The sequence below is a fragment of the Rosa rugosa genome, chromosome 5 (assembly GCF_958449725.1).
Source record: "Rosa rugosa chromosome 5, drRosRugo1.1, whole genome shotgun sequence".
Classification (NCBI taxonomy): domain Eukaryota; kingdom Viridiplantae; phylum Streptophyta; class Magnoliopsida; order Rosales; family Rosaceae; genus Rosa; species Rosa rugosa.
In genome coordinates, this window is record NC_084824.1 from 8,160,672 (window position 1) to 8,228,222 (window position 67,551).

Consider the following 67,551-nt stretch of genomic DNA (forward strand, 5'->3'; position numbering starts at 1 on the left):
CGTGGGTTTTCTGGATTGCTCTATGGCGAGGCAGCCACAAACACTGTTTCAAGGCATGGGTGGGCGGCGCGAGGGTGACTGGATTGTCATTCGGATCTTATCCAAGCGGGGTGATGGTGACGTCGAGTTTTGCCATGGCTTCGGATCTTTTTGGGGTCAGGTTTTTCTTGATGTGGCTTCGCGAGTCTTCTTGATGTCCTTGAGTCAGGGCGGCATTGATCAACTTGCGGTGAGTTGTAGGTGGCAGTTTGCCTACAACGAATTGTGGCTGCGACGGTGGCTGGGGTGTGACTGCTTTGCACTAGGAGGAGAAAGGGCTGGGCTGGACCAAGTGTGTTGGGCTTAGGGTTTCAGCCATTCTTTGGGCTTTGGGCTTATATATAGTTGGATTTTTTCTTCTTACTTTAACTCCTTTTGTTTTGGGAGCCCTAGGTTAATAGCTTGTCTATTTCAATAATTTCCTATTTTTTTAGGGAACTATGCTTGTTAGTTCCTTAATGGGCGCTAATGAGTGTAGTTGAGTGGTTTTTCAGCCTGCAGATTATGATGTTTTCTCTTTACATCTTGATAATGAAAGCTTCTGACACACCAGAATTGAGCGCATTGGCAAAGGAAGTTTTCACACAAAATTATCTCTTTGTAGGGTAATGCTGTAGTTTGCTAGGCTCCTTGATTAAGTGAGCCTCGATGTCTTAAGCGAATGGTGTATGATTCTTGTTTTCTGGGAATTTGTAAGTGTCGCTCTGGCCTGCGATTATCAATGAAATCTTCATTTACTCAAAAAAAAAAAAAAAACATTTCTTAGGGGCTTCTTTTTATTTTAGGTTCTTAGTTTCCTTTTAAATTTGGATTCTTTAGGATTTCTTGTTAGATTATGATTTTAGGTCTTAGATGCCTATATAAGCACCATCATGTTTTGTATTATAATCAGTTTATGATATCAAATTTAATAAAATGAGAGTTTTTTCTCAATTTTTCTGGTGGACTCTAGATTTATCTTTTTAGGGTTTATTGCTTATAAACTCAGGTTACTTCTGACTGCGTCAATGATCTTCTGCTATCCAACTTGGGTGCTCTGGGTAAGAAGGATTACCAAAAACAACACAGTCAATTTGAATTTAAGATGTATGTGTTTATTTCTTTTTTTTTTTCATCCTTGATAGCTTTAGTGGGATCAGATGTGGTCTTAGAATTCATTGTTATTTTGTTCAATAAAACTATTGATGTGGTGCAGGGATCCAAGGATCTAAACCAAGTTTTGAATCAAGATTACAGTACATGCTCATATATCACTTTGAAGTTTGACCTGTAGAGTTTGTACATGACCATAGAATGTTGGTATTGATCTCAATCCCATTTAAAGCCTCTGAAACCCTGTGCATGGTAGGCCTCATATTGTTGTCCCGCTTCAAACATTGAAGAGTCAATTCTATCACTGCAGTTATCATCTTTCTGACAATATTATCTAACTCAAAACAAAGACATGGATCTACCAATTGTCACTAACTACACCATTTTGCATCTTGTTTCTTGCTAGGTCAGCCAAATCAATATCCTCTGCCTACCTCCTCATATCGAATGCTTGCATAGATGATACTAGTCAGGCACAGAACTAGAGGGGGGCTGGGTTGAGCTGCAGCTCACCTCATTTTTATGCAAAAAGTATTTTAAGTACAGGTTTTATATAGGGTGCATGTAGCCTCTATAAAGTCAAAAATCTCCTCCCATCCTCTTATTTTAGCCTCTGTCCCCATTTCCCAGTTCTAATTTTTATCTAAGTTAGTCATCAATTAAGAAAATGGCTCTAAATTAATGAACTTTGGTTTAAATTTTAGTAGCAGTTTTCACGTAAAATTAACTTCAATTTGCAGCCCACCGATTTTTCAAAGTGATTTGTATTTGAAGAAGGATTTCTATTGACTTGATGAAGTACTTGGCAGCTTCTCAGTTGACTGACCATATGGTTGTTGAAAATAAAAATTCCACATGGAAAATAGGGATCTTGCCGTGTATAAGGATTTTGATTGGGGCTAGATGTTAGGATCCGAAAAACAGGCCGAACCGAATCAAAACAGGTCAGGACCAAACGGTTCGGTCCGGATTTTGAAAAAAAAAATTTGTGTTTTTTAGTTAAATTTGGACCAAATTTTCTATGAACCGATCAAGTCTCTGTCCTTATGTCCGAAAAGACCGAAATATAGGTCCTTTGACATGTGTCATTCATTTATAAACTCTTTGAACAAGTCTTGTATAGACCTAACCACATGTAATTCCTCACCCAAATGTAAATCAAAGACTTCGATCCCCAATTTAGGGATTCTCTTCGACTGAGTTCAACTCAAACCCTAATCCCCTCAACCTTTCCAACATTCATCTCTTCGACAATTCACCCCTAATTCTGGGACTCATTAGTCATCGCTCATCTCATTTACCAAGTCACTCATTCTTCTCCATTTCCTCTCAACCTCTCACAAAACCTACCTCTCTTAATCTCTCAATTTATTCGAAAAAAAATCAAAAAAATAAAAAAAACCTCAATCTCTCAAATCTCCTCCAGTTCATCACTCATCCCTCCAATTTTATGAGATGACCTCACCGACCCTAATCTCTCGATGTCTCCCTCGGATGACTTGTTCTTCAAAGGCAAGCTAGTGCCGATTGAGCCTTCCTCAATCGTGTTCAAAGTGTCCGACCGGAACTCCAAGCACAATTTATCGGGTCATTGTTATGTCCCCACCAAGTTCCAGGTCTTCATGTCAGGGATGAAGAAATTCAAGTCTAATTCCAACAGCCTAAAAATAAAAGGAGCCCACCAACAAATATGTGCCAAACCCACAAGGAAAACAAGAGAATAAGCACAAGTAAGGGAGCTCGCCACAATGAAGTTGAAGGTGGAGAAGTTCCCATTGTATCTTTGTTCACCATAGACAACAGCTCTCGAATCTCCACCAATGCCCAAATTCAGAAGCAGCTTCTGAGGAGAAGTGCTTTTAGAAAGAGGTAGTCCAAAAATACTTTAAAATGGTGAAGCCTCTCTACGTTCGCATTTCGAAACGCTAAGGCGAGAAAAATGGGCCCGAAAATCTGGCAAAATGGGCAAAAAAAAAAGGTTCGTGCTTAATTCGGTCTCAATATTGTGTGTCGTCATTTGGGCCCACCTACATGGACTCCACGTCATCCATTATAAATTGTACATGTGTCTTTCAATTTTAGGTCAAAATGATTAGTTCAATTTATGGGGCACACTATTTATGTTGACTAATAACAATTGACATCTCAGTATTTTTAAATAGGATTAAATTATATTTCAAAAAAAAAAAAATAGGATTAAATTATGTTTAGTCCATGTACTTTGTCCCTCTCATCGTTTCAGTCCCTGACATTCTAATTTAATCTAAAAATTCCCTGACCTCACAATTTCCCTCCAATAGGTCCCTCCCGCGTCAAATTAAGAGTTGACCTTAGGTGAAATGTCCAATATACTCCTTTGTTATTTCTTTTTCTTTTTTCCTTTTTAATTTCTTTTTTTCCTTTTTTTTCTTTTTCCTTTTTAATTTCTTTTTTCTTTTTCCTTTTTAATTTCTTTTTTCTTTTTACTTTTTAATTTCTTTTTTCCTTTTTTATTTTTCATTTTTCCTTTTTAATTTCTTTTTTATCCTTTTTTCTTTTTCCTTTTTAATGACCATCGTATCCTGCTGCATCGGTAGCTCCACGTCGGCGAACCAATCCAGATCGACCCGAAACCCCAATTCTTGTTCTCCACGCCGTCGGCCCTTTTTTTTTCTTTTTTCTTTTTAATTTCTTTTTTCCTTTTCCTTTTTTTATTTTTCTTTTTTCCTTTTTCTTTTCTTTTTTCTTTTTTCTTTTTTCTTTTTCCTTTTTCCTTTTTCTTTTTTCCTTTTTAATGACCATCGTATCCTGCTGCATCGGTAGCGCCACGTCGGCGAACCAATCCAGATTGACCCGAAACCCCAATTATTGTTCTCCACGCCGGCGGCCATTTTTCTTTTCCATCACTATTCTTCTTCTTCACTTCTAGTTTTGGTCAACTTGGCCATCAAAAACCATAATTTCAACCAGACCCAAAATCCAAATCACCATTTTGAACAAGACCCAAAAAAACCTCAGGGTCTGAAAAAATGGTAGTTTTCAGTGAAAAGTTTCCAAATTGAGGCTTGATGTGGAGAGAGAAAGTGAGATTTGAGTGGGAGAGAGAGAAGTAGGCTGTGAAAACAAGACGGGAGTGGTTTAGCGGCAAATTTCCGAGCTGATTGGGATCTGCTTGTGTTTGGGAGATGGCGTCGGCGATGATAGAGGCGTGGGCGGATCCCAATAGAGGGAGATGACTTCAGAGAAGGTGAAGAAGTGATCGATCAGCTCCTAGCCTCTTGCTTTTGCTCGATGTCCATCTCTGCACCGCCAAGCTAGGTCTTTGCTGGGTTTGGTTTCAATTTGGGGAGAGAAACAGATGGGTTGTGGAGTTTGATCGAAATGGGATTGGTGGGTTGAGGAAGGAGAAAGTAGGCAAAACGAAAAGAAAAAAAAAGGAAAAAAAAATTTAAAAAGGAACAAGAAAAAAGAAGAAAAAGCAAAAAAGAAATTAAAAAGGAAAAAAAGAAAAAAAAAAGGAAAAAAAATTAAAAAGGAACAAGAAAAAAAGAAGAAAAAGCAAAAAAGAAATTAAAAAGAAAAAAGAAAAAAAGAAATTAAAAAGGAAAAAGAAAAAAAAAAGAGAAAAATAAATTAAAAAGGAAAAAGAAATAACAGAGGGGTATATTGGACATTTCACCTAAGGCCAACTCCTAATTTGACGCGGGAGGGAGCAATCAGACGGAAATTTTGACATTAGAGACTTTTCAGATTAATTGAGAATGTCATGGACTGAAACGAAAAAATGGTCATAGTACAGGGACTAAACATAATTTAATCCTTTTAAATATTTTGAAGTTCTAGATATTTTTTGTAAAGCACTAGTTGTTTGGAGAACTTGATTGACAAACGATGATAGTTTGGGACTTGATTCACAAGATCATCTTACCCTATTTTCCCAAGAACAATGTTATTTTGAACACTTTGGGTATTGTATATATGTATGTTAGGACTGTTAAATAATTTTTGCTTACAAATAAATTTAGAAATTAATTAAGAAAATATTCATTTTTCAATAGTCAACTAGCCAGCATTGTCCATTTAAAACCTAATAAGATCAGAATGCGCTTTTAAAAATTAAGGCACTGATAAGGTCGATTAATTAACAAATCTAAGAGTATTTTGAGGTGAGCTGTTATATCATTTAACACGTCTAATTGATCGATTATATGCAAGCACTAGCCTTGAGGTACAAACTGAAAGAGAGTTTCTATTGGGACCTCCAAATCTGCTCACTTTACCTCACTCTATTATGAATTATTAAATGACATATATAACCTACTATAAAATGACTATTAAGGACAATAATTATACCAAAAAAATATTATATTTATTTTATGTAGACTTTCCAATTCAATAATATTAGATTGTATTCCTTATTATTTTCCTTATCTATTTTCATTTTCCAATTTCACTACATACTCATTAAAGCATTCATATATATTTAATAAGAATTAAAAATATGGTTAAGTTCATGTGACATAAAAATGTATGATATATATGTTTTTTTTTTTTGAGAATGTGTATGATATATATGTTGAACGCATATTGGTGAGGAAAAACAAAATAAATCCTCTTATGATTTATGACCTAAATCTAAGTTAATCCATTATATTTGCAAAAAAAAAAAAAAATAACAATAATAATAATTAATCATGTGGTACAAAAAATACAGAAAAAAAAAAAAAACATTAAAAGACGAATGATTTTTTTTTTTTTGAGAATAAAAACAAATGATTTCTTCATTTTTTTTTGCACAGCTAAAATAGAAATTTAAAAAAAAAAAACATAATAGTTCATGGCATTTTCTTATTGATTAGATATTAATTTTTGAAACTCAGTGGTTAGAGCACTCACTACCTATGTACGAAGTCATGGGTTCGAGTCACCATGGGGGCAGGAGTGAAACCCTTTGGTCATCTTTGAAAAAAAAGAAAAAAAAAATATTAATTTTTGAAACTCAAGTTTGATTAAGAAATGTATATTTAGTTAAGATTTATAGAGTGATTAAATCATTGAAATGACTAAATTTTTTATTTTAAAGATAATAATTTGCAAACAAATTATATGAGTGAGGTTATTTGAGGAAGTTTAGTGAGGTTTAGTGAGTAAATTTAGTATTTGAAAATTTGATAAGAGGTGTAAAAAGCATAGAGGTCAAGTAAGTAAATTTGAAAGTTCCAATAGAAAAACTCAAACTGAAATCTTTACCACTACTATTCAAAAATGGCGTTGATCACCTACTTTATTAATTTTTCTACCTATTTGAGTAAGAAATTAATTGAGGAGGAGTTGGAGTGTTGGAGTGCTTAGTATTTACTCATTTTTAAACACAATTCACCAACATCACCTCTAAAATGTATCAATTTGGACAATTGGACAGATGGTATGATTGAGGCCAGCCCAACACCAACTCCCAGCCCAATTTTAGATAACGACGAATTACATGATCCAACGGGAACAAAACTATTCTTCTTCCGACTATTTTAATCTCAAGATTCCACCTACTTCCAGAGTGTTCTTGCTTTCTTCTCAGGGGCAGCTTTGCTCGGGTTCCTGTCCGGTGAGTTTTTCTGAACGATTGTTATTTGGCTCCTGCAATTTTGCGACTTTTTTGAGGTTTCTTTTTCTTCTAGCCCAGATTTTGTGCCATTTGGTAAAAGCGTTTGTGTTTCAATCGATTATGCCAATATGATTTCATGCAATTTGTGTTTCTTCAGTCACTAAACCCCAATATGTATACTGGTATCGTATTTTGAGGGGTTTACGCTTGTAAAAGTGCATGATTAAATGGGTCCAGAAAGATTTCATGATGAAAGCATAGCTGAGCTCATTTTGCTGTACATGTTTTTTTTTTTTGCCCCCTATTTCCTGAAAAATCTTGTCTTTTTCTGTGGAGAATTTAAATGGGTGATGACTTAAATGCACTGAAAGCTTTGAAAGTTACAAACTCATTGAAAAGGTTTGACTTTTAACTTCGATTCTGAATCTGTGAATGTGTGGTGGAATCTCCTATTTGCAAGGATCTAAAACTGAGCGAAAGGTTCCTGCTTTAAGCCTCTAATTGCACTATATCTTTGAATTCATGAGTTCAAGCTACATAAAATCGATTTTTAGAATGGTTGAACAGCAGAATGGTATTAGATTGGGAACTAGTGATTTTGTCTGTTTGAAGAAATATGCAGTATGTTCATTGGAGCAATTTTGTTATAATAGTTCAGGGTTTTGGTGTTGGAACTTCTAGTTGCTTTAACATTCATATAAGCTTTATGAACATATACAGTTCTTTATGGCATCCAATTTTTTGAGCCTGCACCTTTTTAGAGTTTCTTCTAATTGTTGACTTTGAATTGAATCAACTCGTAAAGGGAAATTATTTATTCCATAAAACATAAACTTCCATCCACATCTATTATAGTCAGAGTTTCAAGTTTAGGTTTTAATTGTGGTAAAATCTTTTCTTTTGTACAGGAGTGGAATCATAGAGCTGCATTATGGGGCAAAGAAGGAGAAATAAAAAGCAGAAGAAGCCTATAGATATTGATTGGGCAGGTTTGCCTGACAATATTCTTGAGATAATCTTTGAGCGACTGAATTTGATGGATTGCATGTCTGTTAGTGAGGTTTGCAAATCTTGGAGACATGTTGTTGCACAAGAACTTTCTGGTTGGCAAGGGCATGGGTTTCCATGGCTCTTGATGTCTGGTGAGAAAGACAAAAGGGTAAGGACTTGTCTTAGCATACTACAGGAGCAAGAGTGGGAGATGTTGCTTCCGGAGGCTTATGGTAGATACTGCTGGGGGTCATACCATGACTGGTTGATTCTAGTAAAAGATCTTGGCTCTTTCAGGCTTGATATTAGCTTGTTTAACCCATTCACTCGGAAACAAATTGATCTTCCCGGAGCATGGAACTTGTATCACAAGATGGTTCTCTCAAGGCTTCCCTCTCTTGAAAACTTTATCTGCATGCTGGTTCATAGTCACTCCCAGAAGCTTGCCTTTTGGGTCCCAGGAGCTCAATCATGGCTTGAGCATAAGCTAGATGGTGAACCATTTGTGGATGCTGTCTTCTCCAATGGAAGTTTCTATCTCATTGGCAATGATTATAACATTTGGGAAATTAAGGGTGCTGATATTTTTGCTGCCATTAATAGAGTCAATGCATCTCCCCCTGATGCTTTTGATGTCGAAAGGCATTTCCATGAAGTAACTATGCCAGATGAGCATGAAAATAATGGTGTGCTGAAGTATCTTGTTGAATCTTGTGGGGAGCTTCTACTTGTTTGTAGGTTCTATAGTACTAACCCAGGTGCTGTGCTGGTAACAAATTATTTTAAGGTATATTCACTGGATTTTAGCCAAATGTCCTGGAAGAGGGTAGAGAGTTTGGGAGATCGAATACTATTTCTGGGCAAGTGTTGTTCGAGATCTGTCTCTTCCAGTGGACTTGGTCTTAACATGACTGATTGTATCTATTTCTCTAATGATCATGCTGTTCCGTGGTGGAACGAATGGGATTCTGATCATCTTGATGGCATTTCAACTCGTCTTGGTTTGGACAATAGTGGGAGAAAGGATTGGGGCTTTTTCAGCCTCAGCAACAAGAATCATGAAACGTTGTCTATTCGGTTCCGTGGCAATCGAGACAGATGGGGACCTGTTTGGTTTACTGCGCCACAGTGGTGGTGTTGTAAGAATTTGGTTCTTGCCTAGTACTGAATTTATCTCATCTGAGGGTATCTTGTTGCAGAACTGCAGTTAGCATATCAAGTTAGGAGCTCATTTCAGGTACAAATGACATTGTACAGCCTTGGTGTAGAAGGCACATTTTGCAAGTAGATTAGGATAGTATCAGACATGTCACTATAATCTAGTATTGTTATTAGTGAAAATCTTTTGTGTCAAGCCCTTGGGTTAGCCCGGGGAATTTGGTCAGGATTATGTTATCTCAGACGTTTGATACCTCAATGGTCGGTGCTTGCACTGTTTATTGTAATTTGGTAGTCCATGTGGATCTAACCGACCTTTTTACATGAAGAAAATGGCTTGCTTTTGTTCAGTTCTTAAGCCTTGAAAGCTAGAAAGTAGAAACCCTTTATATATGTTTTACCATATTCCAGTTCTTGCATATCATAATATTAAAGCATTATCTTCGACATTCATCACATGTGGACCTGTGGATGGTTCGGTACATAGCAGTAGGTGATCCAAAATTGAAAATTCCATGGAATTGACTGATTCTTTATTTGCATGAATTTGTTGTTGACACGTTTAGCAGATCTTGTTTTAGGAAAAAAATTGATTAGAAACATCTTTCGGTGATATTAAGCTGACTAATTAGTGGTCAGTAGGATTAGTTAATCATAACCGTGACAATTAGCCTCATGAATTCAGAAAATAGTCAAGCATACCTTGCAGGATAATGAAGTATTCAATATTATGAAACAAAAATAAGAATATATTAATATCAAGTCGCCCTCGGAATTGACCCAAGTATGATATCAAGCTTCCGTGAGACCAATCGTTTTAGACAATTGGACCCAATTATGTACTCTGTCCCCGTATTACCGCAATGATGTATGATGTTAAATGCATTGAGAATCGTTGAATTATTATAATTTAGTAGTTAAGTTCAGCACGATTAGGTCCGAACCTAGTTTCGTGTCCTCATCAAAGCAAACAAAACAGTGTGAAGGGCATTACTGCATTAGTGAATTGGTGGTGGACGTGAGCGGGTTGTTGGGTTGGGAGGTCTGATCTCATCCTCAAATGGACGTGTTTGGTATTATCATTTGATGCAGTTGAAGTGTTTTGGTGAGAACCAAATTTGACGTGGTATCTGAAATTTGGTCACGAGGTAGCTTTGATGACATTTTCAGAAAATAGAAAATGAACAAATTTCAGAGATGAACATGCATGTGAAGGCATTTTCCTTATTATAATCATCGTCTGACCGACACTTATGTCCTTCTCTTCTGCTTCCTTTAGGGCCTAGTTGGTCTTAAAACATTAGTTTAATGTAAACTTAGTTAACATTAATGTTGGAACTTGGAAGTGGAAACAGCAGCAGAAATGGCATTGTTGTGTAAAATGTCACGCCAATAAGGTCAATCAAGTATGATATAGTTTTCCTTTCGGTTTATGGATTTGATATTTGACCATAATTATAGAAACGTTTTTTCTTTTTTGATGCTTAACTATCAAACCTTAGGTTGGTTATGTTTCATCCCAGAGCATGCTGTAGAGTTTGAATCTCATTCTACATTGTTCAATTATAATTATAAGATGTTTAATTAGTTATTATTAGCGAACACCATGAACTAATTCAAAAACGCTTGTATGTTATGAAAGTAGTAAAGCATTAAACAATCAAATTGTGATAATATAGAGTATTGAGTTTTAATTGTTGGACCTTGGCCTAATCAATTTGGCAATTAGTTAATACTTGAGACTCTGCTTAATCTTGAGTAGAGTAGGGATGCCCTAAAGAAAGTAAGGTATTGACTAGTTTTTGGTTACTAAATACAAAAAGGTTTGAAAATCTTTTTTTTTTTTTTTTGGTTACATTGAAATGAGATCAGATCCCCTAGCCCTAACCTCATTTTATACTCTTCCTCCCCACTCGGACTAACCTCTATAACCTATTTTTATGCCTATAAAAAAAAATAATCAACCCATTATCAAGCAAAATTATAACTCATTCAAACAATGAAATATGATGTTATAATTGCAGTCCATAGAATTAACTTTTTAGAGCTGTGACGACGAAATTATCAATATTTTCATTCCAAAAAAATAAATAATTTTAACAAAATAAACTTTTTCTGGTCCTGAAAAAGGAAACAAATCAATACTAATTTTGTAAATTGCACATTTTATTCCAATCCCAGGCGACCGCTGGAGCCGATTTGATCAAAACGCGGGGTGAATCAGATATAACTTCAGCAAAAGCCAAAACGGCGCGTCGCCTCACGCCCCCAAAAAAGGCTCGTGGCTCAAATCAATAAATGAAAAGTCTATACATTTTCTCGAGAAAAATCGAATGGGGATAAGAAGGAAAAGACACCTTACCGCATTCCCCAGAATCTCACCATCCACGTGTGAGACCCCCACACGCGTCGCGCATCCAAATCCATCCCCTCAGTGACTAATCCGAGTGGCCACAAACCCACCAATCCCAGCCCCGATTATTAAAAGTCCCTTTAAGATCTTTTTTTTATTAGATAACGCTCACCACACTGACACACACCACCGATTTTCCTTATCTGCCCTCGTCAAGCACAAAATTTCCACCCTCTCCGAGCCTCACAATCGCATTTTAAGTAAAGACAAAATTGTAATTCCGGGAACGTGGGCGCCCAAAGTAAATGACAATTAATTTTTTATTATTATTTTTTAATTGTGTTTTTTTTTTTTTTTTGAATTTGTTCTTCTCCTCCTACCCCTACGCAGTGGCTGCCCATCCATTTATTCAGAGCCTTGCCTCCTCCATTTCCTTTCTTTCTCTCTTCCTCCGTTGAACTGATTTTACCAATTTGCCCCCGAAAACCTGCCTTTACCGGACGTCCAAACCTATTAGCTTCCCCACCAGATCCATTTCAGTCCCCAGCCTCCATTCTAGGGTTTTGCTATTTCCGTTCTCCCAATCCATTTCCGCGATCTGATTCGCCCATTGTTTTTCCAGCTAGCACCAATTTTCACAACCGCCGGCCGATCGTGTAATTCCTTACTGCCGCCGCTGCCGTTGTTTGGTTCCGATTCCGTTGACTTTCGAGGGTTTAAGAGGCTACGACCGTCGATACGGGACCGGATTCAGGGTTCTCGGAGCAAGTTTCTGATTCCGGCGTAGTTTTTTTTATAGATATGTTGGGAACGGGATTGCAGGTGACGCGTGGCCGCGGAGAAGATCGATTTTACAATCCGCCCAGAGCGCGTAGGGCCCACCAGAGCCAGAAAGCCGCCGAGCAACTTCGCCGAGCTCAGAGCGACGTCACGCCCAGCCAATCGCCTTCGCTCAAGGGCGGCAACCCGAACCGGGAGCCGGAGAACCGGGCCGGGTCGGATGTGCAGCCTCCCAAGCCGGTCGCCGTGCCCGCTGGCGAGCCGGCCGTGAAGCCGTTGAGTAATCTCGAGCGGTTCTTGCAGTCCATCACGCCCTCAGTTCCTGCTCAGCACCTCTCCAAGGTATTTCATTTCTTCTAAATTCAATCTGTGTTTAATTTCGGTTGCTAATTTTGTTGTTGAATTTGATTTGTGAGTAAATGTTGTGCTAATTGATTGATTGGTGCAGACGACGATGAGAGAATTGAGTACATGTGACGAGGAGTCTCAGCCATACTTTGTTCTTGGTGATCTGTGGGAGTCTTTCAAGGAGTGGAGCGCTTACGGTGCCGGAGTGCCTCTGATTTTGAATGATAGTGACTTTGTGGTCCAGTACTATGTCCCTTATTTATCCGGTATTCAAATATACGGCAACTCTATGAAATTGTCCTCTAAGTCAAGGTACTACATTTCACTATGTATCTCTTACTTGATTAGTCAAATAATATGGAGTTATACCTCGAAAGGTGAAAATGAATTCCCTTGAAGTTCTAGTTGATGTTACAATCTGTTTGCATACTGTGATTTCTATTTTCTAATGCTCAATACTATGTTATATCAGCAGAATGAAAATGTATCATGATTGTTGTGTTCAATATGGATTTGTCGTTACTATTATGTCTGGATTGAACATGGTGCTTGTTGGCTGTCTCACCTTACGTGAGGTGTGATCTCTCTACCAAAGACTTAGAAAGAGGAATTGTTGAATACGACATGTTTTCTGTTGTTGTCCCAAGACTAACATCTGTCAATAGTGTCCCACCATGCTTTCCATCTACAAGAGTACCGGTTGAACTGCTGTCTAAAGTGCTATTTTCCTTGGAAAAAAGAGTACAGAATTCCATTGCAAGTCGGAACAATATAGTCTGTATTTTTTTAATCTTATTTTCTTGTTCTAGTCAAGTATGTTATGGCTTTGACGTTTTGTTCATGGAAGCTAGATGATTAATTGGATTAACCATGTTTCTTTGACTCTTTCCATCAGAATCTGTAATTTTAGTAGTATTGATCTTTTTTTTCTTTTTTTTTTTCACTCTCCACCCCTCCTTCCCAATTTATGTATAATATGTTCCATGTGCATATCATTGATTGTTTGACATCATAATAAGATCAATCGTGTTTCATCTGTTTCTGTACTGCAATCTGATGGTCCTTGTGTCTGATAGGCGACCAGATGAGGATAGTGACAGTGATTTTCGGGATTCTAGTAGTGATGGTAGCTGTGATGTTGAACCAGTTAAAATAAAATATTTGAGGGAGCAGCGGAATCATCAAATGTTGAGTGAAATTCCTCAAAGGTTAGAAAGCATATCTCTGAGAGATCAGCATTATCCACTCCAAGAGGACTGCTCCAGTGATGAGGGTGAACCTGTAAATTCCCAAGGTTGCGTATTATTTGAGTATTTTGAACGTGATCTTCCTTATTGCCGTGAGCCTTTAGCTGATAAGGTTATGACCGAACTTGTACCCTAATTCCCATTGTGTTTAGAACAATATAGTAATACATTTTTGCTCTTTATCACGATGCTTCCTGGTTTTTGTTTTTGTTCTGAACCTCTCAATTTTACAGATATTAGATCTTGCGTTTCGTTTTCCTGAGCTGAAGACAATAAGAAGTTGTGATCTACTGGCTTCCAGTTGGATTTCTGTTGCATGGTACTATCAAACTCTGCATTTGGTTCAGTGGTTTGTACACAATTATTTGACTAATTGATTTTGAGTGGTATTATGTTTCAGGTATCCAATTTACAGGATTCCAACAGGACCAACTTTAAAGGATCTTGATGCGTGCTTTCTGTCATACCATTCACTTTTTACCCCCGTGGGAGGTAATAAGTAATTCCATTGTTAGTTTCTTACATCTGTGTATGATTTTCTCTTCATGATGGAAGTATTTCCATGACGTAACATCTTGATACTATGATATATTCTTCTTATAGTATATAGATGTAGGCTGCCATATATAGATAGGCTCCTCTATAATTTTACTCTTGGATTCCTTCATCTAGTGTATCGTTCTGAGTTATAACTTGTGATCACTATCACAATGTGATAGGAATAAAATTATTACTCGAACTACTACTTGATTTGATTTGTTTACTTTTAGGTGTTATTTGGTAATCAAGAGGTAGAATTTTTTTTTTAAAATGACATGCATAATAAATCAAATTTGTAAAGATACGACACCAGTATCGTATCCCCAGTGTGCACATGCATGTTTTCATGTGGAGGATAGATACATTCTGGTTGAGAAATATGTGGAGGATAATATCATTTGGTGTGAAGTTTATTGTAGGAGTTGTGTTGTCTGTGAAACTTCCCCTCTTTACAATTGTTTGCTTATATATACGTTATGTTATCTTTCAGGTGTACAAGATCCCCGGGCTCCTGTAGTAACCTATCCGAGTGACATGGATGGTATCCCTAAGATGTCCTTACCTGTTTTTGGTCTTGCTTCATACAAGTTCAGAGGGTCCTTGTGGACTCCTAGTGGGGGATTGGAACGACAATTAGCGAACTCCCTCTTGCAGGCCACTGATGACTTTCTAAGGCTGCATCAGGTCAATCATCCAGATTTTCTGTTCTTCAGCCGTTGATGATATCAAGACGCAAATGTGATGCTGCCACCACTCTAAAAGTGAAAGCCTGTTTGCTTTTTTAACTGGTTGGAAAGCTGCCTGTTTGCTCTATTCGGTGAAACTCCAGGTGGCAAAGTTGGTTTTCAGTGATTCTCTGTTTTGGCTTTCTCTTACTGAAAAGAGAAAAAGAAAAAAATGAAAAAAAAAATGAATGAAACTTATAGAAAGTGAACCTTTGACATGTGATGCTGGCTGTGTAAAGGCTCAGCAAAAGGTGAATAGAGGAAATATAGTGTTAGATAAGCTATAGATGGGCTAGTTAAATCAAAGTTGTTTGCCTAAGCAAGTTTCATCTTGCTCGTTTTCCATATGTATTAGCAAGGGTATATTATGAAAAAACCAGGCTCTTTTTTAATGTCCTGATAAGCTTAGTGTGGGGATTTTGATAGAGGCATTGTAAGTGTTAGCTTCAGGTTCCCCAAATTTGTACGAGTCATGACCTTTATTGTGTTGTGAGTTTTAGTAACAGTTGACTGATTATTACACATGGTTTCTTTGATCAGCTAACAAGTTATTTATGCGTCCTTTTGCAAATTTCCTGTAATCTGTTTTGGTCAAATTCTGTCCCTGATCATTTTGATTCCTATTTGTTTGTGCTTGAGCTTAGTTTTACTGTCAGCCAGAAAATAGAGATGTGGTGAGCCTATAGCTTTTAAGAGATTCTGTACCGCAGCTAACAAGAACGAAATATAACCCAAGCCTCTGAAATTTATCATTTTGACTTCTTTCACCGAATGGAAATTAAATTTCTGATGACCATCATCAATTTTTTTTGGACGGGGGTAATGGAACTTCATATATTGTTGTTGAATACTAGAATACATTGATACTTTCACCAAAGTAATAAAACAAAGCACATAATGAAACACTGGCTCGGAAGGAAGCTCAGAAGTCCAGAATAGTAATGGCTCGGGGAAATCATAAGAGGTATGCACAGCAATCAGATGGAAAAGTAAGCAATTGATCAACTCGCTGGGTCAGTTATCTTCTTCTCTAAAGAGTCGGAACATATCTGAGTCATGATGCGGTAGAATGACATCAATTCAGATATCTGCTCTATGGACATTTTCCCAATGATGGCCCTTGCAACTCTCTCCCTCTCCTCACCCATCTTCAATTGCTCCATGTACGCCGAAGCATTTCTCACTGTTGCCCCCATTTGCTTTAGCCTTTTCTCTTGCTGCAAACTCAATGCTGTATTTGCCTGAAACAATGCAAGAGCAACATCGGCGTTAAAAGTACTGTAAATTAGTAAGCATATAGTTATCTCTCTTTCAGTGATTTCATTTTACTGACTGACCTCTAGAAACTCAGCTCCAACTTCCAGTTCAGATTCTTTGCTTGATATACTACCACGCCTAGAATACATGTTTTTGGCGACTGAGAAGCTCCTTAGGAGGCTCTTTCTCTTCATCTCTAGCTCATGGTTAAGCTTTGGAGCCTTTGGCACGCACTCCGACTGACTGAGCTTCTTTTCATAAGCTCTTACTGCTTTAACAAATTCCTGCATTGATATCATACTAGTAAGGCCCGATACATGTGCATTCATTTCGTAGCATTATCAATGCCTGATGTCTAAAGCACTACCTGATATGCATATGCGCACCCTGGGTACTCAAAATCGTCCGAATCAAGTTGCCGCATTCTCTCTGGATGAAATTGAAGTCCCATGATGAACTTACCTTCTTCAGGATTATAAGCATCCGGATCATAAAACCCTTCGATCAAACCATCAGGGGCGAAAGCCATTGGCACAAACCTCTGCGCCAATCTCTTAACACCTTGATGGTGATAACTGTTGACTCTCATCTCCATTTTCTCATCATCCAAAGAATCTCTAAACCATTGATGCAAAGGAGTATTCTCCACCACCTTCACCACATGTCTATGTCCATCGTAATCATCATAGTTCATGTGAGTCACTCTCTGATTCTGATCCGGGCACTCTTTCTCGAGTTCCTTCTCAACATCCTGATACAATGTACCCCCACATGCCACATTGAGGACTTGTGACCCTCGGCATATTCCCAAGTAGGGTATGTTCCTCTCTAGGCATAGCTTCGCCAGCCTCAGTTCAATGGAGTCCTTCTCTTTGTCAATGACGGTGTCACTCGCGTGTAGCTTCCCGATTTCTTGGAGCTCCTCGGAGGAGAACCCCGAGAGCTCTGCGTCGTAATGTGATGGATCTATGTCTTCCCCTTCGCATAGGAGAACCCCATGGATTGGTTCAAAGCTTTGGAGTAGCGTATGGACTCCACTGACTCGTGGAACAATAATAGGCACCGCTCCATAGCTCACAATTAGATCTAGATGATATTCTCCTGTCACATATATCAAATGAAACACAGAAGATCAAAAACAACGACGACCACAAATCATGATGAACACGTTAAAAGTTGCACCCAGATGTTAAGAGATTAGAAACTGACCGACGAAATCTACAAACTTGTTCTTGCGGAGCGTGCGGCGGGAGACGATGAGAACCCTAGGAAGAACCATTGAGAGATCTGAATTAGCCATGGATTTGGATTTACAGAGAAGGATGGAGGATTTACATGTATAAGACCCTTTATGGTTTTGAAAAAGCAGAGGAGTAACTTATTAATGAATATGGATTTCCGGAATGAGGTCTTAATCTGCGACGTTAATTCTGGCTGATTATGGGGAGGGAGGCAAAAACTGTGGGAGATTTAGTGCTGTAACAGTTTTTTTTGTTGGATTTGGTCTTGCTGGGAAACAGGTTTGGTAGCTTGGGGAAAAGGAAACAGATATTCAGGTGGTGTTTATCACCAAAAAGAGAGAAAAACCGATGGATTTGGTCGGTGCGTTCGTTTTTCAGGCGCCGCATATTTATGAAGGGAGATTAAGAATTGGCCAAATGTTTGTTAGCGTGGCCAAATGTTTGTTAGCGTGCGTGGCCAAATGTTTGTTAGCGTTATAGTAGGATCAGGATGGATTAGGATGATGATTGTTGATTCATACAAGTCAGAGTCAATGAAATCCTATATTCATAGGACTTGTGTAAGTTTGGAGTTTTGACTTGAGATAGAAGACGATTTTTTGGAAGTGTATCTAAACATAGCAAAGGCATGGTACAATGTGTTATTAGAAAATTGGTAACATCAAACATCATATATTCTTAATTAAGAAATCGCTTTAACAAAATCGCGAGATTATTAAAACTCATACTATATTTCTTAACTAAGATTTTACAATTTGACCAGAGATGTATGATGTTACCAATTTGGACAAAGTAATTAATATCTTGCTAATGTTTATTTAGATTTTCTAAAAAAGTTCAAGAAAAATAAAATATAAAATGGCAACTCTCTCTCTCTCTCTCTCTCTCTCTCTCTCTCTCTCTCTCTCTCTCTCTCTCTCTCTCTCTCTCTCTCTCTCTCTGGGGTTTTGGTTTGCGAGTTTGTGGCTTTTAAGCCTTGTTTGGTTTGCGAATTTGATGGCTTGCGAAATGAAACTGATTCACTTTTGTTTGGTAAGCACAAGGAGAGAAATGAGCTTCCCAAAGAAATGGAAAACAACATGAGGAAAATGAATCTTCTCATACCTTCTGGCCATCCTTAGTTGGCGGAAAGGAATGGACTATTGGACTTTACTTGCTGATGTTTGGTAAGAAAAAAAAAATTACCAGCAAAGTTGTTAAAACTTTTGTAATTAATGCAATAGAATAATAAAAAGTGAGTAATAAATGCAAAGAAAAAAAAGGAGGAAACGAATCCCTTGGGTATGAAATGAACTACCTTCCCCTATATTTTCCTTTCCTTCAGGAAAATGTTTCATTTATATTTGTATCATTTCCTTTGTGTGATGATATTCACTAGTTATGTGCTTCTTTTTTCTGGCAAGTTGTGGGAAAACACCGTACCTCACAACCTGCATATGCTCTATTATGTAGCTCTATGGCTTATCTTGATGAATTTCAGAAGGCTAGATCCTCTCCTGTTTTGCCGAAGTAGCAAATAAAGAAAAGTTGACAACCAGAAGCAAGCAATCGAGTCAAAATCAATGTTGATGGTGCATTTTTACCAACATTGACACAAGCTAGGAGGACTTAGTGGTGTTGTGCGTGGTGCTCAAGATCAGTTTTTAGCTGCAATTGCTCATTATATTCAGCATGTGAGTTGTGCTAAACATGTAGAACTGTTAGCAGTAAGGGAAGGTCTTCACCTGGCACAACAGATGCAATTACAGCAGGTTACTCTCAAAACTGACTGCCTTACAGCAGTTCAGATATTACTCACGCATATTCGGAGTTTTCTAAATTTGGCAGTGTCATTGATGATATTCATGAGGTCTTAAGAGGTATGCAGGGTGTTCAGATTAACTTTACTCTTAGATCATAGCAATCAAGTCGCTCATAGACTTGCCAATTTTGGTTTCTAATCAAGGCAGAAGGCAGCTTGGTACTCTCAAGCTCCAAGTTGTATTAAGAGCATCTTTAGCAATGCTAGCCATTTTTCAGTCAAATTTTAGCTAAAGTAGCTAAAAAGTCATTTTAGCTAAAGTAGCTAAAAAGTCATTTTAGCTAGCTACTTTATAATTACGTCGGCATCAATGCTCTCTATTTTAGCTAGTTTTGAATTTATATTATTTTTTAAATGAATATTAAATAATTTAAATATATTTATAAATTACATAAAATAACTTTAAATGAATGTTTTAAATTTTAGAGAGCCTCATCCCGCTCTCTATATTTAGGAGAAAGATAGCTAAAAGTTATAATAGAGAACCACTTAGGAGTCTAGTGTAGCTGCTAAAATAGATAAAAAGCTAAACATGCTCTCCAAAATAGCTAAGGAGTCACAATAGAGAGTATGTTAAAGATGCTCTAAGGAGTTACTCTAGGATGATTGTAATCAACTGAACTAGTTGCTTGATAAAAGTTCATTTTTTCCTTAAAAAAAAGAAATGATTAAGTTTCATTTTCCAAGACTCTAATTTCACGAATCAAATGAGATCAAATGATTCATTTTCTCTCGCTCTTTTATCAACTCACCTTTTATTGTTTTATTGTATTAATTATGATTTGCACAACAATTTTTCTAATGTTACCATATATGGGAATGTAAAGTTCATGAAAATCTTAATTTCTCCTCTTATAAGGAAGACAAATGAATCAGTTTTTTTTTTTTTTTTGAAAGGTGAATCAGTTTTCTTTGCATGAACCAAATTAGGCTTTAGAATTTTAATATCTCTCTCTTTGCTATGAATCTAATGGGTGCAAACAGTAAAAAGAAATAAACATAACGGAAATTAAAGCATCGTCATTTCATTCCTAGCCCAAACTGAGAACAACATACAGCTTATAAGCAGACTTGTAATAAGATTCCCTTACAAAAGATGAAAAGATAGTACTTACTTTGTGTCTTTTTCCCTTATATGCAGACTTGTCTTCCCCATATGGCATGCAATGAATGGGAAAGGTAGAAAGGAAAATATTTGAAGGGAAGGTTGCTAGCATTCCTCTTAGTAAACCTACCCTATGTCTTGAACAGTTTTCATCAAACTAAACAAAAGCAACAATTAAAGTCAGTACTTTGGTTAATCTTGAAGTTTTTATTCGACTTTCAATACATTACATGAGACATACGGAGAAAATATGATCTTTTAGAGGTGGTTTTCAAGTTCAAGATCGAGCCTCAGGTCAATGCCTTGGGCTTCGTTCCCATGACCTTGCTAGTGGTTTTGGGTTTCTTGTCGAGGATGGTGTTGTTTGTGGTTGCCTATGATATTAAGGTCAAGAAAACATCGGTCCACTGGCATGACCTCCGGAAAAACGGTGCCCCGACAACCCGACCCCGCTCCAGCTCAAACACTAAAAATCTAATAATACACTCCATATAAAAAAAGCCACAAAATTAACCCGCTTAGCCGCAACACTGTGTTCACACCCGTTACACGTAACACAACCATCCAAAAAGCAACAGCAAACACACTCTCTCACACTTCACTCTCACACTTCATATATACAAAGTAAGAAACCCCAAACCAAAAGCAATCGCAGATCTTTTCATCTCCGCTATGGCAGTCTCCGTTCCCATAGTGGCCATAATCACCTCTCTCCACCTCATCGCCTTCATTTTCGCCGTCGGCGCCGAACGACGCCGTAGCACCGTAAGCCTTCATCTCTCTCTCTTCTTTTTCTCTTTACTACTATTATTGAACTTCGAATCCCTAAGTTTTCGCTGTTTCTCAGGCGAAGATAGTGCCCGACGAGTACGACGAGCAAACCTACTGCGTTTACGGCACCGACGCTTCCACCGTGTACGGACTGGCCGCGTTCGGGCTTCTTCTGCTCAGCCACACGGTGCTTAACGGCGTCACCAGGTGTCTCTGCTTCGGCAAAGGCTTAATCACCGGCTCCTCTACTACTTGGACTGTCTTCTTCTTCGTCTTCTCCTGGTGATTATCTACCATTTCCTTAGTTTCGTGGCTCTGTTTGTATCTAGGTTTGGTGATTTGATCCACGGTTATGATAATTTTTACATTAGTTTATTTGATTTAGTCCGATTATGACCGAACTGATTGCTCATTTGGTCACTTATTTGGCACTGCTTGTTTAGATTTATTTAATTAGTGATTTGGTAAAGTTGTTACAGTGTATTGTATTCTTTGCATTTGTCTGGAATATGGTAAAGTACTGAAAAGTGGCTTAAGTCATGATTAATGAGCAATTTGCCTTACTTTTGCTACCTTTACTCTTATGCTTTTTTGCCTTTTTTAGTCGGACGGTCTTTAATTTCAACTTGTTTGACATTTAAAACCTACAAGTTTTCTTCTATCAGACTCGGACTAGTTCACCAGCATATGATCTGTCATAACTATTACGCTGTGAATCAGAATTAGCCAATTAGGTAGAACCGTAGAATTGATCATGTTTGAAATGTCGTATTCAGCTTTTCCTCTATAGTGGATTAGTGATTATTGCCCCTTAATAGTTTGCTTCAGTACATTTTGTTCTTTCTTTTCAACTTTGTTGTGTGCATGGGAATTCCATTTGCTGCATTTTGCTAAATGGAAGTTTCAACTATGAAACCAGGACAACCTTTTTGGGAGCCGAGGCATGCTTATTGGCAGGGTCAGCAAGGAATGCCTATCACACAAAGTACAGGGGGAAATTTAACCTAGACGACTTGTCCTGTGCCACTCTGCGTAAGGGCGTGTTCGCTGCAGCAGCTGCTCTTACACTGTTGTCGCTGATAGGGTCAAACCTTTACTACTGGACACATTCCAAAGCTGATACTGGAGGGTGGGAGAAGCACCGCAATGAAGGCCTTGGCATGGGCAATTCCAATTATGGGCAGCATGAGCAGCAGCAGCAGCAGCAGCAAACCACTGGATTCGAGAAGGTGTAATTCTGCTATGACATTGCTTTCTTTTGAATGGCCAATGGCCATGGTTGTGGAATGAGATCGAGTAGATTAGTATTGAAAGTTTTTGTGGCTTCTGCTAGACATGTATATGCTATGTCATCTGCTCTGTTAGAAATGCGAGTAAAAATATTTTGGTGAACTAGGGAAGTAAAATATTCCATCTTTGTCTTATGCACGTCCACTTTTGTAGCTTTGCTTTTGAAAATTCAAGTTGTACACCCCACTTTGCTCATTTGCTTGTTGGTTGCTTACTAGCTTTTCCTTATTTCCTGGCATATGTTATAAGCACTAGCAGGACTCCTTTTTCAATCTTGTGGAATCATTGTATATATCCATCTTTACTTTCATCTGCTTAGGCCATCTCCAACTGTTGGGGGCTAAAATAGCCCCTAGGCTAAATTTAAGCCCCCGAAAATCACTATTTGTGTAAATAGTAAGGGCTATAATTTTGACCATCTCCAATCCTTAGAACTATAAGTTTAAATGTCATGTTATTTTATTGTTTTTCATTATTTTTTTAAATATATAGTATTTTATAATTATACTATTATTTCTACTCTTATATAATTATTTTTCTGATCAAATCTTATTAATTTTTTGGATATGATATTTTGAATATTTTGTTTTTATTATTTATTGTTTTTTTCAAAAGTGCCGTTACATTTTGAAAATGAAAAAAAAAAAAAAACCCAACAAATACATTTTGAAACAGATAGCTGACATCAGCCAGCTACAAATTTTAATCAATTTCGGCCGTTGATCTCTATATTTTATCTTATCTGATTTATTTAGAGCAGCAATGTGGAGCTCACGAAAATATAGCCCGAGGGCTATACAAAGGGTCATCTTTAGCCCAGCTCTTGGCCTTATAGCCCCCCAAATGACTTTTTTGGTTTGGCTTAGCCCCCCTATTGGAGATGGAATTTTTTATTTTTAAGGCTATATCCACCCCATAGCCCACGGCTGGAGATGGCCTTATCTCTCGTAATCGGGCCAAGAGAATCACTCTTCCTCAGTGCTAAACACTACTCATATTGCTAATAGTTAAGAACTTAAGATCATAAACAACAAAATTGTAAGATAAATCAGACCATGAAACTTGGAGATCAATTAGCATCTGGGAAATGGGGTGCCCCAAGTGTTGGCGACCTTGGCAAATCTGAATTGTAGGAGTGACATTCGAAAAAGTGAATTTGACTCATGGGAAGCTTATGTTGCAAGAAAATTAGGTTTTGGAATGTTTAACTGTTCGGGCACCAGAATATTTTTCCTATTATTAGGCACGAAACCGATTCCAAATTTTTCTTGCCAAGATCTTCTTTCCTAACAAGCTCAGGGGTACGCTTCTTACCAAAAAATGGCAGCACGTACTTGTGCTAAGATGTAATATCACCGGCCCAAATATACTTGCTTAATTCTTTGCTACATTCCTTTTCCTTATAGTAATGAAAACCTCACTTCTTTGTGGAACAAGGAAAATCTATGTGCCTATTTATGAGCAAAAAATCCGAACTTGTCTTATCTGTCTGTCTTTTGGGAGTGAGAGAGTGCTTTAGGTTTATCCGGGGTTCGAATTTGTGATTGTTCTAAGCATTCTTGTGTAGAATTTCCTTGTCTTCTTTGGTGGTGAGTGTTTAAGTTCAAACGCCAAACCATTGTTTTCTGTGAAATTGCATAATTTCTAAGCTTTCCTAAAAACTCATATCGCGGGATTCTTGGCAACAACATTGAGCAGTAGAATCATGTCTATGCATAGGCCTCTGTATGCCATTGTTGGAGGAGGAATAGGTAACCTACATTAGCCTCCCTAGCTTGTTGTTTTTACCATATATGTATGCTCTTCCCTAATTTACTTTTAAATTGACTCTGCGTTTGGTCTTGCAGTGGCTGACATACTGCTATGGAAGGATAAGAAATCAGCTGCTGCAATCTTATTAGGGTTCACCGCATTATGGTTTTTTCTACAAGTACTAGAATACCATTTTGTATCTCTTCTTTGTGACACCCTCATGCTGTTCATGGCTGTTGGAGTCCTCTGGTGCAAATTCGCGGGACGAATATTCAATCGGTAATTGTACATAGATGTTGTATAGTACTATTTTAATATAGGATTAAAGTTTGTTTAGTCCCTGTACTCTGCCTCCAACATCGTTTCAGTCCCTGACATTTTAATTTCATCCAAAAAGTCCCTGAGGTCACAATTTCCGTCTGATTGGTACACTCCGTCCAATTGCTCCGTTTATAGGCTGACGTGGCATTAAAGTCAACGCCAAGTCAACCTTTTCAATTGTGAAATGTCCATACTATCCATGCCTTTTATTATTAATTTTTTTATCTGTTTATCTCTTCTTCTTCCCTATCTCTCTTCTCCTTCTTCTTCCCTATCTCTCTTCTCCTTCTGTTTATCTCCCTCCTTTCTCTTTCTGTTCGTCTCTCTTCTCTTCCCCATTCTTTCTCAAATGTCATCATCCACCTCTCACCACCTCCTCCTCGCTTCACCCTCCTCTCCCCCCCCCTCCTATCTCAAATCACCACAACCACCACCACCGAGCTCAACCACCAATCCCATTGCCATCATATATCAGCAAATTCCAAGAACCAGACCTGCACAATCAATCAAACTCTACAGAAACCAATTTGAACCGAACACCATGGATGAACTAGCAAATACATAAACAAAGCTGCACAACAAACAAGCGAGGCCTTGGACTGCTTCGTGCTGCTCTCCTCCGTCCAACCCAGACCCGTCGTCAAGGCATAGAAGCCATGAAACATATTGGGATACTCGATCAGCTTGGCCTCAATCCCTGATTTCCTCAACCAATTATAGTACCTCATCTGCCAGTCCTGCAGCGGATCCGCTCCTCCCACGAACACCACCGTCGCCGGATACTCCATACCCGAAATGTCCACCGCGTTCGGCCCGCTCAAGTTCGCCACCTCATGGTCCCAGGTCGACCCGACCGGCAAAAACGCCTTCCACAGCCAGTCGGTTAGGGTCACCGAGACCAATGGATCCTTCTCGAGCCGGATCTCTGACTCGGTTCGCTCCTTGCCGCCGAAGAACGGTTGGATAGATACCAACCCGGCCAACTTGACTGTCCGACACTGACAGGCGCGTACGGCCACGTGGTGGGCCAGGTTCCCTCCGGCGCAGTCCCTGGCTAGGAGGATCCGGGATCTGTCTGCGTTTTTGGGGAGGACGGCGTCGTTTTGGCCGAGGAAGGTGATTTGAGAGAGGAGGGGGGAGAGGAGGGTGAAGCGAGGAGGAGGTGGTGAGAGGTGGATGATGACATTTGAGAAAGAATGGGGAAGAGAAGAGAGACGAACAGAAAGAGAGAGGAGGGAGATAAACAGAAGGAGAAGAGAGATAGGGAAGAAGAAGAGATAAACAGATAAAAAAAAAAATAATAAAAGGCATGGATAGTATGGACATTTCACAATTGAAAAGGTTGACTTGACGTTGACTTTAATGCCACGTCAGCCTATAAACGGAGCAATTGGACGGAGTGTACCAATCAGACGGAAATTGTGACCTCAGGGACTTTTTGGATGAAATTAAAATGTCAGGGACTGAAACGATGTTGGAGGCAGAGTACAGGGACTAAACAAACTTTAATCCTTTAATATATATAGTTGTTGTAGATATCTGTTAGTTTTTGGTTTGATCTAAATGGGTCTTGGTATGGTACTTTATAGGATGCCGTTGGAGATCAACATTCAACTGCCACAATCTACTTGCATATACATCTTTGGAACAGTTAACTGGTTCCTACTGAAGTTCTGTGAAATTACATCCGGAAAAAATTTCAAACTCTTCTTTGTGGTATGTAAATTTACTTTTTTCTTTTCCTCATACATTTACCCCGCAGTTAAGTCTGTGAAGATCGACGAAAATTTTGAATGTTTGATGTGTGTTTGCAGGCAATGGCTGGTCTATACATGTTGTCATCTATAGGAACTTATATCAGCTCATTGAACCTATTATATACAAGTAAGATATCCCAGACCAACATATTTACACAAAAAACATACATTATCTTTGTAATTGTATTCATTCCTCGGTTGTTTTGATTGAAGCTAACTTTTTTTTTTTTTTTTTAATTGGTTTATGAAGTCATTCTCTCGGTAGGAACATTGCCAGCTTTGTATGCGCGATATGAAACTCAGGTGGATGCAACCGCGGCCAGATGCATTGGACTTGTGAAGAATTTATGCAAATTGTTTCAGGTCAAAGTTCTTGACAAGATACCGAGGCACAGGAAACTAAACTAGATAAATAATTCATCGAATCAATTGTAAAGTTATTCATGTACGGCATAGTACATTCTTTTAAGCATCCGCTTAAGGAATTCTTTTCTTTTCTTTTTTTCTATATTTTTAATTTCTATATTAAGAAATATTAAATCCGGTAAAAAGATAAAATACAAAATCACGAATTCATGTGAAAGAGTTTTTCTCTTTTATTCAGTCGCTACAAGAAATCTTTATATGCTTGTGAGGAATTCAGGCTGATTTTTCTATCAAAGAAGTTAAGTTATAGTCAAATTATGTTACGGCATTGTAACGTCATCTCCAACCCTGGGCTAAGGGGTGGATATAGCCCAAAAATTACTAATTTCCATCTCCAACCCAGCCTCTAAACCAAAAATGTGATTTGAGGTGCTAAAATGGCCAAGGAGTGGGCTAAATCTAGCTCTTTGTATAGCCATTTGGCTCTTTGTTCGTGGGGACAACACTGGTGGCCCAAATAAACCAAATATGAGGCTTAACAAATCAATGACTGTTTCTGTGTGAGAATACGGAACGAGAACTAAGTATGAGGCAAGGTAGAGAGGGAGAGAGAAATGACACAAGCATGTATAGTGGTTCACCTTGCCCTTGAGGCAAGGTTACGTCCACTTAGAGATTCCACTAGTAGTGAAGTCAAGTAGCCTTTGTAATGATATAAGTGTGAGGATCATGGATCCCATCCCCATCTAAGAAGGGGAGGATTTCCCTTTATAGCTAAAGGAAGTCTCATCCTATTCTATATTTCCGATGTGGTACAATAATACACATATTTGCTTCCCTTAAAGCCTCTTGGAGAGCATGGGAGGGTGGCCTCCCGGCAAGATACCGACCGACCTCCACTATGGAGAGGTAGCTCGGGTGTCGGTCTACCGGATGCATATCGTAGGGGGGACCTACCATGTCATGAGGACCACGTACGAGGTCGTTGCTTATGCTTGGCGGTATGTGGTATAAGTGATATCAACAAGTCCTCGAGTAAGAGGCGCTTCTTGGTTGGGGAGTTTAAATATGATGCCGCCAAGTATGAGTGATGACCTCGTTGAACGCCATATCCATACTAGTCCCCCAACTCCGTAAGCAAGAAGGGACTCTTCGGGTCTTGTAAAGTGGTCCATAGGAGGTTGGTGCCATGGGGGCCCATCATCGAGCTAGTACCTGCAAATAAGATAAGAGTGTACAAAGAGCATTTTGATTGCACTAGGGCAATCTAAGTGACATTTGAGTCAAATGCATCGAGGTGCATGAATGTTTATATGAGATGCATGTTACACATTGTGTGTATGCCCGTATTATGTAATGTTGAAGTATGACGTATGAGTCTGAAATGTATGTGATCGTGATAGCATGTAAAGTGCATATGATGCAAAAGATGTGTGATGAACACGATGACACATACATAATGATATGTATGTTGTATGCATATGATGCACATGTGTTAGGATAGGGAGTGTTGTTACTTGCTGAGTCCCCCAAGTCAATGTAAGGGTTGAGTTCACTCATGTTGAGTGGGTGATAGGTTGTGTGAGTTTTGTCCTATGGTCTTATTAATGGGATGTCAAAGAAATTTAATTGTTGCGATCAATAATAGGTGAAAAATTTCAATATTCCCATTAATAGACCATAGCAGAAAAAGTATGAGCGTGAAACTCAATGATAGTCCCGATCAGGTACTACCTCCACTTGTGATAAGTGGTATGAATAAGTCCCCCAAGTGTAGAAAACGCTCGGGAGGTGAGATGACTCAAAAGCAAATGATTGAACCTTGGCTTACCCCCTGGGGGTACCTTGCTCAGGGCGAGGATTTTAATGCAAGGGACCGGACCTTGGCTTACCCCCTGAGGGTACCTCGCTCGGGGCAAGGATTTGAGCCTCGTACCCGATGTGTTAGGATGAGGGCTTGAACCTCGTACTCGATGGGGTAGAATGAGGGTTTGTGCCTCGTACCCGATGGGGTAGAATGAGGAATTTTGGCCTCGTGTACCCGGTAGGGTAGAATGAGGGTTTGAGCCTTGTACCCGGAAGGGGTAGAATGAGGGATTTTGGCCTCATGTACCCGGTAGGGTAGAATGAGGGTTTGAGCCTTATACCCGGAAGGGTAGAATGAGGACTTGAGCCTCGTACCTGATAGGGTAGAATGACTTGTACCCGATGAGGTAGAGTGAGGGTTTGAGCCTTGTACCCGGAAGGGGTAGAATGAGGGATTTTGGCCTCGTGTACCCGGTGGGGTAGAGTGAGGGCTTGAGCCTCGTGACCCGATGGGGTCGCATGAGGGCTTGAGCCTCTTTAACCCAATAAGGTTGAATGAGGGCATGTAGGCCTCCTTTACCCGGTGGCGTGGCTCCGGGTAGAATGACTCGTACCCGATGGGGTCACATGACGGCTTGAGCCTCCTTGACCCGATGGGATCTAATGAGGGCATGTAGGCCTCCTTTACCCGGTGGCGTGTCCCCGGGTAGCATGAGGACATGGGCCTCCTAACCCCGTTAGGGTACCTCGCTCGTGGCGAGGATTTATGAGATGCATGTTGCATTTATTTAGTGAGTTTCACATGTATATATGTAGCGGTTTTAATTGACGGGCAATTAAATTAAAGCATGACATTGATACATAGGCATAATAGATATGATATTAAAATTATCAAATATCGTAGGCATGCTTAGATTATAGAAATCGTTCTTTGAAGCATGTAAACCATTGCATTAGCTCAAATTTAAAAGTGTAAATGAGAACTTACCTGGAGCCGTCCGGGAATAATGCAAATATTGTAAGTAATATTGTAGTTGTCCAAATATGAGCTGTTTATATCTTGAAGAGTGGCATCGCATTGGAGTGTGTAAGTGATATATCCGGTTCGAGTGATCGAGGCGATGACTTTGAAGAATGCCAAGAGTACGAAAACTTAGCTTTGCTTGCTCGTAGAAGTGCACTGCCGGGAGAAATGCACAATATCGGCAACACTCGAGGTAGAGTACCCGGACAAAGAAAATCCTGAGTTGAGTAGATCGATGGATCCCTGGAGGACTGTGTTGTCCGGTTCGGTGTCGAAACCATATTCTCGGGTGTCCAAAGCAATTGTCTAGGTGTGGCAAACATCAGCTTTTTTTTTTTTTTTTTTGATGTCCCAGAAGAGGAGCCAAGGAGGTCCCGAAAGGATATGCATGTACCCAAAGACCCGTACGGATCGATCCCAAAGTCGCATATAAAGATAAGTGCAGTTGTGTAGCTCCTTGACTGGGTTGTATTTGAAACTGCACGTACGGAGTCTCGGGCGGGTCGAGGGTCGTAGAAGCTTGTTAGAGAACCAGGTGATCAACGGGAATGCTGACTTTTCTTCAGTGCCTGGAGAGATTGAGCTAGTGCCCGGACAAGAGCAGTTGAAAGTTGTGATCGACAAGTTTGACCCGGACATGACCAACGAGTACCGGTGATGGTTGTGATGATACCGGAGACCTCGACCAAGAAGGGTAGGAAAGGGAAAATTCCCGATGACCCAGAAGGGTGCGAGCTGCCCCAGTAATTCGATGAGTGGGAGCGACCAGGATGATGGTCCTGGTGGCAACAGCGAGACTTAAGTGGGATGTTGGACCTACCAATGTCATGAACTGACGGTATTGGAGGTTACAGTCGAGAGAAGAATTTTTTTTTTTTTTTTTTGAATCCCGAAGCGTCTCTAACGCTTGAATGAGTTGGTGAAGGAGGTGAGAGTGCCGGGAGGTTGGGTACCAGCTTCGGTGATAGTACTGTGATATGTTGGTACCGGTGATGGTGAGGAAGCAACCGAGAGTTCCCGGGGGAGGGAAGGACCCGCCTGTTTCCAGTATGCCAGGTCACCACCGGTATGCTGAAAGGAACAGAAACCCATAGCCCTTCTCTTCTTCTCCTTCTAACCCCGGATGAGTCTCTAATCCTTAAGGGAGTAAGAGTGGTGAAGGAGGAGTGCGTACCCGCTGACTCGTGAGAGTCCCGGAGAAGAGTGGAACTTGGGAGTGGGATGTGCACGTACCCGCTGTGGCTCAGAGTACCTGCTGGCTCCTCGGAGGCTTGGATGAGGTTGAGGGTGAGGGGTGTCCTGCATGTACCCATGTACCTGGTGACTCGTGGTACCCATACATGACTCTTTCTCAAGGTCGGAGGTTCATACCCAAACATAAGGACCCTCCTTCTAGCGCCAATGTTTCTGTGTGAGAATACGAAACGAGAACTAAGTATTAGGCAAGGTAGAGAAGGAGAGAGAAATGACACAAGCATGTATAGTGGTTCACATTGCCCTTGAGGCAAGGCTACGTCCACTTAGAGATTCCACTAGTAGTGAGGTCAAGTAGCCTTTGTAATGATACAAGTGTGGGGATTATGGATCCCATCCCCATCTAAGAAGGGGAGGATTTCCATTCTTAGCTAAAGGAAGTCTCATCCTATTCTATATTTTCGATGTGAGACAATAATACACATATTTGCTTCCCTTGAAGCCTCTTGGAGAGCATGGGAGGGTGGCCTCCTGGCAAGATACCGGCCGACCTCCACCATAGCGAGGTAGATCGGGTGTCGGTCTACCGGATGCATATCGTAGGCGGGACCTACCATGTCATGAGAACCACGTACGAGGTCGTTGCTTATGCTTGGCGGTATGTGGTATAAGTGATATCAACAATGACTCAGATTAAAACACATATGCACATAGGGTTAAGAGGACATAAAATCTAATTAAGAATCCGAACAATTGTTTACAAAGTAACACGTGACACTATAAAATCATATTCAAAAAATTAATAAGATTTTATCAGAAAAATAATTATATAAGAGTAGAAAAATAGCATAGTTATAAAATACTATATATTTGAAATGTATAATGAAAAACATTGAAACTTATAGCCCTAAGAGTTGGAGATGGTAGAAATTATAGCCCTTACTATTTAAATAAATAGTGATTATTGAGGGCTAAAATTTAGCCCCACACAGCTGGAGATGGCCTGAGAAACAAAAATTTGTGCTGAAAGCACAATACAAACTACAAAGAACATATGTTTTTTTTTAAGGACAAAGAACATATGTTTATAAAGAATAAGTGAGAAAAAAAAAAGTCACTTTAGTAATGATAATAGTATTACTTACTTACCTTATTAAACATGTTCTGCATCTTATTTTGTAGTTTTAAAATTCCAAATCATCAGTAATGGCACTGAGTATCTCGCAAGGGAGGCCTTGAGTAGATTACAAACGAGAGGTCTTGAAAATGAGAATAGGTTCATTAAAGGAGACAGACCAGTCTTACCTCCTTAATTTTACTCAATAAAGAAAAGCCGGATCATTCCATTAGTCATTGGCTTTCCGTTTCCTTACTCCTAAAGTCCCAAGTCCTAAGTCATCGTTGTGAACGAATGATGATATATACAACACTGTGTTGACCATTTACTATATACCAACACCACTCCAACACGTTGTTGGTCACATTTATAAATACAAGAGGTCTATAAATATGATTCTTTGCCTTAATAGAAAAGAAAGTAGAAACACGTCTTGTCGATATAACATTAGAGGGGATCTAGTCAAAGAGGTTCAAAGCCTCGAACCATTTCTATATATAGAGATTAGAGACACAGAAACAGAAGACAGAGCGGGAGGGAGAAGAGAGATAGAGAGAGGAGAGAAGCCACATCCCCTATGGCGAGGATTTTGAAAGACTTGGCTAGTGGGAGTGGCGAGAGTTTAAGCAGCGCGGTGTATCTCTTCTGGGCAGCTTTGGTCACCTTAGTTCTTGTTTCGACTATCATCTTCTCATGTTCAGATGGTATGCCCAAAGACGACAAAACCTCCAACACACATACTGATACTTATGGTACGGCTTGCGCGGCCGGAGGTTGCGGTGGAGCCTGCGGGGCTTGAATTCTCTCTCCTGCATCAGAACTAGTAGCACTAGATTTTCACCTCTTTCTGTTTTGATGTATAGGACAGGTTTTTACATTCATCCATTATGAACAGATACAAGACAATGTATGATCTTCATTCCTTTTATGATTTAGTGGTTTATTTCCCAGATAAAGTTGCATCCTGTTTGATCAGATAAGTGCCCTTATCATGATGACAGATATTTTTCCAAAGAGAGACTTCTTATCTGAGTTTATGATTTCAGTGGCCAACATGTTGCCATGAGTATACTGTACACATCAACTATTAAAAGCTCAACCGATCAAAGGCATTAGATGCCTTTCTCCCTAGGACTGCCGACGAATGAGAATAGAGACTACTTTCAAATCAAAGTTCAAGGGACCACAACCAATAGGCAAAATATACATTCCTGTAAAAGATAGTTTAAGATGCCAGTCAGACTGGCATTTTACTTGCAATGTATATCTCATCTTAAGCACAACTAGAAAAAACCTTTTGGGTATAAGATAAGCATATGGACACTCTTTAATCGCATTTTTATTCACGCATGCTACACATAAGTCAGCAACACATAAGTCACAATCAAATATTGTAGGCAGAAGCCAAATTTCCACAGCGTATTTATTTTCCAAGTTTTTTCCTGATTTCCGTGGAGGATATATCCATCCGGAACTTCTCTGGTGGAATTGAAATGAACATATCTCTTAGCTCTTCCGGAATTTCAAAATCTTCCAGCACCTGATAAGTAATATGAAACAGAGATAAGCACTTCCATAAAGTGTACCAGGGATGATCACAAATGAGCAGGTAGTTTATGAAACTTCTAACATGCGAACATACCTTGAAAACACCATCTACATTACGACCGCCCACAAGAAAAGTGGACCCTGTTTTCTTGCATCCAAGAAGTATATCTAGCATCTTTCTATAGTCCCCGTCATAGTATTTGGGCTGGAAAAAGAAAAATTTGAAACTAGAAAAAGTGAAATATCAAATGCGATAAATTATGAAGTCAAGAAAAGTTACATTATAATATTATATTAAAACCACCAAAATGGCGTGTTGTTTGTTAGGTGAGAATATGGTTTTTTGTATTATAAGTCATCAGACTTCTCACAGTGCAAGATAAACTATGTGCTTGAATAACATACATTAACCAGCCTTGCTGCTGTGTCAGCACCAATCACAAATGCACTGCCTGGGAAGAGTTCAGCTTTCTTATAAAAATATGGCTGATTGGATATAATTACCGTTTTTCCTATCAATCAAAAAGAAAAATTATGACCTACAGATCAGAGAACATGGGAAAACTTATCAATACCTTGAAAAAGAAAAACCTCTAGAAAAAGGACAAAAAAATGACAGATATCAGCCTCACCAACTTTTTGAAATTGCTTGACACGATCTTTGATTTGTGATATCGAAAGTGGAGGTTTGTCAGCATTGATTGCAGATAGTTCAAAGCATGGGTAGCCGTCACCACAGATGCTACATTCATTCTCTTTATTAGATTAAATGTTTCCAAACAAAAATCAGGTATATGCTGATTATGAATGGTAGTATATTATTACTACTACCACCTTAACTCTGACTCCTTAACCATTACTTTGATCCATGATCAGTTTGATCCACCTTCATCTATTATTCATCTAAGGTATTACATGTTCCATTACTCATCACAATGATGACATAAATATGATAACTGTGATAAATGTTCACGATGATGCATGCAGTGTCATTGAAATCTACTCAGTAACAGAAAGTATCTCCATTGTCCACTATCAGAATAAATTGAGAAATAAAGAGAGGAGAAGAAGATAAGAGTGAAATCAACAATGCATCATCTGCCCCAGCTGCAACTCAACTAGTTGAACTTTGCCAGAGAAACCCAGGAAAATAGAACACTGATGAAAAACTCAGTAGAGGGACAGAACAAGGAGTTGCAGTAGAAATAAGTTGTTGTACCTGGAAGCAACCTCCAATAGCTTGAAGTGACCTTCGTGTAATGGATTAAAAGAACCAGACAGTATTATCCTTCTTTCTGCAATTGGCACAGATGGCTCTGGAACACAATTTATGAATAACAAAGCATTATACACATTTGGTGAGGAATACACTGACACACACGTACGAAAGCTGATTAAACCTAAAGGTTAGAACATACCACTTGAAAAGGGATAAACCTTGAAGCATATTTGCCCATTTATAAGTTGCTCTAATTCTTCATCTTCGCTGAACTGTTTTTCACATTCATCAGGCACTTCAGATTCAGTGAGATCTGAAACAAATGTTCCGGGAACTTTGCACGCATTTGCAATTGCCTGTAACCACATTGATAGAAAGGCTGCATAAGAAACAAAAATTAACATATGAGTTTACACAAGTTACATTTTGCAAGAAAATAAAAGGTGAGAGGATCGCTGCTGCTAAATATTTTCTTTTTATTAATAAGGTATAAAGAGTAATTTCAACATTGATAAAATTTTAATTTACTTTGTCAGAGAGTCGCAAGGTCCTAGAGGGAGTAAAAGAGAAGTTTTCTGCGGTCAGAATTCAATTTCTGGGCTTCAGAACTTTAAGAACAACAGAAAATATGAGAATCAATCCTCAGATAATACAGCTAAAGTTTCCAATTGAGGGGAGCGAAAAGTTCAATAGGTCCCAAAAAGACCATGAAACAGTGTTCATCAAGAAGCTTTTATTAACTTCAATTTGTTTTTCAGCTTTTGTCCTCAACTAGAACACGTACTATATTTCGTGCGCCAAATTGGGACATTGAAATGTCAAACACAAAATCACAGGGGTCAGAGATCAGGAGGAAATTTGAGGAAAAAAATGTCTGAAAATAATCTTAAAACAATATATGCTAAAAACAAAAGAGACAAACATAGGATGTATGCAAACAAGCATATATAGCACATGTTTTGATCACAATCCTGTATCTTGTTTGTCACACACCTTGAGTACAAGATGACTTGCAACCATATCTTCTTCCTCTCGGTTTCGTAAACCCTATAACAATGAGAATCAGAACATAAGAGAGTGCAAAAATTCAAAATGGAAACAAAATAGACAATCACCTTGGAAAGGGTCACTGTCGATACCGAGAGTCTGTCAGATGTCCTTGTTGACAAATAAAACCTATAGATCACAAATAAAATCACATTGACCACAGACAAACTAAGGCAACAAATAAGAGACAGCAAGGACGATAACATTTATGATACAGTATACATACAGTAGAAATAAAATTCACATACTAATGCAGAAAATCATACTCATTGTTTAAAGCTCAGTTTAATTATAATACCATAGTCACGAGTATCCTAATTAACAAGTCACCAACAGCGATATTACAAACTTCTATGAAAGGCACTTTGTGTTGAAAAGATAATGAAAACCAGTAAACAATGACATTGACCAAATGGATTTGATCACACTTAACATACATTGAAATGCAGTTTCCTAGCCTTCCATTATGTCGCGAACGGTAGACACGCTCCCGTGTTTGGCTTTTACTGTTATTAGTTATTACTTGATGCTTTCGATTAATAATTACTCTGCTTTATCAAATAGGTTATAGACCAAGTTCTAAATACACTGCCATAGTAAGAACGCCAAAAGCACAGAAAGTAAACACTGACAAGAGTTCTCCTCACTGATTCTATAATAACCCATGCTCAGAAACTCCCATAAAGCAACAAGCCCTCACTCTGACCACCATATACATGTGTAAACAAAAAAAGAAGAGCTACTACACACAAGAACTACGTATCTATGTACCTGTGGTCCCCGAGCTTTGGATGTGAGCTAGCCAAAGAACCAGTGAAACCCACACCAAGAACTGGGGAACCTATTTCAAAGACGAATAGAAGCCACATCAAATCCCAAATTGCATTCAAATGTAACTACTATTTCCGGTTACAGATAGCACCTAGTAAGCCCCAATTCAGCAATAGAGTGCATAAAAAGTCGAAATTCTCCACAAAACGTAAACGCCGCCACACAACTAAGCAACATAAATCTAATTACAGTGTAGTTTTACTTAAAACTCGTTTTCAGTGATTGTGCAAACTGCAAAGTGATTGCGCCTCAATTACGAAGCTTCAGCATTCTTATCTTGCTCCGTAGCAAATTTAGTATGCAAGTATAGCCGTATACACAGACAAAGTGAATGTGAATTAGTAACAACCTGGTGAGGAGAGCTTGAGAGCGCGATTGTAAGCCAACAGAGCCATTTCTTCAGCAGTGTGCTGGCTACAAAACTTGTCCGGAATCTATAGCAACAAAGCAAATCAATATTTACACAGATTTAAAATCGATCAAAAATTCAGAGCTGGAAAAATTGAAGACGAACCTTGCCGAGTAATTGGATCATAGACATTCGGGAATAAGGCACTACAGTTTCCAGGACTGTACTTGAGGCCCCGGGAACGGAGAGCAGCCACGCCACCGCCTGAAATCACCCGTCTTAGTCAATTTCGACGGAATCTTAATCGGAATTGTTAATCGGAGAGAAAAAGAGAGAGACCTGAGAGGCTCCGCCGGAGAGATAGAGAACGGACTGAGTGGGAGTAGAGTGAATGGCTTCCACTAGTGCTCTGATTCCGCTATTCATCACATTCGTACAACAACCACCCTCTGTCATTTTCTTCTTCTCTTCCGCTCTGCGGTGGATGGGAGCTCCTGCGACGTCGTTTTTTGTTTGCTGGATTCTGTTTTATTAAACTTCACGCGATTTCGTTCTCGAGAGATTCGAGCCCAAGGCCCAAATGGTCATATACCATGGCATCCATGCCGAGGATTGTACTTTTCAGTTAGGTTTTTCATAATATGAAGTGAATTTCCTTCCTTGATTCTATCTTTTCAAAATCTGATGGAAACACTTTTTTACATGAGAAAATATTATGAGATGCAAATACAGTTCAAGCGTATTAATATTTGATAAATTCTCAAATATTTCTTGAAAATTTTCATCTTCTGCTGAGAAATTTCAACAGTTAAAACGTAGGTAACTTTGAGGGTTCACAGCTACGTCATTCTAAGAGTTGACAACTACAGCAACTTTAGAAAGTAGAGTAAAATCAAATAGAAGAAAATATGAAAAACCTGGATGAATGAAGACCAACATCTGTAGTAGTACATGCATAGGATTGTTTTCGCATCTCTAATCATTAGGTGACCAAAAAATTTATGATCACCGATCATTTATGAATTATTTTGGTGTTAAAAAAGAATATAAGTGATGATAAATACCTTGAGTCATTATGTGAGCTAACAATATTTCTGGTTCCATGGATAATACAGATTAATTATGTAGGTCATAATAACATATGTCCAAAAAGAAATTCTTTTTATGTACAGATGTCAGTCCAGTTGGGTTGAGTTGAGTTACTTCCATTCAGACCTGGCCAAAAGGACCGCTTTAAGACACGAAAAGCTGTAAACAGCTTTCACGTCCTGTAACTCTCTCCCTCTCGACGTTTCTCATTTCACAATTTTTAACAGTCTTTGAGTTTAACTTATTATGTAGTAAACAGTAAATTGATCTAAAACTCCCGACTCTATAACTTCAATACTGTATAGCATTATAAAGCTTTGATTCGTACTTGCCCCGACGTCACTGCTGTTCAACACACGATAGAAATTAGAAACATAGATTTCTTCACTATTGACCCAGATTTTTTTACCAGACAAAAATCACTAATTACCCAGAGATGGAAATAAAAGTTGGGACAGCCTGGTCTTGTACACTGAACCCTTCCGGAGAAAGGAGGCCACGCTAAAGTGAGGGATGTATTGTCCTTTAAACTTTAAAGCACCTTTAATTGTAATAATTTGCATTTAAGGCCCTCAGAAAAATAAATTTTTTCACTTATATTCTCTAGTCTCCATAAAGTTTAACGAAGGCCCCTCTGTCCTACCTACACACCAGTCCAGTGACCAGTCTATGCACAAAAGTCTAGTGAAGTGGAGTCCCACCACTGACAAACGGCTACTCCAGTCTCTCCACCTACGCTCTATTCACATGTCAATTTATCGTCAAATTATCACTGTCTCGTCATATTCTCATTTCTCGTCCCAAGTGTTGAGCTAAGCTAGCTTTGCATGGAGATTAGGAATAGGGAGCAATTAGTTTAGTCTAATTTTAGAAATCTGTATAGAGGGTTGGTGTTTCCAATGAATTTAATATGGTCACTTGTTAGGGCGCTTAGTGACCATAATCATCTTATGTTTCCTCTAACGGTTTGTAACTAGTGTGGGACAATCATCACTGCCTCTCTTTCTCTTGCATTTCACTTTAATCTGTACCAGACGTTCAATAGTACTTTTGGGATATTAAAATTCTATCTAAAATTGAACATTATTTAGTGTACTATTACAATCCTAAATTAATTTAGCGATTCTCAATCTCGGAGTTTTTCAATAATGTTATAGAACAAAACAATCGGTACTCTACTGTTGTGTGTTTTTCTCGTGCTTTATGGTTTATACAAACAAACCCAGAAAAATTTCTTTCTTGTATAATGATAACCAGATGCTTTTCATGGCTAGTTAAATAGAAAAATGGTAGGAGGGTTCACAAAAGTTTTAATAAATGGAAATGGAAATAGTATGTATTTCCCACAAAATATCGCGATAAATTGCATGGTATGGGAGTGGTGGGATTTGACAATGGTGACAATACTCTATGGATTCCCACTACAATACAACCTTCTCTTTTGCCATTTTCTTATGAGTTCTCCTCACTACTTTCCCAATGTCTTTCTTGCTTGTTGAGCCTTAGCGTTCTGCAAACGCTCCTCTTCTCCATTCTCCAATCTCTCCATCACACTTCCTTTCCTACTCTTTTGAGTGTTCTCTCACTTCCATTGTCTCTCTCTCTCAGCTTTCTCCACAACCTTCTCTGTGTTCTGGTTCACTAAAGGTAAACCCTTTCAACTCCAGCTTTTTGTTACTTACACCATGTTGTATTTTGTTTTGGTGCTTGTGCTTGTCTGCAACACAGATAGTCTAGTGGGTGCTTTGAATGAAGAAGGCCAAGCCCTCTTGTCATTCAAGCAGTCAATTACTCAAGACCCAGAAGGGTCTTTGAGTAATTGGAACTCTTCTGATGCAAATCCTTGTACATGGAATGGGATTACATGCAAGGAGCAAAGAGTTGTGTCCCTTAGCATTCCAAAGAAGAAGCTTTTTGGGCTTCTTCCTTCTGCCATGTGGTCTCTCCCGGACCTCAGACATGTCAATTTAAGGAACAATAAGCTCTATGGGAGCTTGCCCATTGAGCTTTTTGGAGCTTTAGGGTTACAAAGTTTGGTTCTTTATGGGAATTCCTTTTCTGGGTCTGTGCCTAATGTTATTGGGAATCTTAAGTACTTACAAAACTTAGATTTGTCACAAAATTTATTCAATGGGTCAATGCCTTCTTCAATGGTGCAATGCAAGAGACTCAGAAGTGTGGATCTTAGTCAGAATAATTTCACTGGTTCTCTGCCGGATGGGTTTGGGACTGGCTTGGCTTCTCTGGAAAAGCTTGATCTTTCTTTCAATAAGTTCAATGGCTCAATTCCTAGTGATTTGGGAAATTTGTCTAGCTTGCAAGGCACTGTTGATTTGTCCCATAATCAATTTTCTGGTATAATCCCGGCTAGCCTTGGAAACCTTCCTGAGAAGGTCTACATTGATCTCACTTACAACAATTTAAGCGGTCCTATACCCCAAAATGGTGCTCTAATGAACAGAGGACCAACTGCCTTTATTGGGAATCCTGGTCTCTGTGGCCCTCCATTGAAGAACCCTTGTTCTTCAGAAACTCCTGGTGCAAGTGCACCATCCTTTCCATATCTGCCGGATAATTTGCCTCCTCATGATTCTGATGATAATGCTGGTGAGAGATCGAAAGGTTTAAGTAAGGGAGCTGTGATTGCAATTGTAGTGAGTGACGTGATTGGTATTTGCCTTGTTGGGCTGCTTTTCTCATATTGCTATTCGAGGATTTGTTCTTGTAGTAAGGTTAAGGATGAAAACGGTTATGGGTTTGCAAAGGGTGGCAAGGGGAGGAAAGAGTGCTTGTGCTTCAGGAAAGATGAATCAGAGACTTTATCTGAAAATATGGAGCAGTATGATCTGGTGGCATTGGACACACAAGTGGCATTTGATCTGGATGAGCTTCTTAAGGCTTCTGCTTTTGTTCTTGGGAAGAGTGGAATTGGGATTGTTTACAAAGTTGTGCTTGAAGAAGGACTTACCTTAGCAGTTAGGAGATTGGGTGAAGGGGGCTCTCAGAGATTCAAGGAATTTCAGACAGAAGTTGAAGCAATTGGAAAGCTAAGGCATCCTAATATCGTTACACTAAGGGCTTATTATTGGTCTGTTGATGAGAAGCTGCTGATATATGACTATGTGCCTAATGGCAACCTCGCCGCCGCCATTCATGGTAAGTTAACTATATCTCAGTGTTATTTATCGTATAGTTGTGGATGGAATTATTAGTGTTTATGTTGATCTGATTATTTCGGTGCATGTTCAGGAAAGCCAGGAATACTATCATTTACGCCACTATCATGGTCTGTTCGGTTGCAAATCATGAAAGGAATTGCGAAAGGCTTGGTCTACCTGCATGAGTTTAGCCCCAAAAAGTATGTCCATGGAGACTTGAATCCGAGTAACGTACTTCTTGGACATAACATGGAGCCACACATTTCTGATTTTGGACTCGGACGCCTTGCTAATATAGCTGGAGGTACCCCAACTCTGGAATCCAACCGAATGGCCACCATAGACAAACCACAAGAAAGGCACCAAAAGAGCGCATCCATTGAATCTGCTATAGTTTGTTCATCTAGTAATTTGGGATCTTGTTATCAAGCTCCAGAAGCTCTGAAGGTGGTGAAACCATCACAGAAGTGGGATGTCTATTCCTACGGGGTAATCTTACTCGAAATGATTACCGGAAGATTGCCCATAGTCCAAGTGGGTTCCTCAGAAATGGACCTTGTTCATTGGATTCAGCTCTGCATTGACGACAAGAAGCCTCTTTTAGACGTATTAGACCCACATCTAATGCAAGATGTAGAAATGGAAGAAGAGATTATCGCAGTGTTGAAGATTGCAATGGCTTGCGTTCATAGCAGCCCGGAAAGAAGACCAATCATGAGGCATATTTCTGAAGCTTTAGACAGGTTGGCCACACCTGCTGTGTGAGATAGCTAGACAGAGTTGAATTCAATTCAATTGACTTGTGAAGCTTGGTGTTTGGGTTAGTTCAATCTTGAGTGAATATATGACCCTGATTCTCTACTTTTTCCCACTGTCATTTGTTAGAGCTAGGTTGAGTTTGGTCTTCTTTAAGAGCATTGAACTAGAGTTTCCAGGAGTTTGGCCTTGAATAGTTGGTGTATATGTGAAGACTCTTCATGCTCTTTTGTAGACCTTTGGTATCTTGTTCTTGTAGGTTAATGAAGTTAATCATTTGTTTCTTTGCTTTTACCCCTCTATGAAAATTTGTACTGTGTTTTTACCTTTGCACATCCTCAAAATCACTTCATTATCTTATCCTTGGATCTCATCTTTATTGTCAGTCTTATTTCTATACGACTTAAAAGGTGTTTCCCCACTGTGAGGCGCGAATATAGGGGTAGAGTCCACCAATCTATGTATTAGTCAATCTGTGAAGAGATTCTAGCTGTCTTTTGGCTTAATTGGTGCTATAATCTCACTATTACAGTACTTTGACTTGAACAGAACTTCTTTTGTCCATTATATACAACTCTGCACACTAATCCTAAGCAATAAACAAACAAAAGTAGTTGAGCTTCATCACAAGAATGTTTGACTACTCGCAAGTAAAATTTTAGACTGATGACTGATGAGAACAATAATGTTATACATTGTTGCATCCAGCTATGGAATCCTTAGATATGCAATTTTACTCTAGTTTCCTCCAAGTCAGGTACATTATAAGAACATACATCAGAGAGAGAGAAGAAAAATTAGTTCAATTTCGCATAACTGGGAAGAATAGCTCAGTTCTTTCTCGCAATCCTTAGCCGCTTCACACATTCTACGAATTCCCTGTTTGTAGTGCAATACACAAAGCTTCAATTATAACATGGTTCAACAAGATTATAATGGCAGATCTAAGATAATAAATGAACAAATAAAATGGAAAATGACAGTATGGAGAATTTAAGTCGTAGATAAGGAGCATGTACCTCCATGGAACGTCACCAACAGTTCTCCAATTGTCATCTCTGTCCTTGTAAAAAAGTGAAAACTCAGATCCAACCTGGAACAACCTCAACCCAGATACAGATTGTCTACCTGAAAACAAAGAACCACTTATAATTAATTTTCTGAATGCAAACTCCTCACTCTCTTCTGAGATTAATTGTACCTACCAAACATGTCTTCTAGTTGAAATGCAAGGCTCGAGTAGCCACTATGATCAAGTACACAAACTTTTCTGCCAATAACAATCCCATCCATGTTAACTTTCACATAAGCCCACCTCTCCTTGCTCTGGACTCCCTCTGCTTCCTCATCACAATCTTCCGGTATATTTCTCGGACTTGTGACATTTGAATTCTTCAAATTCAAGTTGTTAGCCTGGGGCCAATCTATCAGACCATCATAGCCCTCCAAGCTCACCACTGCACATAAAATGCAAAACCATAATTAGAACATGTAGTGAGCAATCTAATTTAAAGAAAGAAAACAGAGGAAAATTAAGGAATGTACAATGTGCTGATGGATGATGATAAGTTTCAGGTTGAAGAGCTCTGAGGCTAAGACCAAGATCAATAATACCCTCACTCTCTTTAGCTTCATAATAAAATGATTGAAAGCTTGAAGGGTTCAGGAGAGAGCTTGATGCATTAGGATCCATCAAGATATTAGATACTTATCCCACTCACATATACAACTGAATATATATAGAGTAGAACATAGATAGATAAGAGAGGTTATAGCAGTGGTGAGAATATGCCAACCAAGATTTAATAAGTGGGGGCAAAGGCGTTAAACATGGAAGACAGAGAAAGAGAGGTTATAGCTTCCATTATCAACGGTTTAGTGTTGCTTATCTTCTTCTGCTGCTACAAACATGCAAGTACGACAAGTATGGAACAAAACACCAGCAAGACAAGAGATGGTCTATTTGATTCTGACAGAAGTCGGTTGGATTATGCAACCCAGTGTTGCTACAAATTAAGGGTTCCATGCTTTAGGTCATCGGAATCCGATGGTGATTAGGATCGATCAGCTGATTCACTAGCAGTAAACCTCACTTCATTGTCAATTCTCAAGTTTAGTTTCTGTTTATTGGGGTAACTCTTCTCTTGACTCAGTGTCAATTGCCAGTCTTCAAGGGAACAGCGATCTGGTAACGACCCTACGTTCCACTCCAGGATGCCTTGTATACAAGACAAGAGACAAACTGAAGTAGATAACAAGATAATCTAGTTTTACAGTCGTCATTACAAATCAAATAACCCCGGAGGTCTTATCAAGGTTAGTTATGAGGCATCCAACATGATATATTAAGCCAAAAGAAAATAAAGTGGAAGCTCGAACCATCAAATTCCTATGTCGGATTTCAATGTCAAATTCAAAAAGCGGAGGCGAAAATTTCAGAAATTCTTTCCAATAGTGCACATTCTGACTAAAAAAATGAAGGCTGCTAGGAGCAATCACCTTCTTTTAATTTTATACGTGTTTGTCATAAAACAGTTCATTGGAACACAAGAGGCAGGGAAAGTAGGATAACTGAAAACAACCAACTACAGAAAACAACAAATGACCTTTTATGAACAAATTATCATGAATATACATCTACAAATTATCCACGAGTGGCGGTGAACAGAACTGTGTTTATAAAATAACTGTGCATTCCGCTCTCGGAAGAAAAACATCTCCTGTGCACTCTTCTTGTTAATTTAGTGTCTCTTTCTGCTAGTAATGCTTCTCTGCACCAGAAATCCTAACAACATGATGAGCATGTGTGACAGTATCAATGATGGCAGCTTTCAAAGCCTGTTCTAAGATCAGGCTTGGTCCAGTAATGATTTGACAGCGATTTAAGTTTCATGGTTTCAGGTAATCAATCTTCAGTCATGCTGACTAAGAAATTCAATTATACAGGGATAGACTTGCTCTGCTGCCTACAAGTCGAAAGAAAATAAAAACAGAGCTATAAGCAAGTGCCAATGCAAATAAATAACAAGTCGAGAACATCACTGTCTTTGCCACATTAGTTAAAAGAAAGAGAGGGAAAGAAAATTACTTACCATTCGGCCTCCTACCAAATCATAATGAGCATAGTGTGCACCTCCAGATTCTCCAAAAACTTTATATGTAACCAGGTGCTCTGGTATTACCTTAACAGTTTCTGGTCCATCAAAATATTTTTATCAGTAAGCACTGAAACTAATAAAAGGATATAGATCACCTCTGATAAGATTTTACCTTCAACAGCTTCAGGAGGGCATATTAGATCCTTATCTCCAGCAAGAGCCAAAATAGGGACATTGCTTTTATGTATATGATCCTTATACAAGTAGGTGCCACTCCTGTCACGTAATCCACCCTCCTTAAAAGCTGTTGTTAGCTGCAACAGAAGTTTTGCTGGTATTGTGCCTGCCAGTTATAATTGGACCGTATTTTTATTAAGTTATTCATCAAAAAGAAAATAACTCTCATAATCATACTCTTAAAAAGCATAGGTAGAGTGGTTGACTAATTAGCAGGCGGCATCCATTAGGCAAATCTAGCAGATATCTTTTAAATAACCAGGCAATATCTTAATACATTGCATATCTCAGATGAAATTGGCAAAGTAGAACTCCATATGATGTCATAAATACTCACAAAAGTTATTCAAAACCAGCTTTTTCAATAATTCTGGATGCATCATGCCCTCTGCTGAAATCAGATCATTGAGCCAAGATAAGACATAAGGAGAGCGGGATGAGAGAGGATAAGCCGCTGCCAATAATGTCCCCAAAGGAACAACAGGGACATTGAGAGCCTGGGCGGGGTCTGCCTGTATGACAAATTTCTTAACATTAGATTCTTGGCCCTCTTCAAGCTATGATTGCAATAAGGCAGTCAACGACATTAATTACAAGATGAACTGCTTAAAATCAGGCAGTCATTATAGTTAATTTTAAGATGAAACTACCACAGCTATCTTTGCATCTACTTACAAGTGGTATAAGCAATTTGAGAGTTGATTTCGAAGATGTGTAATCAAGTGATGAGGCCAGCGTTACAACAGCTGCTAGGTTGCACGTTCTTCCTTCAGAACCTTACAAGACAAAAGTAAAATAAAAATAAATACAATAAAAAAAAAAATTGGAGATATGAAACTCATATGCTAGAAGCCTTCTGAAACAATAATACTACACCTGAAAGGAATATACAACATTATGAACAGCCAACCATTACTTCTTGAAAGAAAAATAATTAAATAAAAAAGTGGTACAGGAAAAAAAAACAAAACAGCTACACCATCATTTATATTTCTCATTCAAAGGTCACAAACTTAGAAACAGGTGGGGAAACCACCATAAATTTAGATTGAAGGTTTCTAAAAGTTTGCCTTCAACTTTAGCCATGGTTTGACATTTTTCTTCAAATAAACTGGGAAGCTTACATAATGATGCATTCATAGTGTCATATTTTACTGGAATTACACTAACCACATACCTCATATATCCTTTCAAACAGTACAGCACTACTTCTCAGTTCTTATATAGCTTATAACTTAATCAGACTATTCACAAAGAAAATACAATGAAATACATGCAGTGGAAGAAACGGATTCTCACCACATCGTGAAAGCATTGCATAAAGCAAGATCCCACCCATTGAGTGCCCAATAGCTAACAACTTCCCATCTTTCGGCTTACTTTCTGCCAATATATACTCCATCTGTGTTGTAAATTCATCATTTAAAAGGTAAGCGACAGTATTTGATTCTATATAAAAGAAAAGGTTCTATCTACAATTCAACTTTGTTCTTCATATCAAAACTATAATCAAAATGGGCAGTCATATCATAGCCTTCCAGCAAGATAAATTGTCACCTCACCACAGCAGGTATATCCTCTTCAAGGTAGTGATCAAAGTCCCAGTCATACTTCACCATCAAGTCAAGTTGCTTCTGAAAATCTTCTAGTGTGGAAGAAAGACGCTCTTGCAAGTCAAACAGTGATGGAGAAACAGACCGCTGACCTTCTTCAATTATATTCACAAGCCTTTGACTGAGGTCTCTGATTTGGCTAGCAATAGCAGAGTTTTGTCTTGTCTCTAAGAGGCTTGAAAGCTTATTGCTTATATCATTGAAACGCTCAGATAAGGTAGAATCAGCAAAAAGTTTTGAAATTTGATCAAGTAAATTAGCAGAGATGATACTGGATTGACCTTCACCAAGAAAGCCAGACAATCGTTCTGACATCTGCGTAAAAGTTTCAGTCAAACTTGTCACGGATTTTGATTCGCCCCCTACAGTTGGTATACTTGTAAGGTCTCCTTTGGCAGCTGAAATCTGATCATTTATTTTGTGAACAGGAGTTTCAAATGCTGAGGCACCAGGAAAACTATTTGACTGCTTTTCTGTAGAAATAGCTCCATCAGTTGCACTCTGAGAAACAGCTTCCATCTGTTCAGATTTTGCACGAGCACCAGGAAAACTATTTGACTGCTTTTCTGTAGAAATAGCTCCATCAGTTGCCCTCTGAGAAACAGCTTCCATCTGTTCAGATTTTGCACGGGCACCAGAGAAGCTATTTGACTGTTTTTCTGCAGAAAAAGCTCCATTTGTTGCACCCTTAGACACAGATTCCATTTGTTCAGATTTTGCATGGGCAGACTCCTGGATTTGTTTCCTATTTGCTTCATGAACACTCAATCCAGCACCACGAACTTCGAGAACCCATGTCTCAAATCCTTGCCCAGACATGTAACGTGCAAATGACGACTGCAAGCATGCCACATTCATTGCTAAGAAGTTAGTGTATAGTTGTATACTATAGAACTAACAAACAATGAGGCAACAAAACTAAGCCATGTAATAGAAAGATCCCAAAATGTCTTTGTTTAGGGAGAAAGCTATTTGTTTTTCAAGTCATTACTTGTCCACACCAACTTCTTGTTGATTCCAAATTCGTAACAAAGTTCTTAACCACTTGTAGGATATAATCTAGCAGCATTCTGGATCTCTTGGTCTAAGTAAGCTGCAGTGCCAAACTAAGTTGCTAATTTAAAAGTTGTACACGCACATCACATGGACTATCATACATACTCGAAGTAACTTCAATGTTAAAAACATTAACATTGAAAAAAAAATAACCAACTGACCAGTATTGCGCAGTGAAAAAATGACAGTTACATAAGAATAGTAAATTGAGGCATATATTTCATGGAAATCTTACCTCAGGAGAGAGATCATATCCAATTGCATTGGTCCCCACCCCAGACAATAGCAGCAATGGGTGATTCCTCTGAGGGGCCTGTTCAATTTTTCGACATTCAAATCCAATTTTATTAATATATACATATTTAGCTATTCTCATACAAAATGAATCAAAAATCTAATTACCTTGGGGCAAGGGCGGTAGCGCCAGAGGGCGAGCCTCCAATCGGAGTCGGGCACGGAGACGTAGTGGAGCTCGTCGGCGGTGCATATCGACGGCTTCTCCGGAAGCTCCACGGCCTCTTTCGACTCGTCATTGGAGAAAGCTCTGACGCGGAACGACGTCGTCCGCGGCGATGAGGAGAACGACGACAGCACCCGACGCACCGCGGAGGCGCGCGAGGTGATGCGGTGGGGACCGAGAGTCCTAATCGTGGATAGCGACGACGACGACGGCGATGATGAAGATGACGTGGCCAAGTGAAGAAGAAGGGCGCAGCGAATATCGTAGTGAATTGAAGAAGAAGCCATATGGGGGATTATTACGTGTGAGTGAGGATTTTATGATTGGTTAATTTAGCGGTTGAGGCGGTGAAAGTGTTGATTTTGATTTTGGAACACAAATCGTCTCTCGGTTCTTGTTTGTTTTGTGAAATGATGATTTGGTTGTGCGAATTATTTGACTTAATAAGACATCCTAATCCTATAGTGGTTAAGAGGGTGGTCAGAGTTTTAGATTCAACGTGGAGGAGGCATTGGTCAAACTGATCGGTGATGAGGCAGCAGTGACTGGTCCAGTAGAAAATTATTATCAACACTTTGTTAAATTATTTTTAGCAAAGCCTTATCTAGTTATATTTATTGACGAATAAAAAGAAAGAAATGCTAGAGATTGTTCATTGTTGTCCAACAAGAAGCTGTACAAGTCCCAAAGCCCGTTATTGTCGAAAAATGCTATAAATAATTGTCATGTTTTTTTTTTTTTTTGAATCGCTCACGAGCGAGAAAATATATTCATAAGCCAGAATAGGCTGTTTCATACCATTCCGCTGCCATCAGACAGGCAAGAAGATAGTGGTAGTACCCACAGTGGTACATAGAAATAGACATACTCATTGTACAATTAAATACCTAAAACATAATGGGAGCCCCCTTTGGTACTACGCCGGAGGCGCTAGAAGGATCCGGCCCTCCCAACCAAACTATTACTCAGTAATCTAGTCGCCTAGAGACCTCAATTGGTGTACAACTAGAGACACTGAGAATTAAGTCGACAAGACCAAAACCAATAGTTAAAGCTAGATGCACACAAGTGCCTAGATAGTCCCTGAAAATAGGGAATTATTGAAACAAAACTAACTTAAACAAAATAAATAGGGTCTAGGTCAAACAACCCAGCCCAAAATCACAGCCCAAGAAGGAAACCCCAGCTCAGGCCCAACAATGAAAGCTTGACCCAAGCCCACCGTCCATCTGCAGCCTCCAATGGTTGACCGCTGCCACCCGAAACTAGATCCCACCGCCGCAATCGGCACCAGCCCTCGCCACTGCCACTGACTCCAGCCTCGCCGCCGCACCGCAAGACCCGACCTCGCTGCCTCAACCCACGTCGAAGCCCGACCGAACCACATCGAAACCAGTCGAAAGCAGCCCGATTCAACATGTCGCCGCCACCGTCCAACCCCTCCACCACGCTGCCCGTCATGGAGATCCAGGAGGTGCCTCAGCGACACTCGATCCGCGTTGCACCGACGCCCACTGAGTCCAAGATTTCTTCCGGTGCTCGTCGCCAAAACCATCCAGCGTCGGACTCGAGCCGTAACCCCTCTCCCAGAAACTGCCAGGCCACTAGGTTTCAAATTCCCATCTGGCAGTCGCGTCGAGCAGGCCGTAAAAGTCCACATAATTGTCATGTTGTGCAAAAGGGAGGCCGTAAAAGTCCACATATGACGGGTTTAATTGGTTTTCTAAACACAAATCAAAGTAAGATGGTCTTAGTTGTAGAGGAATTAGAAAGATATCTACCATTTCTCGAGTTTTATTGAGAATGTTTTCTGCACGATGATTTTGCTGATCTATCTCAAGTGGATCCAACATATCTCCTACATACTCAAACTCACTAAAATAATACTGTTAAATCATAAAGTTTTACTAGTAGTGTAGTTTTAAATGAGGTCATATATCCATCTGTAATGAAGGAAACAATACAGTACGAAATAAACTGTGGTGCTTAATTAATGTAAAGACAAACCTGAAGCAATATATTCAAGTTGACAGTTTGTTATCTCCTGAGCTGATAGTCTGTTGACTTCTGCATACTAAACGAGCACAGCATGAGCCTCTAAGAAGTCCTTTGATAGTAGAAGAAGCTCGTTTGGATTGTTCGCATTATTGAATGAAGGTGTTCCTTTAGAATCATCAATATATTTCCGTTTCAAAGTCAAGTAATCAGCTAGTTAACTTTGAAACATAGATATATTGATGATCCTGAAGGAACTCCTTCCTTCAGCGATGCGAACAATCCAAACTTGCTTCTTCTTCTATCAAAGGACTTCTTAGAGGCTCATGCTGCCCTTGATCAGTTTGCAGAAGTCAATAGACTTTCATCTCAGGAGACAAAAAACTGTCAATTTGAATATATATTGCTTCAGATTTGTCTATACATTAATTAAGCACCACAATTTATTTCATACTAGATTGTTTGCTTCAGTACTTATGGATATGACCTCGTTCAAAACTACACTACTAGTAAAAGTTTATGATTTACCAATATTAGTCGAAGACAACAGTGAGTTTGAGTATGTAGGAGATATGTTGGATCCACCCGAGACAGATGAGCAAGATCATCTTGCAGAAAACATTCCCAATGAAACCAGAGAAATAGTAGATATCTTTCTATTCTCTCTACATGCAACCAAGGCAATCTTACCTTAATTTGTGTTTGAAAAACCAATCAAAATCGTCATTTGTGGATTCCTACGACTTCTTTTTGTAGAACATGACAAGTTTTCTAGCATTTCTTGTTCAAAAGGTGTGGCAATAAGTCTCCTAACTTGACTGGGTTCGAAACTTCATTATTAAAAAAAAAAATCATCCCATAAATTGAAATGTCACTAATCTCCTAATTCCTAATATTTTAATTTTTTTTTTTATCAAGAAGAACTTCATTAATAATGAATTGCTTACAACGAGGAGTTTTAAGCAACATCTCTTACACAAAAACGGCCACTAGACTTCACACTGGAACTCTATAATGACTAACACTATATGGCAAAGACAACAAGCGCCAGAGCATTAATATCTCACCTCTCATCTAGCCAAGAAGAACACTGAAACTAGACAACTCACTTGTATCGACACTGAAATGTCACTTGCGCCTAATATTTTAATCTAATTCACATCAAAACGTTAAACCGTGTGATGAAAAAAACCTAATTCCTGACACGTGGAAAGGCTTGATTCTAAAATCATGAAATCCTAACCTTATAATTTTAGTCAAGAAAGAAGATATTAACATTTATTTTTATGCAATATGAATATAATAATAAATTGAGATAGAGAAGCCTATGCATCTAATATTAAGAAATAAAAACTCTAAATCCTTACACTAAATTGTAAAACTGAAAATTCCAATTGATTATAAATCAAGAACATTAATTAAAAACTTTTACCCAATTATTTTGATGGCTGGACTCAACCTGGATTGCTAGATCATGAAGCCTCATAATATAAGCTTGTTATCTACAATAGAGGAGGACATATCTATAAACAAAGAAAAAAACTAGACAAATTTGAGAGGTGGAAGCGAAGAAAGATATGATTTGAAAGATGACGGCCAGTTTGAGAACAGAATAGCGAGACGAAACATTAAATAGTGAAATAGGAAGGAGGGCATTTAGGGTTAGAAGGGTATAATTGTAATTATATATAGAAACGTGTTTGAAAAAATACTGGGAGCATCGCTTCGGTGTATTGTAACGCTCCACTCGAATTCTTGAACATTTAATATTTGGTAATCATATTCATATATAGCTAATTTCATCTCATTATCGTAAATGTCACAATTTAAGACGAAGCGGTGTTAGCTCAGTGGTTAGAGCATCCACTACCTAAGATCCAGGTCATGAGTTCGAGTCACCATGGGATAGGAGTGAAATCATTTGATCCTCTTTAAAAAATAAAATAAAATAATGTCACAATTTAAAATCTCACTAGTACCACTAGTACCTGACCCATAATAGGGTTTAGGTTCTACATCTTGGGTTCATTTTTGAAAATCCTTGGGCCTTTAGCGACTGACGGCCCAATTACTCTTTCTTCCTTTCTTCTCCGAACCATCAAATCCAGTTGAAGCCGCCCTGCCCTCTGCTAAACACAGTGCCTCTGCCACAGCTCTCTCTCCTTCTCTCCGAATCTTCCACCATGTCCACCGTCGGCGGTGGCCGGAGTGAGGTTGAAGTAAAGCGAGTGTTCATAGGAGCAGGGTGCAACAGAGTAGTGAACAACGTCTCATGGGGTGCTTGTGATTTAGTCGCGTTCGGCGCCCAAAACGCCGTCGCTATTTTCGACCCAAAGGTGCCATCTTTGTCTTTCTTCTATATCTCCTTCTCTGTAAATTTGAAACCCAGTTCTGTGTTGAAGCTAATCCCTCTGCTAAATGGTGCAGACTGCTCAAATTTCGACTACGCTTCCGGGTCACAAGGCTTCTGTTAATTGCACCCAATGGCTTCCAAGTAATAAGTTTGCATTCAAAGGTAAGACTACTTATGAGTTTGCATTCAAACTTTACTGTTCAGAATCATTGTTCAAGCTAAGAGCTTTACCTTTATCAACAGCTAAAGGCTTGGACCGACATTATTTGCTCTCTGGAGATGCTGGGGGTGCCATTATTTTGTGGGAGTATTCTGCTCTTGAAGGAAAGGTAAAATCTTGTTGCTGTAATGTTTGGTGTTCATTGTGTGTGTTATCTTAAGTTGTTCTTCATAAATGATAACTAAAGTGACATTACATACATAGAATTTTTGTAATGAGTTGGTGGTTAGCTGAAACTATCTCAAAGGATTTGTACTTTTTGGAGTAATAGCATTACCTCTGGGGCTATCTCCTTAGTATTTATCTCTAATTTCAATATTGGTTTCCTGTTTAAATTGGTGAAATTCATTTACTATCTGTTTGTTTGTTTACAGTGGAGATATGTATTGCAAATACCTGAATTACACAAGAAGGGTGTCACATGCATTAGTGGAATTATGGTTTCTGAAACTGAGGCAGTCTTTGCGTCTACTTCATCGGATGGTACAGTTTATTTATGGGAGGTTGTTTTCCCATCTACTGGTGAAGGTGAGCCCAAAAGTTCACTGAGTACGTATAAACTGTTTTGTTTTATATATTTGATAGATTTTTTTGTAAACACTTTTATATATTTGATTGATTTACCATTGGTGATCATTAGTTGTACACACTCATTTCTTGAAAACCCTTCCTTAAGTGTTCATAGTTTGATGCATAGGTTCATGTTGTGTATTGAAATGATCATTACTTGAAAGTATTAAACTGATCTCAATCAAGACATTGTCATTGTTGTAAGAATGTAGAACAGTGTTTCTGGAATTGAACTGTTAAATTAGAAGCACTTCAGACTTGTATGTAAAGAATGGGCCTCTAGATTGGATTAGTGCGAATCTAGATTTTTCATAATATTAGCATGTAATGTTGATCAAGGCTTATAATATGATCATTCTAAGATTCCCCCTCCCAAGCAAAAATTTGGGTTGCACAATACAGGAAATCAACTATGGTTCTGCATCTTATCAATATTGTGTATATTCCAACTGCTTGTTTGCTTTGGTCTTGCATTGAAGCGGTTGATTGGTGTTTCAGGTGACTGTAAAATATTGCATTTGGATTCTCTATTTGTTGGTTCAAAACCAATGGTAGCACTTTCACTAGCAGAGTTGCCTGGGAATGCTGGGCATTTAGTCCTGGCCATGGGGGGATTGGATAACAAGATCCACCTATACTCTGGGGAGAGGAGAGGAAAGGTATTTGGCATCACATATATCAACCCTACCCTGTGATTTACATCAGATATGGTGGCTTAAAACATTCTGAATTTTTTCATATGTACACCCAGTTTGTTCGAGCCTGCGAGTTGAAAGGGCATACAGATTGGATCAGAAGTCTGGATTTCTCATTACCTATATGCACTGATGGTGAGGCACATAGTATTCTACTTGTTAGTTCATCACAAGACAAAGGCATACGCATATGGAAGATGGCTTTACGGGGTTCTTTGGACAGCAGCCAGAGTTCCAGGCAAGGAAAAATAAGCTTAGCATCTTACATAGAAGGCCCTGTACTTGTAGCTGGAACAACCTCGTATCAGATTTCACTGGAATCTCTTCTAATTGGTCATGAGGATTGGGTGTATTCAGTGGAGTGGCAACCTCCGTCACCTGTATCTTCAGAAGGGATTACCTATTGTCAACACCAGAGCATCTTATCTGCATCTATGGATAAGACAATGATGATCTGGAAACCAGAAAAAACTTCTGGTATCTGGATGAATGTTGTTACTGTTGGGGAATTAAGTCATTGTGCTCTAGGATTTTATGGTGGCCACTGGAGTCCCAGTGGAGATTCAATCTTAGCACATGGGTATGGTGGATCTTTTCATCTGTGGAGAAATGTCGGTACTAGCTTAGATAATTGGCAACCACAAAAAGTTCCATCTGGGCATTTTGCAGCTATTACTGATATTGCTTGGGGGAGATCTGGTGAATACTTGCTGTCAGTCAGTGATGACCAGGTGAATATGTTGCTTATATTACAGTAGACTCTAATGAAAGTTTCATTCTTTCCTAGTAAAGTGAATTTTGAATTGTGGCATGGATTTACAAGAGGAGGTTTTTAAAGGCATGATCTTTTTTCAGGACAGTAGTAGTTTTTTTATAAAGGCATTTGGACAGAATGATATTTAACCTAGTCATCATTTATATAATGTGAACAATCAACTTGACTTGTCATCACTTGAAGTCAAATTATAACTCACAATCCTTTCAAAATATGCAGACGACACGAATTTTTTCTCCGTGGCAAAATGAAACATCTGTAGGAGATGAGGGTTCTTGGCATGAAATTGCTCGTCCTCAAGTTCATGGTCATGATATGAACTGTGTCACCATCATCCAAGGAAAAGGAAACCATCGTTTTGTCAGTGGAGCCGATGAGAAAGTTGCCAGAGTGTTTGAAGCTCCTTTGTCTTTCTTGAAGACATTGGGTCATGCCATTTCACAAAACTCTACCTTTTCCGAAGATATGCAATTGGGTGTACAGATTTTGGGTGCAAATATGTCAGCTCTTGGGCTATCACAGAAACCTATTTATGTTCATGGTGACCCTCTCTCTCTCTCTCTCTCTCATAAGCTTAATTCTTAAAATAAAAAATCTTGCAATTGATACTATGTCTTTTATGTATCTTATATCTGGTTCTTCCAGCAAGTATCATTGTTTTAAATCCTATAAAATACAAAAATTAGTAATATTTTTCTGATGGAATTTTCATTTTTGGCAGCTGAGCAGCACACCATAGAGAAGAATCCAAATGATAGCCTTGACACCCTTGAAGCCATTCCTGATGCAGTTCCTGTTGTGTTGACTGAACCTCCGATCGAAGATCAATTGGGATGGCATACACTATGGCCAGAATCACACAAGCTTTATGGTCATGGGAATGAGCTGTTTGCTCTTTGCAGTGATCATGAAGGGAAGCTTGTTGCTTCGTCATGTAAGGTATATGGTGTCACTGTACAACTGTTATATTATTAGTTATGAAGCACTTGCTGCAAGTAGATAGATTCAAGGAAATAATTTCGTGAAAGTAACTGTCTATTGTTATAGTAACTTTTTAAATATGTCGAATGCAGCATTTGCTCTATATATAAAATTACAATCACCAAGTAATAACATTACTCTACTAAACTTTGCAGGCCCAATCAGCAGCAGTCGCAGAAATATGGCTGTGGCAAGTTGGTTCCTGGAAAGCAGTTGGTCACTTGCAGTCTCATAGCTTGACTGTTACACAAATGGAATTCTCTCTTGATGACAAATTCCTGTTGGCTGTATCTAGGGATCGCCAGTTCTCTGTATTTTCAATTGACAAAACAGGTACTATTTGGTTGATGTCCTGGTAATATTTAGTTAAAACTTACCTTATGCTCTGTTCCAGTAATGATGGTGTCTAATCAACCAATTTTGCGTATGCTGAATATTTAGGATTTGTTCTTTTTGAAGTTCTAAGTAACAGCTTACATGAAGTACTGAACAGTGCCTTTTCATCTTTAACTTTTCGACAAAAAAGTAAGAAATATTAAGTAGTTGATACCATCCATTGTCTAGCCAAGTTTTGTATACATCTTGATGAGGTTGAGGGTTAAAAACTGGTTGTCTAGACTCCAGGGCACTTGTTTTACATATTTAATTCCTTAGTTATCTCTTACCTTTCTACGTTCACCCCATTCCAGTGCCGTAACACCCAAGGGACATGGTCATAAGTTGGGTATGAAATTATGGCAGTGTTGTTTTCACTGTTACCGTTTGATCACACTTGTTGAGAGCAGACATTGCTTTCTACAATTTGAGCCAATTGTTACAAACAGTTTGTGATGCATATTTTCTTTTATGTCTGTTTAGGCACTGATGAAACTAGTTACAAGCTGGTAGCAAAGCACGAGGCACACAAAAGAATCATATGGTCATGTTCCTGGAATCCCCGCAGCTATGAATTTGCAACAGGCTCGAGGGACAAGACAGTGAAGATCTGGACTTTTGGAAAAGATTCATCAGTTAAGTTGCTCGCGACTCTCCCACAGTTCAGCAGTAGCGTCACAGCACTATCGTGGGCTAGTCTTGATTCCAAGAAAAATAATGGATTGCTTGCAGTTGGAATGGAAAACGGACTCATTGAATTGTGGAGTCTCTCTGTTAACAGAACCAACGATGGTCTAGCAGCAGGTGTACTTGCAGCTCTCGTTGTACGGTTTGATCCATTGATGTGCCATGTTTCTTCTGTGAGCCGTTTGGCGTGGAGAAAGCGCAGGTATGAAGATTGCAGTAGCATACAGCTTGCTTCTTGTGGAGCTGATCATTGTGTGAGAGTGTTCGAGGTAAAATGTTAACTGATCAAATATTAATTACTTTACTGTCTGTAAGCTCTAATTTAGTGGACCCAATTTTACAAAGTTGAAATTTTGACACACGGGCGCCATGGAAGTTTGAAAAGTCGTCTTCTCCTGCTGGCTGGGACATGTCATTGATTCTTGTGCATCGTATCAAATCCAAATCAAATTTTACAAAGGAATAAACATGATTCTTCTTCATCTTCTTTTATTGAATGTGACATGAGCCGAGTCTTGATGGCGCCGATATCTTCTGGCAGAGCTTTCTCTTTCAGATGATTCTTTACCGTTTGGCATGCCCATTAATCCCAATTTAGGGTTCAAACTCTGGCACTGTCATTCAGCCTATTCAACACCAAATGTTGAATGCCCCAACTTAGATGGTCCATGGTTCATTCCTATTTGGCCATGTTTACCATATTTGAAGCAATTTAATGAAGCGGGTGAGACCGAGAGATTGATAAATGTGTGTACCAATTCGGAGTTTTGTCGTTAAAGATTCAATCACTCTCACTCTGGTGGCGGTGTCGGTCGGTGGCGTAGCTCTCATTGTAAGCAGTGGTCAGCAGATTCCGGTTTAAAATGTGCAAAAACCACGTGAGCTTAATTATCATAATCCTAACAGTACACAGCAAACTGCGTAATCTCTCGCATCCCCAAAAAAAAAAAAAAAATGAGAATCAAACCTCGTACCTCTGCTCATAGTTTAATGAGTAATTAAGGAGTAATTAAGACGTAAATTTCTTGGATAATGAAACGAAGAATCTAAGCGCATTGTGTGTCATATCACTGCTTACTCACACGCGAATCAACGAGCCGAATGATAAGGCACTTTCTTATGTGGAGGTTTTTGGAGTTATACCAGCTATGAGTCAATTTCGATATGATGATGAGATAGACAATGGTAGACTGAGCCAATCTTTTCAACAAATACAACATCAATCGAAAATTGTCATTATCGTTCATCTTAAGGAATTCAATTCCATTGGAGATTTGGGTCCCCATCTATCAGATTCCATCATCGAGTTTTCCAATCTCGGATTTGATTTCTCTTTTTTAAAGCTAAAGCAAGGTTTCAAATTTCAGTTTCAGTTTCGATTTCGGTACTTCAAATTTAAGGAAATTTCGAAGAAAGTTTCGATTTCGGTGGAAATTTCGGTTAAAAATAAAGAAATCACATTAATTGCATTTATAAAATGATATTTTTGAATGAAACTTTTATATAGACTAAACTAACCTATAATAAACCTATTTACAATATAACCTCTCTAAAATTATACATAAATAATAGAATTGTGATATTTAATATAAACAAGTAATTAACTAAAACTGTAATAAGTTGCTAAACTAGAAACTAGTGTTTTTATCTATATGTAATTATACATGTTCTGTATATTGACAATGTGAATGTGATTTATTTTTTTTATGGCTGGAACTCAATAGGAGGCTTGGCCATCACGCATTTTTCACTAATAATTAGAAAAATACAACGGGGGGAACGTAATACCAAAACCCTGTGAATGAAAATGAACAAGTACAACAAAAGCAATATAAAGTATTAGTAATAAGAGCTACTACAATGTGGTTCGATCAATGTGGTTGAACTGCTCCCATTTAGTATCATACAATACTGGCATACTGCTCCCAAGTACATGAATTTTGGAAATGATTTTGGTACTTCATCACATGGGTAATGTATGTGTGTTGATCTCTTCCCACATGCAATCCATATATCGGATATTGTGGAATTACCCAATATAGTGTTTCATTGTATGAAGCATACGGCATTTGGGACGAAGAATGATCAAAAAGGCCATATGTGCTTCCACCTTGTGAGCTTGATCCAATTCCGTAAGTACTTTCTGAGGTAGAACTCATTTCATGATGACGATAATGAGAATGGAATGGGTTTAGGGTTATCACTATATTGAGTTCCTATGTCCATTGAGTCAAGACTCATTTAGAGATAAATGGCTATCGCGTCTTCCTTGTGCATCCCTAGCTCTAGAATTGTATTCACGATTTGCACCAGGATAAGTAGTATGATCATCACTACTATATTGGTTGTAGTGCCATGATTTGCCACTCCCCCTGTCATTTTCATAATTTGCCTTATGATTGCAAATAGAATCATGATGTGGTTGGAGACTTGGAGCATGAGTACTTTGGTAGCAGATAAAGCAAAGAGGGTTTTGTTGTATCCAATTTCAACTTGATTGGAAAAAAAAAAATCAAAATTTCATATTTTGTCAGTGACAAACGAATTTCACAGAAATTTTAGAGAAATTTCTGACAAAATTTCGGTGTGAATTTTTTTATATATTTTTTGTGTGTGGATATTTCAGAAATTAAAAATTTCGTGGAAATATACGGAAAATTTCTGGAAACTCCTGACAGAAATGATATAGCATATGAATTTCGTTTCGGTACTTCAAATTTACGGAAATTTCAGCAGTTTCGGAGAAACTTAAAACCTTGACCTAAAGTTACACAATAGCGTCATATTTGATGCACAAAATTGAGTTGATATATAACTTGTTGAGTTTAAAGATAAAGTATAAGCTAGTTTCCAATTTTCGCATAAATTAAATGAAGAATAACAGCGAGGAGACTTGTGATTTCTAATTCCTACAAAATGGGCTAAAAATAAGTTTTTAGAGCAACTTCAACAGCTTCTCTATAATTCTGCAAAGCTTTAGCTTCTTTTTCTTCTCCAACTCCAACAGATTTCCTATTTTATAACAATCCCTAAAATCTCCATAATTCTTCCTTAAAACTTTAGATATTGTTGCAAATTTAGAGAATTTGGTTTTCTCTTTCCTCACTTTCTCTAAAATGGGGATAGTTATAGTAAATCTGTTGGAGCAAAATAGATTTTTTTTTTTTTCTAAAATAGAGAAAAATCAAAATATAGGGAAACTGTTGGAGTTGCTCTTATGGCCAATCCATCCACTTTCTTTCAACTCAGACATAATTAGAAGTTAGTTTTCATTTTTTCTTTTCATACACCAGTTTGCATATCCAATCCTACACACAAAATGAGGGTTTAGCTAATTAGGTTGGGATACATCCAATTTTGTCTAGGAAACCTTAATTGGATAAGCCATATTGTTTAGAATTTATCTAAATTGTTTGTGAAGGAAGTGTTTGAATATCTTTCATTTATTTAATACTAGATGGTGGTTATTTGCACGTCTGAGCGAAACACAGCAAAATTGAAGAAAGTGACAAGTACCTGCAAAAACTAATAGCAAAGGTAGTTTTTAAGTTACGATTCCAGTAGTGGCTACTTCATCATCAACTTAATCTTCGAAAAGGAGCACTTCGAGTGAAAACTATTGACTATTGTAATTCCAGCTATTACAACCTAGTTACAGTGAACATAGTGCACAAGAATTCAAATTAAAGCAACAACAAGATCATAACGAGCAAAGGGCAACAGCTACAGTGCTCATCCATCTGCATAATTCAAAACTCTTGCTACTTATAAAACATTTATTCAGAAACCGATCTGCACAAGCACACAATATGTTTGATTTGAGTTTCCAGCTTTTACAGTATAATCTCAGACCACCTTTTCATTTCCTATGAGTCTCTCTATGACAATGAGAAACAATATGACATACAAGAACGAGTTTGAAAACGTACCACCAAGTTCCTTATTATCTATCACAAATACATACCACAATCCAATTACCAAAGAAACGGATAATTTAAAGATAAACCAGGCACCCCACTTCTCCAAAATTGTTTCTTCCTTCTGAAAGCTGACTTACAAAGGCTGTAAAGTCCCCATCCTCATCGCTGCTGCTGCTGCTTGATGTTGTCATTAGGAAGCTGAGTTGAAACTTCCGGCAGCCCCATGGCAGCTGCGGCTGTCATGGTTTGGTACTGAGAAGTCATTGCGGGTGCTAGAGGCTGAGTATAGTATACCTGGGCATGCTGAGCATGAGAAGCATCGGCATATTCATAGGCATAATTAGCAGCACCTGTCGAAGTAGGAACAGTTGATTGAGACGGGTGATGAACCTGTGCGTAACCAACATATTGTTGCTGAGGCTGATGCTGAGTAGGAGGAACTTGAACCAGAGATGGAGGAGCAGCTGTAGTTGTTGTCCTGTACACACCAGCAGCAATTTCGGGTTTGGCAATGGGGGCATTCCTTATCTGGCTGTAAGCTGCGGTAGGAGAGAGCATTGGATTGGGAGGAGGTTGAGACCGGCTAGAAGCAATAGTAGCAGCAGCAGCTTCACTAATGTTGGACTGCAGCGGTTGCTGCAGGGGCAAGTTGCTGTAAGGTTGGGCCTGTCTTGCGGGCATGTAATAAACCTGGTATTGCTGCTGCTGATCGAGCTGAGGATGATGGTGGTGTTGCTGTTGCTGCTGGTGTTGTTGCTGCTGGTGCTGCTGCTGCTGGTGCTGCTGCTGAGAAGGATATACAGGGTAGTATGCCTGAATTGGCACAGACCCAGCAGGGTGATGATGCATGTACTGTGCACCAGGGTGTATAAATTGTTGCTGTTGTTGTAGTTGTTGTTGTAGTTGCTGCTGTTGTAGTTGTTGATCATATTGGGCTTGCAATACATACCCGGAATCCTGAACCTGTTGTTGCAACTGAACCCGAGTGTTTGGATCGGAGACATTAACTTTCGGATCAACAAGGTTTCCAGGAAACCTTGTGGGGGTTACCGCGGGTATTTGAGCAACTGGTTCTTGATAAATTACAGGTTTTGGGCGAGATATGGCAGCATTTGATAAACTATGATCACTGCAAATTCAAATCAAACAAAGCACAAAAATGCCACTATCAACTACTCGATCATAATCAATCATCCAATCAACAATAACAGTTTGATCTAAACATGCAAATTTGTCTACGAAAACAAAATTTCTAATTTGGAGCACGAGTGAAAGAACATTCTATTCTGTTTATGATATGAATTAGGCCTAAGAAATTCATGCACAGTTTGAACTTTGAAGAAGCAAATTAGTTTGTAGGTGACAAGCAAAGGATACCTTGACACTGAATCTGGCGACGGCAAATCAAAAATTCCGGTTGATTTGGGCTGAGACTGAGGCGGTACACCCTGTTGCTGAGGCTGAGGAGGAAGCGGTTTCCGATATCCACCGTGATCGGATCGTTCGTCATCGGAGACGACCCGATTCAGGTAATCAGGGGCCAAAGAAGAACTCACCGGCGCAGAGGAAGGCACAATAGTAGTCGGCAACGGCGGCGGTGAAGACAGCACCACAAAGCCGCCGCCATCGTCTTGCTTCTGCTGCTGCCCAACCAAACCCACCGTCATCTGAGCAAACTGCTCTTCAATCCCAACCTTCTGATCCTGCGCTCTATTCCCACCGTGACTGCTCCCACCGCTGTCTTCCACGTGGACCCGAATCGGAGGCAAATTCGCCAGCGACGGAGACGACGATGTTGACCCAAACGACGACGAGTTCTCGAGCATCGGCGAATCGGGGACAGAGTGAACGTCCGGTTTCCCGTTCTTGCAATTCGCCGCCGCAGAAGCCTCGGCGTCTCCTCCTCTCGAATCCGAATTGTTCGCCGCGCCGCCGCCGCCGTCGTCGTCTAGGCCGAGCAAGCAGTTGACGGAGGCGGAGTCGGAGAAGCCGCGGTTGAGCATCGCCGACGAGCCGTTGAGCGCGCTGAGGAACCAGTCGTCCGACTTGGTCGGCATATCGAGGGGCCCCATCGACTGCGCTGAATCCGGCTTCAGCGGAAACAGAAACAGCCGAATCCGCGCCGGCTTCGCCGACGAATTGTGGCTCGCCGTCCGGTCAAACTCGTCGATCATATTATCCAAATCCTCGTCGGTCGTCACGGAGATCAACGAGTCCAGGTCCTCACTCGGCAACTGGTATTTCAGCGTGAACGGCCGGTTATTCAAAAGCGTCTTCGCCAGACGATTCGAGAGGTCCGCAAGCGAAGTGTTCCTGTCCACGACGACGATTCGAGTGTCGCCGCCGACGTAGCACAACGACTTGTCGTGGGGCCGCGGCACGATGTGGCCACCGTAGCTGCACATCAGCCGGAGCCTGGACGCCGGCGGGAGCGGGTCGTCCCAGGAGTCGGTGTTTCGGGACCTCGGCGACGAGTCCAGCGAGTCGGCGTAGTGAGTCTGGAGTGGCGCCGCCGCCGCCGGTGGCTCCATAGAGGGAGTGGACTGAGTAAAACCAACGACTGTGGGTTTTTGGGGGTTGCGGTGGCGCTCAGACTCTTTTACTCTCTGCAGAAAAACGAAGTGAGAGAAAAAACAGAGAGGAGGGTAGTGGATGCTCCTATACCTGGTCTCCAGCTATTTTCCTTTATATATATATTTTTTAATATTTGTTTTAACCTTTTTGGGGTTAAATTACGGAATGGGGACCTTTTTTACGGGGAAGAGTGAAGCAACAGAAGAGGGCCAAGTTGGAATTTTGGAAATGAAACTGTGTACGAGTCCAGATGGTTTGACAGCTAGTTTACTGATTGGCTCCATATGGGGGTGGGTGTGGTGTTCTGCTGCGGCGGGGTGTAGGGTAGTAGCGTGACATCATCGACTGAGATTCAGCGCCCGGGATCCGTTCTGCCTCGCTACGAGTCTGTTAGTGCTGATTACGAAGATAATCTCTCTTTGTTCGATAAATAGAAAAATAAAATTTAGAAAATCTAATACTCTTTTATTAACTCAATTTCAAATTAATTTATCAATTTTCTTTTCAAATAAGGTTTTTTTTGTGAGGAAGAGGTAGGAGAGATAAACTATTGAATTAGTTATGATTTAGCTGAATGTTTAGAAATGGGATTCGAAGATTTCTAGGAACGAAAAATTAATAATTTTTTAGATTCGATTGAAATGATATTTTTCAATTGCGTATTCTCGCACCCACTTTTGTTTTTAGTGTTGTTCATGCTTTTTTGTTTGAGTACTGTTCACTTTACCTTTATTTGTGTTTGTTATTCTGATTATTAAGTTTTAAAAATGTATAACTCTAAATAATGATTTTAAAGCGTTAGGTAAGAAACAACAATTCATTCATGATACTCACAAGTAAGTGTCACTAATTGATATATCTTGATTTCAATGCTCATATGCATCGGCAATATACATTTAAGATGCGCGATTGAGTGATTTTCATATATATTTAGTAAAACTTACATATAAGAACAGTAATTAATGCACACATTAATGACTTTTCAATAGTTTATAAATCTTATATGATTTAAACTTAGATGAATCAACAAAATTTATTATGCTCGATCCCAATACCTAATTAATACCTAATTGCTTCGATAACACATCAATATTTGGCAAGGAAAAACAATTCCATATATATATATATATATATATATATATATTACTATATAGAGCATAAAAACAATCATTTTCATTGTTCCAAGCTTTATGAAAACGCGTTTTTAGAATCATTGATTAAATTATCCCTAATCCTTCATTGGGTTCCTATAAAATGATAAATTGGTTCCCCGCCAGTTTTTCTCAAAAGCCAAACCAAGTCCAAGCCGCAATCGTGGCAAACTGGCAACCCACCCACGGGTGACGTCATCATTCTACCCTACTTTTCAACTAAAAAAGATCGCGATAGACAATACTCAGCCGAAATCAAAGAACCACGTTCCTACTGTGTTCCACGCGCGTTACAATTGGTTTCAGCTATCGAACTCCTTGAATGATTGCCACGTGTAATTGAAACGCGTCGGGGCTCATCCTACCCGCGGCGGCCATGAGACGTTGTGCTGTAAAGTGACGTCGTTTGCCGCTGCTTATTACCCTATAATTTAATTAGGGGCTGTGACCAGTTACCCATTTTTAGCCCAAAAAATGCCCACTTACTCCACCAAGAGTTTTTTAACCCCATTTACCCAATCTTACATCTATTGACATTTTAGCCCCTGTTAATTAAATTAAAACTCATCCATCTCTTATCAGTCTCTCTCTCCTTCCCAAACTCTCTCTCTCTCCCCCCGATCTCCACCTCCACTCTCTCTCTCTCTCTCTCTCTCTCTCTCTCTCTCTCTCTCCTCCCCATGATCTCCACCTCCGGTCTGTCTCTCTCTCTCTGATCGCCGCGCCGGAGATGCAGTCCAAATCTGAACACGACGATGAAGCTCCAGTCGGCGATCCAACGTTCTCGTCGCCGTTCGATTGATCGGCGATCCAGCCACTCCAACGTCCTCGTCGCAGTTCATCGGCAATGTGTCTACTGCCCCTAACGCTGCCCCTAAACCCTAAACTTAACACGAAGACATTATTTGGGGGCAGTAATGTGTCTACTGCCCCCCACTAAACCATTATTACTGCCCCCCACTAAACCATTAAAACTTGCCCCAGTTTTGTGAAGGGTTCTGACTTCGTATGAAGACATTATTTGGGGGCAGTAATGTGTCTACTGCCCCCCACTAAACCATTAAAACTTGCACCAGTTAAGTGAAGGGTTCTGACTTCGTATGAAGACATTATTTGGGGGCAGTAATGTGTCTACTGCCCCCCACTAAACCATTAAAACTTGCACCAGTTTCAAGGATTCACAGTGTATTGCACTTTATCACAAACAAATCAACAAGAGATGATTACTGTCTCCTAAGAAAGACATTATTGGGTGGCACTAATGTGTCTACTGCCCCCCAATAGACCATCAAACATTACACCGCTTCCTATGTTTCGCAGATTATACAAGTTATTCACACTCAAAACAACAGATAATGTCTAAAAACCCACATTATGAGGGTCAATATTCTGTCTACTGCCCCCCACTAGACTGACACAAACAACACAATTTTTTTCATTTATCAACTACTGCAATTTAACACTACATTTACTTTGGAATAGCAGTTTTCAGTCCGTCAATAAATAAAGCAGTCATCATTGGCCCCCAATACAAAGTCTACTGGGGGGCACTAATGTTACAACTTTTATGGTTATGACTGCACAATAGCAGATAGCCATTTTCAGTCCGTCGTCGATTCCTTCAGAAGGTCAACCCCGGCCTCGCCGAGCTTCTCAGCGACGAGGACCGTCGGCTTGGCGTCGAGCTTGGCAGCGGAGAGCACGACGACGAGTTTCGGCGCGGCGATGGCTAGAGCAGGCGTCGTGGGCGACCTGCCGGAGGGATGGAGGGAGGGAGAGAGAGATCCGACGTCTTCTGGAGAGAGAGAGAGAGAGAGAGAGAGAGAGAGAGAGAGAGAGAGAGAGAGAGAGAGAGAGAGAGAGAGAGAGAGAGAGAGAGAGAGATAGAGAAATCGGTGAGGGGGGAGGAGAGAGAAATCGGTGAGGGGGAGAGAGAGAGAGAGAGAGAAACTGAGAGTAGAGAGATTGAAGGAGAGGGCAAAAAAGTCCCAAAAATTAATAAAAAGAATTAATTGGGTAAAGGGGAAATAATCCCTTAGAGTGTTTTGGGTAAATGGGGTTTAAAAACTCTTAGTCGGGCAAGTAGGCACATTTTAAGCTAAAATTGGGTAAATGAGCATTTTCCCATTTAATTATTTACAGCTGTTAACACAAAAGTGTTTAAGAATTAAGATGCTTTGTTAAATGGAATCTGGTGTGCTACTGCTCTACGAAGCTTTTTTTTTTTTTTTTTGTCAGACTAAAAAAAGCATAATGTTCTTTTGTTTTTCTTAATCTGGGCTTGTCATTTTGCTAACCATATAGGCAAATGGTTGATTCTTAATTACAGCAATGTTTTATAGGTACCTGTTTTAGATTCTACTATATTCTAGGAAGCTTACTGCGTTTGATTGAATTATTGGAAGGCCAACTGTACAAGGAATAATATCACGAAAACCAATTAGGTCAAGGGTCAAATAAGCTTTTCGCTTACATTTCGACACTCAATATTAGCTTGAAAACGATGTCGCGATCATATTGAAATTCAAGTGATGTAACACGATTCAAGTTGAAGTTGCTAGAGATTTGTTGGATAACTACACCACCACGCTTTAGTAATACGAACAGTGAAACTCTTAAGTAGGGCAAACGTGACACGTGATTGGTACGCCCAATCAATCATGCTTCTCTATCTCTTAATTGTATTCGAAAGTATATTAAAACAAAATACCCCCGACTACCCTATCTCTTAATTGTATTCGAAAGTATATGAACACTGATTGGTTGGGCGTATCAACCACGTGACACGTCTGCTTTACGTAAGATTCTTTCATATAAAGATAGTCGGTCCAATATATTGTTATAAGAAGGCAATCAAACACATCTTAATACATCACTCAGATCATCCCAATTTAAAAACATGTAAAAAGTGACACCTATACAGAATATAACTTGTAAATGACTTGAATTTAAAACCTCATTCACAACTGTGAGAAAAATAACAATAAACAGGTTTATTGTACTAAAAACGTACAAGCAACAATTTATGCAAGATGTGGTGACTTCATTATGAGTGGGTAAATAGTTACCAATGACAGTAGTCAAATCAGATTCAAAGAAGAAAAAAAAATAGTGAAACATGATCTTCATAACCTTTTTT

General features: G+C 39.2%; 12 protein-coding genes across 13 annotated transcripts; 6 read left to right on the forward strand and 6 right to left on the reverse strand.

Annotated features, from left to right (window-relative positions):
* Positions 1-6,555: 6,555 nt before the first annotated feature.
* Positions 6,556-9,213, forward strand: LOC133709316 (putative F-box protein At2g33200). The gene is made up of 2 exons (XM_062135016.1): positions 6,556-6,712; positions 7,621-9,213. Exon 2 carries the CDS (start codon positions 7,644-7,646, stop codon positions 8,862-8,864), a length of 1,221 nt encoding a protein of 406 aa, XP_061991000.1. The 5' UTR covers positions 6,556-6,712; positions 7,621-7,643; the 3' UTR covers positions 8,865-9,213.
* A 2,380-nt stretch (positions 9,214-11,593) lies between these two features.
* Positions 11,594-15,375, forward strand: LOC133708826 (uncharacterized). Its single transcript, XM_062134359.1, has 6 exons — positions 11,594-12,335; positions 12,442-12,653; positions 13,418-13,700; positions 13,822-13,907; positions 13,989-14,080; positions 14,619-15,375. The coding sequence occupies exons 1-6, from the start codon at positions 12,015-12,017 to the stop codon at positions 14,846-14,848; spliced, it is 1,224 nt and encodes a 407-aa protein (XP_061990343.1). The 5' UTR covers positions 11,594-12,014; the 3' UTR covers positions 14,849-15,375.
* Positions 15,376-15,673: 298 nt separating this feature from the next.
* LOC133708825 (putative glutamine amidotransferase GAT1_2.1) lies at positions 15,674-17,730 on the reverse strand. The gene is made up of 4 exons (XM_062134358.1): positions 17,320-17,730; positions 16,478-17,211; positions 16,191-16,394; positions 15,674-16,094 (listed from the first exon to the last, which is right to left on the reverse strand). Exons 1-4 carry the CDS (start codon positions 17,408-17,410, stop codon positions 15,855-15,857), a joined length of 1,269 nt encoding a protein of 422 aa, XP_061990342.1. The 5' UTR covers positions 17,411-17,730; the 3' UTR covers positions 15,674-15,854.
* Positions 17,731-20,862: 3,132 nt separating this feature from the next.
* On the forward strand, positions 20,863-22,513 carry LOC133709744 (uncharacterized). The gene is made up of 3 exons (XM_062135588.1): positions 20,863-21,022; positions 21,105-21,310; positions 21,948-22,513. Exons 1-3 carry the CDS (start codon positions 20,930-20,932, stop codon positions 22,261-22,263), a joined length of 615 nt encoding a protein of 204 aa, XP_061991572.1. The 5' UTR covers positions 20,863-20,929; the 3' UTR covers positions 22,264-22,513.
* Positions 22,514-23,261: 748 nt separating this feature from the next.
* On the forward strand, positions 23,262-26,581 carry LOC133708504 (reticulon-like protein B14). The gene is made up of 4 exons (XM_062133967.1): positions 23,262-24,349; positions 25,981-26,107; positions 26,206-26,275; positions 26,399-26,581. Exons 1-4 carry the CDS (start codon positions 24,291-24,293, stop codon positions 26,554-26,556), a joined length of 414 nt encoding a protein of 137 aa, XP_061989951.1. The 5' UTR covers positions 23,262-24,290; the 3' UTR covers positions 26,557-26,581.
* LOC133708952 (probable carboxylesterase 18) lies at positions 24,819-25,557 on the reverse strand (the record flags this gene model as incomplete). The annotated part of the gene is made up of 1 exon (XM_062134544.1): positions 24,819-25,557. A coding segment is annotated over one exon (660 nt), but the record flags the coding sequence as incomplete, so codon positions are not given.
* A 6,260-nt stretch (positions 26,582-32,841) lies between the features above and the next one.
* On the reverse strand, positions 32,842-37,284 carry LOC133710254 (uncharacterized). Of its 2 annotated transcripts, none has more exons than XM_062136278.1 (12): positions 36,989-37,284; positions 36,815-36,913; positions 36,650-36,734; positions 36,241-36,310; positions 35,562-35,598; positions 35,416-35,469; positions 34,622-34,778; positions 34,423-34,519; positions 33,836-33,945; positions 33,609-33,715; positions 33,298-33,408; positions 32,842-33,195 (listed from the first exon to the last, which is right to left on the reverse strand). In XM_062136278.1, the coding sequence occupies exons 1-12, from the start codon at positions 37,103-37,105 to the stop codon at positions 33,079-33,081; spliced, it is 1,161 nt and encodes a 386-aa protein (XP_061992262.1). In that variant the 5' UTR covers positions 37,106-37,284; the 3' UTR covers positions 32,842-33,078. The 2 variants fall into 2 exon arrangements, with proteins under 2 accessions (XP_061992262.1, XP_061992261.1); XM_062136277.1 differs by having other exon boundaries at positions 35,538-35,598; positions 36,989-37,280.
* Positions 37,285-39,189: 1,905 nt separating this feature from the next.
* Positions 39,190-41,979, forward strand: LOC133710694 (receptor protein kinase-like protein ZAR1). Its single transcript, XM_062136828.1, has 2 exons — positions 39,190-40,894; positions 40,988-41,979. Exons 1-2 carry the CDS (start codon positions 39,424-39,426, stop codon positions 41,659-41,661), a joined length of 2,145 nt encoding a protein of 714 aa, XP_061992812.1. The 5' UTR covers positions 39,190-39,423; the 3' UTR covers positions 41,662-41,979.
* A 350-nt stretch (positions 41,980-42,329) lies between these two features.
* Positions 42,330-43,703, reverse strand: LOC133713070 (auxin-responsive protein IAA32-like). The gene is made up of 4 exons (XM_062139195.1): positions 43,198-43,703; positions 42,854-43,109; positions 42,672-42,776; positions 42,330-42,531 (listed from the first exon to the last, which is right to left on the reverse strand). Exons 1-4 carry the CDS (start codon positions 43,343-43,345, stop codon positions 42,483-42,485), a joined length of 558 nt encoding a protein of 185 aa, XP_061995179.1. The 5' UTR covers positions 43,346-43,703; the 3' UTR covers positions 42,330-42,482.
* A 535-nt stretch (positions 43,704-44,238) lies between these two features.
* LOC133710671 (uncharacterized) lies at positions 44,239-48,555 on the reverse strand. The gene is made up of 9 exons (XM_062136808.1): positions 48,059-48,555; positions 47,892-47,969; positions 46,550-47,437; positions 46,287-46,389; positions 45,663-45,763; positions 45,325-45,499; positions 44,923-45,093; positions 44,745-44,845; positions 44,239-44,618 (listed from the first exon to the last, which is right to left on the reverse strand). The coding sequence occupies exons 1-9, from the start codon at positions 48,401-48,403 to the stop codon at positions 44,565-44,567; spliced, it is 2,016 nt and encodes a 671-aa protein (XP_061992792.1). The 5' UTR covers positions 48,404-48,555; the 3' UTR covers positions 44,239-44,564.
* Positions 48,556-52,181: 3,626 nt separating this feature from the next.
* On the forward strand, positions 52,182-57,249 carry LOC133710606 (elongator complex protein 2). The gene is made up of 10 exons (XM_062136711.1): positions 52,182-52,447; positions 52,539-52,626; positions 52,708-52,793; positions 53,059-53,212; positions 53,753-53,913; positions 54,006-54,680; positions 54,944-55,265; positions 55,446-55,663; positions 55,861-56,038; positions 56,564-57,249. Exons 1-10 carry the CDS (start codon positions 52,295-52,297, stop codon positions 57,046-57,048), a joined length of 2,520 nt encoding a protein of 839 aa, XP_061992695.1. The 5' UTR covers positions 52,182-52,294; the 3' UTR covers positions 57,049-57,249.
* A 3,263-nt stretch (positions 57,250-60,512) lies between these two features.
* Positions 60,513-63,349, reverse strand: LOC133708292 (chromatin modification-related protein eaf-1). The gene is made up of 2 exons (XM_062133761.1): positions 62,065-63,349; positions 60,513-61,816 (listed from the first exon to the last, which is right to left on the reverse strand). Exons 1-2 carry the CDS (start codon positions 63,216-63,218, stop codon positions 60,847-60,849), a joined length of 2,124 nt encoding a protein of 707 aa, XP_061989745.1. The 5' UTR covers positions 63,219-63,349; the 3' UTR covers positions 60,513-60,846.
* Positions 63,350-67,551: the final 4,202 nt, after the last annotated feature.

Excerpts from the sequence above, each read along its gene's own strand:
- LOC133709316 (XM_062135016.1), top strand. The coding sequence starts at position 7,644 with ATGGGGCAAAGAAGGAGAAATAAAAAGCAGAAGAAGCCTATAGATATT.
- LOC133708826 (XM_062134359.1), top strand. The coding sequence starts at position 12,015 with ATGTTGGGAACGGGATTGCAGGTGACGCGTGGCCGCGGAGAAGATCGA. Across the intron at positions 12,654-13,417 it reads AAATTGTCCTCTAAGTCAAG|GCGACCAGATGAGGATAGTG; the intron begins GTACTACATTTC and ends TGTGTCTGATAG. Across the intron at positions 14,081-14,618 it reads ACTTTTTACCCCCGTGGGAG|GTGTACAAGATCCCCGGGCT; the intron begins GTAATAAGTAAT and ends GTTATCTTTCAG.
- LOC133708825 (XM_062134358.1), bottom strand. The coding sequence starts at position 17,410 with ATGGCTAATTCAGATCTCTCAATGGTTCTTCCTAGGGTTCTCATCGTC. Across the intron at positions 17,212-17,319 it reads CAAGTTTGTAGATTTCGTCG|GAGAATATCATCTAGATCTA; the intron begins GTCAGTTTCTAA and ends TATATGTGACAG. Across the intron at positions 16,395-16,477 it reads GGTGCGCATATGCATATCAG|GAATTTGTTAAAGCAGTAAG; the intron begins GTAGTGCTTTAG and ends ATATCAATGCAG.
- LOC133709744 (XM_062135588.1), top strand. The coding sequence starts at position 20,930 with ATGGCAGTCTCCGTTCCCATAGTGGCCATAATCACCTCTCTCCACCTC. Across the intron at positions 21,023-21,104 it reads CCGAACGACGCCGTAGCACC|GCGAAGATAGTGCCCGACGA; the intron begins GTAAGCCTTCAT and ends GCTGTTTCTCAG. Across the intron at positions 21,311-21,947 it reads TTCTTCTTCGTCTTCTCCTG|GACAACCTTTTTGGGAGCCG; the intron begins GTGATTATCTAC and ends CTATGAAACCAG.
- LOC133708504 (XM_062133967.1), top strand. The coding sequence starts at position 24,291 with ATGCTGTTCATGGCTGTTGGAGTCCTCTGGTGCAAATTCGCGGGACGA. Across the intron at positions 24,350-25,980 it reads GCGGGACGAATATTCAATCG|GATGCCGTTGGAGATCAACA; the intron begins GTAATTGTACAT and ends GGTACTTTATAG. Across the intron at positions 26,108-26,205 it reads ATTTCAAACTCTTCTTTGTG|GCAATGGCTGGTCTATACAT; the intron begins GTATGTAAATTT and ends GTGTGTTTGCAG.
- LOC133710254 (XM_062136277.1), bottom strand. The coding sequence starts at position 37,105 with ATGACAGAGGGTGGTTGTTGTACGAATGTGATGAATAGCGGAATCAGA. Across the intron at positions 36,914-36,988 it reads TCTCCGGCGGAGCCTCTCAG|GCGGTGGCGTGGCTGCTCTC; the intron begins GTCTCTCTCTTT and ends GGGTGATTTCAG. Across the intron at positions 34,779-35,415 it reads CAAGTCATCTTGTACTCAAG|GCAATTGCAAATGCGTGCAA; the intron begins GTGTGTGACAAA and ends ATGTGGTTACAG.
- LOC133710694 (XM_062136828.1), top strand. The coding sequence starts at position 39,424 with ATGTTGTATTTTGTTTTGGTGCTTGTGCTTGTCTGCAACACAGATAGT. Across the intron at positions 40,895-40,987 it reads CCTCGCCGCCGCCATTCATG|GAAAGCCAGGAATACTATCA; the intron begins GTAAGTTAACTA and ends GTGCATGTTCAG.
- LOC133713070 (XM_062139195.1), bottom strand. The coding sequence starts at position 43,345 with ATGGATCCTAATGCATCAAGCTCTCTCCTGAACCCTTCAAGCTTTCAA. Across the intron at positions 43,110-43,197 it reads TCATCATCCATCAGCACATT|TGGTGAGCTTGGAGGGCTAT; the intron begins GTACATTCCTTA and ends TTTTATGTGCAG. Across the intron at positions 42,532-42,671 it reads GTTGGTGACGTTCCATGGAG|GGAATTCGTAGAATGTGTGA; the intron begins GTACATGCTCCT and ends CACTACAAACAG.
- LOC133710671 (XM_062136808.1), bottom strand. The coding sequence starts at position 48,403 with ATGGCTTCTTCTTCAATTCACTACGATATTCGCTGCGCCCTTCTTCTT. Across the intron at positions 47,438-47,891 it reads GATATGATCTCTCTCCTGAG|TCGTCATTTGCACGTTACAT; the intron begins GTAAGATTTCCA and ends GCATGCTTGCAG. Across the intron at positions 45,764-46,286 it reads TGCAATGCTTTCACGATGTG|GTTCTGAAGGAAGAACGTGC; the intron begins GTGAGAATCCGT and ends TTGTCTTGTAAG.
- LOC133710606 (XM_062136711.1), top strand. The coding sequence starts at position 52,295 with ATGTCCACCGTCGGCGGTGGCCGGAGTGAGGTTGAAGTAAAGCGAGTG. Across the intron at positions 53,914-54,005 it reads CTGGGGAGAGGAGAGGAAAG|TTTGTTCGAGCCTGCGAGTT; the intron begins GTATTTGGCATC and ends ATGTACACCCAG. Across the intron at positions 56,039-56,563 it reads ATTTTCAATTGACAAAACAG|GCACTGATGAAACTAGTTAC; the intron begins GTACTATTTGGT and ends ATGTCTGTTTAG.
- LOC133708292 (XM_062133761.1), bottom strand. The coding sequence starts at position 63,218 with ATGGAGCCACCGGCGGCGGCGGCGCCACTCCAGACTCACTACGCCGAC. Across the intron at positions 61,817-62,064 it reads TCGCCAGATTCAGTGTCAAG|TGATCATAGTTTATCAAATG; the intron begins GTATCCTTTGCT and ends TTGAATTTGCAG.